The sequence below is a fragment of the Agelaius phoeniceus genome, chromosome W, assembly GCF_051311805.1.
Source record: "Agelaius phoeniceus isolate bAgePho1 chromosome W, bAgePho1.hap1, whole genome shotgun sequence".
NCBI lineage: Eukaryota > Metazoa > Chordata > Aves > Passeriformes > Icteridae > Agelaius > Agelaius phoeniceus.
The window spans coordinates 9,892,559-9,964,647 of NC_135301.1; positions in this window are offsets into that span (position 1 = coordinate 9,892,559).

Below are 72,089 nucleotides of genomic sequence, written 5' to 3' on the forward strand. Positions count from 1 at the left end.
GACCGCAGCCAGGACCAACGGTCTTCACGGACGCTTCCTCCACGACTTCTACGGCAACGGCAGTGTGGCAGGCAGGAGAGCAATGGCATTGCATCAAAGCATGTGACCCCACACTGTCAGTGCAGCAACTGGAAGCAGCAGCAGTGGTCTTAGCGTGCGGACTTTTCAAAGATGAACACCTCAATATAGTAACGGACTCTATATTCGTAGCGAGGCTTTGCCTAGCCATGGCAGGACCGGGTGTGTCAACATCTACAGCAGCCCTAATGCTGGAAGAAGCGGTCTCTTCACGACAGGGCACCGTATCCATCATTCACGCCAACAGCCACGACCCAATCAAAGGTTACTTCCAGACAGGCAACGACAAGGCGGACGCTGCAGCAAAAGGCGTATGGACGTTGCAAGAAGCTCGTCAGCTGCATGAATCACTCCATATTGGGGCCAAGGCCCTGGCGAAGAGGTGCGGGATTTCAACAGCGGACGCAAGGCATGTGGTGGCTACCTGTCCTCACTGCCAGAAGTCACCCCTATGGACCAGTGGGATCAACCCGAGAGGTCTCAAGCCTTCACAAATCTGGCAGTCGGACTTCACCTTGTGTCAACTGCTGAAGCCCCGAGCATGGCTTGCCGTGACGGTGGACACTTTCAGCGGAATGATCGTGGCCACACAACACCCCAAAACTAACTCTAAAGCCACAATTCAGCACTGGCTGACAGCCATGGCGTGGCTTGGCATCCCCAAGCAGATAAAAACTGACAACGGTTCCAATTTCACCTCCAAACCAGTGCAAGAATTCGCCTCGAAATGGGGCATCACATTAGTACAGGGTATCCCGTATAACAGTACCGGGCAGGCCATAGTAGAGCGGGCGAATCAGACCCTGAAAACCAGGCTGGAGGTGTTGGCAAAAGCAGAGGGTTTTGCCAATTCTATTCCCCCGGGAGATCAGACACGCCTACTAGCAACCGCTTTGCTAGCACTGAATCAATTTCCTAGGGGGGATGAAACAAACAGCCCCGTCCAAAAACACTGGGCCACCAGAGCGCTAGAGGAAGGCCCACAGGTTGCAATTAGAAATGAGCTAGGTGAATGGGAACAGGGCTGGAGGTTGATGCTCACGGGACGAGGGTACGCAGCTGTCAAAAAGGACGGCGAAATTAGGTGGTGTCCACTTAGGTCAATCAAGCCCGACCTTCACAGTGGGCGGGACAAGACTGATGAGAACTGTGAGTTTCTATTTACAGGACATGCTTGTGGGCCGTCCCCGGGATGCGTACGTTCCCCTCCCAGAGGAAAATGACAGTCCACCGAGCCGCCGGACAGCACCCGAGAGACCCACACGGGCGAGACCCAAGCAACCACGGTGTTTCTGCGTGATTATGCTATTGGGGCTTGTCGCCGGAGGGCAAGCCAGCCCAGACTACTACCCCCATCAGCCCTTCAGGTGGGTCATGCAACATGTTGCTGGTGACAAGATGCTCAGAGTCATCACCACGCCGAACGCCCCATCCTTCGTGCTTCACATCACCGACCTGTTTCCAGAACAACAAAAGGTAGACCCCTATTCTTCACACGCCACGCACATGTACCTATCTTACTGGTGCCCAGCCTCAAACCCAGGAAAAGGTTATTGCAATCGCCCAGGGTGGGGATACTGTGGACACTGGGGCTGCGAAACAATAGTTACAGACGCCAGGCCGTCAGGACCTGGGTGGGACCCACAAGAGCCCGACAGATTCCTACAGTTCACCTGGGCACCCGCAGGTTGCAAAACACCCGTCTTCCTCCAGGGAAGTTTCTATCGAAACCAACATAAAGTCCCCAAATTCCGGAAATGCACTCACTATAACATGACAGTTTTGCAGCCGAATCACCCTAGCTGGGCCGTGGGCAAAGCATGGACAGTAGTCCATCAAGGGTCAGGAAAGTGGGTGAATGTGCGAATTACCAGACTCCCACCGTCAGCACCCAGAGCAGTTGGGCCCAACAAAGTGATCAAAAGCACACAGAAAGGGAGAAACATGACCTACCCCAAACCCTTACCCACAAGGGTCACCGACGTCCCGACTGGCAATGAGGAAGCCTTCCAGATAGGCCAATCAGCCAGGTCAGGCTCGAACCCAATCCTTCGCATGTTAGAAGCTACCTTTCTATCCCTGAATGAATCTAACCCTAACCTAACCGATTCCTGCTGGCTTTGCTACGATGTTAAACCCCCCTTTTACGAAGGAGTCGCTTTAGATACCCCCTTCAGCTATTCCACAGCCGATGCCCCTCGCCAGTGCAGATGGGACACACCCCGCAAAGGAATTACCCTGAGTCAAGTCACAGGTCAGGGCAGATGCTTCGGCAATGCAACCCTAGCTAAGCGGAAAGGCGACGTCTGCACCGAAGTAGTTGAGCCCGACAGGAAGAATAATAAGTGGGTAGTCCCATCCGCATCTGGGATGTGGGTTTGCCAGAGATCTGGAGTAAGTCCCTGTGTGTCTCTTGCCAAATTCGATAACTCTAACGACTTTTGTGTTCAAGTTCTGATCATCCCTAGGATCCTGTACCACTCAGACGAAGAGGTATACCACCTTATCGAAGATAACAGCCGGCTCCACAAGAGAGAAATATTAACAGGTATAACTATCGCAATGCTGCTCGGCCTAGGAGCGGCTGGAACAGCAACAGGTGTCTCAGCCCTAGCAACTCAACACCAAGGACTGTCCCAGCTGCAGATGACCATCGATGAGGACCTGCAGAGGATCGAGAAATACATTTCCTTTCTAGAAAAGTCAGTTTCTTCGCTCTCAGAAGTGGTCCTGCAGAACAGGCGAGGACTGGATCTCCTGTTCATGCAGCAAGGGGGCCTGTGTGCAGCCTTGAAAGAGGAATGCTGTTTCTATGCTGACCATACAGGAGTCGTTAGAGACTCCATGGCAGAACTCCGAAACAGACTGGCTCAGAGACAGAAAGACAGGGAAGCCCAACAGGGCTGGTTCGAATCCTGGTTCAACCAATCACCATGGCTAACCACCCTAATTTCTACCCTAATAGGTCCATTGGCAATGCTGCTTTCAGCTATTACCTTCGGACCATGCCTGCTGAACAAGCTAGTCTCATTTGTTCAGGCCCGCCTAGAACGGGCTAGCATCCTGTTCGTGGGACAGCCACAATTCCTGTGAATTCAACAGGGAACGCTGCCAGTCACGAGAGACTCGCCTGGCAGAAACTTACTCAGGTTTCCCAAGACCCTTTTCCCTAGTCAGATCTCAACTTCCTACCTCATTTTAGTGCCTATGTATAAGACTACCTCGTTCATTTGTGAAAGAGGGGGGGAAGTGTGGTAGACTAGGGACAGGCGTTCGGAAGATTTCGGGCTGTAACGGAAAATTACAGGAATCCTTCTACCCCCCTCCCCATAGATAAGGATCACCCTTGGAATGTAGCCAGACGTGTAGCCCCCCTAACCTATGCATGCCAGTAACTTTCCACTCCATACTAACCTTAGAAATTATAGCCAAACCCCTGTCTGACGTAGAGAGACCCCTTAGTCCATAAGTACCCTTGAGACCCCTCAATAAAGGCCTTTAACCGTCCACCACATTGGTGTCAGCGTCCGTTATTGGCCACAAGGGATCCCACGGAGGAGATCGCAGTGCTGGACCCCGATACCAGGTCGCCGTGGCCTTCACAAGAAGGCAACAGGTATAAAACATTGTGAAAACCAAAAACTATGTCTCTGACCATGCCGGGCAGGAGCTGCTGTCTATTCAGATTACAACGAGTTCCTGGATACAAGTTAAGATAACGATCGACGCCTTAACGTAAGAATAGAAGCTTCCAGGGCAATGATCACCGGTATCCTGAGTCGTAGGGTGTAGTAAACCCCATAGATTTAGGAAAAGCACCATGGAGGATATGAACAATAGGAATGCTGAAACAGCAAAAGAAAATTCCTGTCTCCCTGTCCTCCACCCTTAACCTATCTCTGTAACCCTATAAGGCAATGTCATGTTAACCCCTTACCCACTGGTCAAGCTTGGATCCTTTCCAACCCTATAAAAGAAGCATACTGTACCCCATTAGGGGAGAAAGAAGAAGAGCAGAGACCCTTCACGGACCTCCCCAAATAAAGCCATCTCCGTGGAACAGCCTGCGCCTTCTCCTTCTCCTCTCTCTCCGTCTGCTGCAGCCTCAAGCCCGGGGCACCACTACCTAGCAAGCAGAGCTGAAATCCTAAGAGCTTGCAATCACTATAGAGCTGATAATCACCATGCTTGCTAGATGGTAGCCCCGCAGCGTTGGCATGAGCGAGCTAGCTTTGAGCACCCGGTCCCTACTCAGGGACTGAGCTCCTGAGCCCTATTCCTCTGCTTTATGATAAGGCCAAATCAGAGAGGTTATTTAAGTGGCGCCCAACGACTACGGACTCCCCCAGCGGCGATATCCGTCGGTTGAGCAACGAAGCCCCCCCGAGGTTTTCTGTGATTGCCTGTTCGGGAAGCCGCTCCTTCTGTGAAGGGACTTTTTGTTTTAGAAAATCCTTTCCCCAGGAGGGTCAGTTCGACACTCAAAACTTACATCTGAACGGAAGTTCCGAGAAGAACTGACGTCAGCAGACCCCTTCCACAGATCTTGAACCCCAGGAACTGTAAGTATTAGCTAATATTGCGCGCATAACTTCGGGGCTCCAAAACTTTTTTTTTTGATTTTTTTCCTTTTTTTTTTGTGTTTTTTCTGCTGGAAGGGCTAACCATTAACATGGGTTCAATTTTTAGTACATTAAAACTAAGTAAAACCGAGAGAGAGATATATTTAACTATTTTAGAAATCTTATCTGCTAACAACTTCTCCTTTTCTAAAGGCAAGCTCTCAAAAACTAACCTTAAAAAATTTGTAACTTGGATTATTTCGCAATACCCTGATGCTGATAAGAAAGTAGTCATTGAAAATTCGTTTTGCGGTATGATCGGGAACACAATATATATCTCCCAAACAAACCAGGATTTCTCTGTAACTAATTATTTGCCTTTATTCCATATAATAACTAAAATCGTTGCAAGATTTAACAGAGAAAAGATTTTGCAGTCAGTAACAGACACTTCCTCTTCAAATACTAACGAGATTGATAGGGACTCAGAGGAATGTCACATGCATATGTCACACCACCCCTACGGTCCTAAAGTCCCTCTCGCCTCCGTTACTCCTAAAGCAGAGGTTACACTGCCCACCACGGTTCCCCCTCCCACATCCTCCACCCCTGCGGGACCTGCACTGCCCAACTCCGCGGATCCTCTCTTATATATAACTCCACACATCCCCCCTACCCCCGGCTCAGCTTCCTCCTTGCTTCCGGTCCCGGGGGTCCCTTTTCCTGCCTCTGCCGCCCCCTCCACCCCTGCGTCGGCTCTGTCCCCCTCCGCTGCGGCCCCCCCAAACCCCCGCGCTGGTGTCCCCCACCATCCCTCCCGTCACTGCGCCCGCCGCCCCCGGTCCCCCCGTCCCGGCTCTGACTGGCCTGGCCCCTCCCGATGGCTCCCCAAGCCTCACCCCCTCCACTCCCGAGCCCGTGTCCATCCCCGCCCCCTCCCCCTGCTCCCTGCCTACCACAGAAGGGGGACCTCACACAAGCGCAGTGCCACCACACCACCCCGTAACTGCGGCACCCCGGACCAGTACCACTGCCTGCCTCCCTTCACTCCCCCCATGCCCGCACCCCCACCCCGCCCAGCCCCCCTACCCCCATCACGCATCCTCCCAACCCCCCACCCACCCTCAATGCCACCCGAACGGAATTCCAGACACCCCCCACGGTGCTACCCCCCCCACCCGGTCCTGTGCATACTGTGCTGCCATCCCAGCTCCATTGGCGCCTCCCCCTAGCCAGGTCATGCCATCTCTCCCCCCGCAGCCATTGAAACCTTTGAAAAACCCTTCTAAACGAAAAAAGCGTAAGTCAAGGATAGCAACCCCCCCTCAGTCCTCCTCAGAGGACCACAGCTCTTGCAGTGAATCTGATTATGATATGATCAACACGGATCCATGGGCTCTTATTAAAATAGAAGCGACCAAAGCTGGGGACTGGGAGCTGGCACAGAAAATTAATGCTTTCCCAGTAGAATATAAGCAAGGACGGAATGGTGGCGAGTCCACTATAAAGACATGGAAGGCTAACGCGAATAAGGAACTAGTGCAATTAAGAAATATAGCCAAAGAACATGGGCGAAGCTCATATATTTTTAGAAATTTCTTAGAAGCCATGTTCTCAGCACATGTCTTACTTCCCCACGATATAAAAAATATTTCACACTGCCTCCTGTCCCCAGCAGAATATTTGTTATCGGACAGGCATTGGAAAAGACATTTAAAAACATTATCAGATTCATATTCTGCGGATGCTAATAAGACGAATTAGCTGGTGAAGGTGACTTACAGAAACCAGCAGACCAATTGGAAACCTTGAATAAAGAGGCACTGCAGGACGTCGCTCTCACAGCAAAAACCTCTTTACTTCTCGTGCATGATGAGTCAATGCCAACAATGCATTTTTCTACTATTAAACAAGGGATAGATGAAAGTTTTATCAAATTTGTGGACAGACTTAGAGATGCTCAGGAGAAACAGATAGAGAGCACAGAGGCAAGGAAGGAACTCTTATGTAAACTTGCCTTGACTAACTCAAATGAAAAATGCAAAGTCATTTTGATGTCTCTACCCATGGATACAGACCCCACCATAGAGCAAATGCTGGAATGCTGCACACGTTACATGCCCACTGAAAATACAGTGGCCCAAGCAGTTGCCAAAGGTATTGCTGAAGGAGTTTCTGGGGCATATGCAGTAATAGCTTCTAAAGACCAAGCTAAATGCTATCACTGTGGGGATCTTGGACATTACATAAAGGACTGCCCAGAGAGATCACACCCCCGATACCACCGTAACAATTACCAAAGACCCCAGAATCAGCAGGGTTACCAGCAGCGTCCGGGAAACTCCTTGCGCAGCCCGGTCGAGCCCTGGGCGCTGACAACAAATCAAAGGCCACCCAGACCCAACCCCGCACCAACCCCGGACATTCCGGACCACAAGAAGAGGATCCAGCCCACGGGGCAACCCAGATGGGAATCCGCCGTCAACTGGTAACTGCTTTGTCCATTGACTTTAATAATGAGAATGTTCACCGTGTTCCCACAGGCAAATATGGGCCAAAAGGTGGTCCTTTGCACATTTTAATTATAGGTGACTCTCTTAATAGCCCAAAGGAGATCTTCGTTGTTCCAGAAGTGCTGACAGTGCAGCCAGGACAAGACATTCTCGTCCAGGTATACTGCATAGACTTACCATTTTTTCTTTCAAAGGGAACTCCAATAGCACAAGCCTTTTTACTCCCAAAGGATCACAGGGAACAGATTCCTCTCAACCCTACAGCTATGTGGGCACAAGTCGTGGGACCATCCAAGCCTACCATCGAGTGCGGCCTCACCTGCAAAGGCGAGAAGACCCACCTGCCAGGGATGCTGGACACCGGTGCTGATGCGACCATCATTGCCCGCTCAGAATGGCCAGCACACTGGGAGCTACAACCCATCGCAGGCATGGTTTCAGGGATTGGCGGAGCTACAGTGTCCATGAGAAGCAAGAACAACATCCTCGTGGAAGGGCCTGAAGGCAAGCTGGCAACCATTCGTCCATTTGTGGTAAGGGCCCCCATCACCCTTTGGGGCAGAGATGTTCTATCCCAGTGGGGAGCTTCCCTACGTATTCCTACTCAGGATTTCTAATCGGGGCCACTGAGCTAAGCGTGCTGCCAGAAACACCTCGTCTCACCTGGAAAAGTCACAAACCAATCTGGATTGAACAGTGGCCCCTCAATAAAGCCAAGCTGGGTGCCCTAAACACCCTCGTGGAAGAACAGCTCGCAAAAGGCCACATAGTAGAGTCCGACAGCCCTTGGAACTCTCCAGTCTTTGTTCTACCAAAGCCTGGGACAAACAGGTGGAGGCTTCTCCACAACTTTCGTAGAATCAACGAGGTCATCGAGGACATGGGCCCCCTCCAGCCTGGCCTGCCCTCCCCATCAATGCTGCCTAGAGTCTGGACACTTGCTATCATAGAAATTAAGGACTGTTTCTTCAGCATTCCTCTGCACCCTGAGGATGCTCCACGGTTTGCTTTTTCCGTTGCCTCTCTTAACAAGGAGGCCCCGCTCAAAAGATATCATTGGCGTTATCTTCCTCAAGGCCTGAAAATCTTGCCGACTATTTGCCAGTGGTACATGGCTCACATCCTGTCTCCCATTCGGAAATCATTCCCTGATGTTATCATCCATCACTATATGGATGACATCCTGGTGTGTGCTTCAGACAAAGCTTACTTGGACAAAACAGTTAAAAAGACTATTGAAACCATAGAAAAGGCAGGAATGGAGATTCGTGAGGACAAAATCCAGTACACCAAGCCATGGACTTACCTTGGAGTCCAGATCTGGGAAAGGACCATCGTACCTCAGCAGATCACCATAAATGATGACCCAAAAACCCTCAGGGACTTACACAGCCTTTGCGGATCCATCAACTGGGTACGTCCACTGCTAGGAATTACAACAGAGGACCTTACTCCCCTGTTCAACCTTCTTTGTGGACCTAAGGACCTGGACTCTCCCTGCACTCTCACAGAAGAAGCCAGAGGTGCCATCACCAAAGTCCAGGAAGCCCTGTCTTCACGCAAAGCCCATCGCTTTGAGCCCAGCCTGCCTTTCCAGTTCATCATCCTGGGAAAAGCACCTCGATTCCATGGACTGATTTTCCAGTGGGACTCCCAGCTTTGAGACCCTTTGTTGATACTGGAATGGGTCTTTACAAGTAGCCAGACCACAAAGACACTTACCACCTACCAGGAGGTCATAGCACATTTAATAAAAAAGGCTAGGACTCGCCTTCGCTCTCTTTCAGGTTGTGAGTTTGAATGCATATACTTACCAATAACTCTTACAGACTTTGAGGATTTGATCCAGGCCAATGAAAGCCTCCAGTTTGCCCTGGATAGCTACACGGGCCAAACTTCAGTTAAGATCCCAAAACACAAACTTTTTAACCCTGATGTAACCTTCCATTTGATTCCAAAACGAATCCAAAGTAGAAAACCTCTCAAGGCTCTAACCCACTTTACAGATGGCTCAGGGTCTTCCCACAAGTCAGTGGTTACATGGAGAGACCCCCAAACACAAGATTGGCACTCTGACATACACATAGTGGAGGGATCTCCACAGATCACAGAATTAGCAGCTGTTGTCAGAGCCTTTGAAAATTTTAAAAACGAGACTTTCAATCTGGTTACAGATTCAACTTATGTCGCTGGGATAGCGATGAGAGCAGAACATGCTCTTCTCAAAGAGGTCTCTAATCCAAAGTTGTACCAACTGCTCTCTAAATTAATATACCTAATCTCCCACAGAAAGCAACCTTCCCATATAATGCATGTGAGGTCACATACGGACCTCCCAGGTTTTGTTGCAGAAGGCAACAGAAAAGCGGATGCATTAGCAATGGCAGCAGAAACTGCTAATGTTCCTAACATCTTTGCCCAGGCAAAGTTGTCACATGCGTTTTTTCATCAAAATATACCTGCCCTTATGAGAATGTTCAAGCTCTCAAAGGATCAGGCAAAGGCTATTGTTGCTACATGTCCGAACTGTCAGAACTATCAGATACCATCCATGGGGATGGGAGTCAATCCCCGAGGTCTGAATAGCTGCCAGCTGTGGCAGACAGATGTAACTCACTTCGCACCTTTTGGAAGGTCAAAATATGTGCATGTATTGGTCGACACATTTTCAGGAGCAGTATTTGCATCATCACATGCATCAGAAAATACCATGCACACAATAAAACACTTTCTCCTCGCTTTTGCTGCCCTGGGTGTACCAAAAGAGATTAAAACAGATAATGGACCAGCCTACACTTCCCACAAGTTAAAGGAGTTCTTCAATGAATGGGGAATAGCACACAAGACCGGCATACCTGTAAACCCCACAGGACAATCCATCGTGGAAAGGACACATCAAACCCTCAAAAGAGTCCTCGATCAACAGAACAGAGACACGAGAATCACATCTCCAGTGGAAAGACTTTGCAAGGCTCTCTACGTCATCAACTTCCTGAACTGTACAGCATCAGAGCCTGACCCACCAATACTTTGCCACTTCGCAAATACCACCCAAGCAAAGCTCACTGAGAAACCACCTGTGCTCGTGAAGGACCCTGAAACACACCAAATTTCTGGGCCTCACCAGTTGATTACCTGGGGTAGAGGATATGCGTGCGTGCTACTACCATCCGGTCCGAGGTGGTACCCAAGAAAAAACATAAAGCCATACTTAGGCACTGCAAACACTACTCCTGCAAACGGGGACAAGAAGTCTCCTGAGGCAAACACAAGACCACCTCAAAACCAAACCAGCTCTGCCTGGAGACGAAGACGTTGCCAAATACCCACAAACATACGAACAGACCGCCCCATTACAAGACAGCAGACAAAACTGAAATGCTAAACAACAGTCTGCTGCATTAGGCCATAGATAGCCTTAACACAAAAGTGTTCTCTGAACTATATGTTGTTGCACTATTTTTTTTTGTATTTGAAGAAAGAAAAAACAAACAAAAAAACCCCCTGTTATTCCCTCTCCCTAACCTTTTAAAATCCCTTAACCTTCTACCCACTCCTCCTCCCTTAGTGTAGCTTAGAAATTAAAAGAAAAAGGGGGGGAGGAGGGGAACACAGAAAAGAACAAGGCAGAAAACCCTCTCATCATAAAGATAACAAATTCTGCTTATATTCCCTATCAGAAAAATATCTCCGTTGCTGCTGTCCTCACTGCTGCCTGGATGTTCTTCACCATACCGCATGCCTTCGGCTGGATTAGCCCACAGCCTAGCCATAATGTTTGGGTAACCTTAACAAAAACATTAAAACAGGACAATATGTGCTTGTCCATGGGAAGCATTGATAACCCACTTTCCACATGTCTAGTAGGAATTCCCTTTGTAGCAGATGACTGGCCTGTCTATAACTCAGAGATCCTCCGCACCACAGGTAAGAGACACAATGTGGCTGATACTTGGGACGAGTGGACAAAAATTCTGCCAGATGCTCGAGAGGAACCCCAAGAATTGGATCTGTTGGGGTCCTCCAAGGCCACATACTGTGTCAAATTTTACTTTAGACATCCAAAAAACAATTGGCCAGACAATTGACCAGAACAAAAACACATATCGAAAAGAGATATCACCAATTAACAAAGCCTATAACTCTCACGATTGGTGCAATTACACGGCTCGTGTGAGTTCTGTGTCCTCTCTCCATCCCAAAGTATTACCCAAGGGAATGTTTCTCATCTGTGGTGACAGAGTATGGGCTGGGATCCCCTCCCGACTCCAGGGAGGTCCCTGTACCCTTGGAAAACTTTCTACCCTTACTCCAAACATCACCCTGTTACATAATTGGAAAAAAGAAAGCAAATCAAAACGACAAAAAAGGTCCTACACTGAATTTGATGAAAATTGTGATCCTAAATTATACGATTGGAACAAACAAAAAAAGATTGCTGTCTCCCTGTTCTTACCCAGGGTAGCTGCAGCTAAAGCCCTCGGTGAAATCAATCACCTTGGGAGCTGGCTCAGTAAACAAGCTAACGCTACTTCTGCAGCCTTGAATGATCTCTTAAAGGAAGAAGAAACCACAAGACAGGCTTCGCTCCAAAATCGAGCAGCAATCGACTTCCTGCTGCTTGCCCATGGACACAGCTGTGAAGACTTCGAAGGGATGTGCTGCTTCAACCTCTCTTCACGCTCAGAATCCATCCATGCGAACATCCAGAAACTGAAAGATCTCGTGAAGGACTTGAAAGTAGAAAGAATCCCAGACTGGATCAATGAACTTTTCGGGCAATGGGGATTAACAGGATGGGCTGCATCCTTGGTTAAGGGAATGTTGTTGATTCTCCTTGTAGTTGTTATTGTGTTAGCTATGTTCTCGTGCCTTGTTCACTGTTTCAAAAGAATTATAACGAACGCCTTTTTTGTAAAAACAGAAAGTGGAGTTGTAGTAAACCCCATAGATTTAGGAAAAGCACCATGGAGGATATGAACAATAGGAATGCTGAAACAGCAAAAGAAAATTCCTGTTTCCCTGTCTTCCGCCCTTAACCTATCTCTGTAACCCTATAAGGCAATGTCATGTTAACCCCTTACCCACTGGTCAAGCTTGGATCCTTTCCAACTCTATAAAAGAAGCATACTGTACCCCATTAGGGGAGAAAGAAGAAGAGCAGAGACCCTTCACGGACCTCCCCAAATAAAGCCATCTCCGTGGAACAGCCTACGCCTTCTCCTTCTCCTCTCTCTCTGTCTGCTGCAGCCTAAAGCCCGGGGCACCACTACCTAGCAAGCAGAGCTGAAATCCTAAGAGCTTGCAATCACTATAGAGCTGATAATCACCATGCTTGCTAGATGGTAGCCCTGCGGCGTTGGCATGAGCGAGCTAGCTTCGGGAACCCAGTCCCTACCCAGGGACTGAGCTCCTGAGCCCTATTGCTCTGCTTTATAATAAAGCCAATGAGGCTTTATTAGTCGGGAGCCACCCAAGAGCGATTATTGCCTTGCTGATTGCATCTATCAAGATAGTCAGCTGCGCCAAACTGATACATCTCAATACATGGCTTCCCCAGAGCCCATTGATGCTGACTGCACACCTGGAACCGGCTTTTGTCCAGCTCTGCACATAGAAAGAAACAGCGATGCATGTGAAGAGATATAGAAGAAATTTGGTCACCTTTGCCTCGGGCACAATAAACTGTATAAAACCTCACTGCAAAAAGCAGAATTCATGAATGGGGGAGACTCTGACACTCTAGGGGTCGGGTCCAGGTTCACCCAGCACCAATCCCGGGCTCGACGCTGTGTCTTTGTCTGTGGTGGTCTCAGAGACTGAAATTCGGTCGCGCAGACAAATTAATAAATCTTTGCAAAATTTTTTATAATTTTGGCTCACGATTTGATCATTTATAGCAGGTATAAAGAAAATTTTATTAAAAGTAACTAAAAGAAAGCAATAGTAAGAATCAAAACAAACCCTTCAGAACACTTCTTTTCCTCCCACAACCTTTTCTTTCTTACTGACACTGTAAAGAAACAAAGACTAAAATTCCAGTCAGTTTACCACCTGTAAAATAGTCTTTCTTCAGGTCACTTAGGGAGAGAAGTCCCTCTTGTTAAGGTTATGGAGACTTCTCCACAAGAGGAGAAAAACAGTTCTTTCATGATTCTCAATTTCTTCACAAATAACAGCTGCCCAGGGAACCCTGTTATCGTGAAGTCTTTCCCATTGTCAAAAGCCTTCCCACAGCTTGTCAATGGGCAATGTTGACTTATGGGGTACTGTTTTAAAGATGAGCTGATCAAAGGCAAAAGTTCTCATTATCTAGCTCTAAAATCATCTTCATTCCTGGGAACAGAGATCTCCTGGGGGTACTGGACTACTCTTCTCTCCTTCTCTGTTCAGACTTCTCATGGGATCACAGCTACTTTAACATCTGTTTACTTTATCATGGAGACCTTTGCTTGATATCAATTTGAACACTTTCATGTCCTGATAGTTTTATGTGTTATAGGGAAAAAGAGTCCTTTCTCCATATCTTACAAGAGGATTTCAGCTTCAAAATCGAGGCATTTCCTTCATCCCCCCCATTTGGGACTTAACTTCTTCCTCACTGACCTCAATGTCTTCATGTTGTTCCTTTACATGCTTGCATCTTGTTCCTTTTTCTCACTTGAGGGAAGATTAAAGCACTGAAAGGGTTAACATCATGCATGAGGCCTACCAATAGTCACCTGACCAACTGGTAACTTGTGGTAGGAGCTGTGGCAGGGTTGTGTCAGGATCGGTTTCATGGTTAGTCTTTGGTTTTCTCTGTGTTCAATTCCAGCTGCAGGGCCACTCTGCACAGGCTGCAGGGGCTTCTGGTCTCAGCCGCGTTGGTGGGGGAGGAGGAGGAGGCCTGACGGCAAGATCTTAACAACCGCAGCCAGCCCTGTTCCAGCCAGGGCTCCGCAGCCTGCCCTGCCTTTCTGCCCAGTAACTGCTGGGGCCCAGCCTGGCCAGGATGGGGCCAATAGGAGAGGGCCAGCAGGCGGCCTGGGAGAAGGGGCCCAGCCTGAGGCAGGGCCGCCCTGCCCGGCCCAGCCCGTCTGATACAGGGGCCGGGGCCAGGGCCTGTTATGTCTTTGCTGACCAGAAAAGAAAGTTCCTGGGTTTTTTCGTCTTTAACATGTCTTTCACAGAGGTGTGTCCAGCTTCTTAGTAATTCAACAAACTGTCAGTTACACAAAAAGCTTCTGCATCACTTCCCTAAATTTTTCTCCTATTCCAAACCACAACAGAAATGACTGCTCACTTTTAAAATTTCAAAGGTTTATTAAAGCTTAACAAAAATACAATGAAAGGACCAAATAAGGAAAAATTACAGCACTGGGAGCCCCTGTGACTATCAGCCACATTCTCATCTTCAAAATGGATGCTCTGCCTTTTATATCTCTGGGCCCCCACTAAAGACTTGTCAGTCAACTCCTTCTTTGCCGTCTAGTGGTGGAGACCACTTTCTTACATCTTGTTTGGCAGTCAGGTATTACTATAGTAACAAGCCAACCCTCCCTAAATGCCCCAACTACCAAGGCCATTCCATGATAACAATTCAAGGGGGAGGACATATTGCAGTAACATAATTATACATCTACAAAACTTCTTTTAACATACATATAATGTTCACCCCTTAATTGTGAGAGCCAACCATCTCATTACTCATCTATAACAACATTAGAAGAGGGTCTGTATTAGGCAATTTGGGAAGTCTGTACCTCTCCAATACCTCAGCCAATGGGGAAAGAGAGAGGGAAATGTGGCCCAGAAATTAGGATAAAAAGGAGGCTGCGTCCTCCAAAATTTTGAGACCCCCTATGGGAAATGCCCCATGACATGTCCCTTTATTCAAATAAAGTTACAGGACTCCTCTGTCTCCTTTTTGGACATAAACCTCTGGTGTTTGTCGATTAATTTTCCTGTCACCATGGGAACAAAGAGAGACCCAAAATGCCAGAAAGACCCTTTCCAAGAAGGCACCTGCTAGAGGCAGCCACATGGCTTGAAAGACAAAGGAAAGCTGATGTCGCACCCTTAAATTCCAAGATGTCGCCTTTCAGACAATCGCCTGGTCCTGGGAACAAAGGGACAAGATCGTGGCAAACCCTACCCAGAAAAACAGGAGCCTACAGAGCAGTTCTAGTGGCAGATGAAGACTTGCCAGCTCGTGAGGGGGTCTGTACTGCCATTTGCCACCTTCTGATGTTTCCTGGGCTCTGCTGGTGCTGCTGCTGTGCTCTGCACTGTGGCAGTGGGGGGGGATGGACCAGTCTGTCGGTGCCAGCACGGTGTGACCTGAGCCCAGGAACGCTCTCGCTTTTCTCACTGCCGGCAGAGTTTGCAAAGTTAGCTTTGAGACAGTTTCTAATTGCCAAATGCAGTCTTTATGAGTGACTACAGTTGCAAACACAGAACAACCATATCCGAAGTAGAACTCCCATCTCCAGCAAAAGCTGCCATGAAAGAGAGAGCATCTGCTTTCGTAGTCTCCTCTCCTGGAGTGGGGGTCGATCGATCTGGACTGGCTTGCTGGAGCGGGGCTACCCTGCTCGGTGACATGCAGGGACCTGTGAAATTTTCCCCCAGGCAGCTAAAAAACGTTAACTGCAGTCTCTTCGAGATGAGGGGGAAAAACTAAAAATATAACCCAAAAAGGAAAAAACGTTTCTGCCTAAGCAAAGACCGAGAAGCCAGCAAGGCAGAAACCATCCCACAAAAGCACACAAGCTGCCTGTTGGAGGGGACTTTAAAAGTCCCCGCCGTACCACCTGGCCCCAGCTTCCCAGCTGCAGGGTCTTACAAAGACAGTAACAACTTTGGGTACAGATAGATACAGAATACAATAACCTTTTGAGTTAGCTATGGCAACAGATGACCTGTGCGATAGCGTCCATGGTTCAGTCCACCCCTTGATCATGAGCCCATCTATACGTTGCACCTCTTCCTTGATGGCCCAAGGTGTCATAGGCCCACTGAGCCAGTAATAATTCACTCTTATGTTGCCAACCCAAATCCACCTGAGTCACTTCAATCCCAGCAGCCTGATCCACCTGCTGATTGTTCCAATGTTCTTCAGTGACCCATCTCTCGGGTACATAAGCATTATGTGACTTACCTTCAAAACCAGGTTCTCCTCCTAGACAGCAATATCTTGCCACAATGCAGCAGCCCAGATAGGTTTTCCCCCTGTGCTGCCAGTTATTCCACTTCCATTGCTGCAAACACGCCCACAGAGCATTTACCGCTATCCATGAATCGATATAAAGTATTGGCCATTTTTCTCATTCAGCAATGTCTAAAGCCAGCTGGAGAGCTTTCACGTCTGCAAACTGACTCAACTCATCTTGTCCTTCAACAGTTTCCACAACTTGTTCTAGAGGACTCCATACAGCTGCCTTCCATCTCTGATACTTTCCTACAATACAACAGGATCTATCAGTAAACAAGGCATATTGCTTCTCATATTCTGGGAATTTATTACACAGTAGGACCTCTTCAGCATGTGTCACCTCCCTACTCTGGTAACATTCTGAAATCTGACTTCTGGCTAGTCCATGATCACTTCCAGGATTCCTGGCTAACTGACCTTGAGGGGTTAAAGAAAATAACAGATTTTATTGGAGTATGCAAGATTAAACTTCTAGTTGTTATACTTGTTTAGTTAAGTTGCATTTGATTAGTTGTTGCAGACTGTGCTGCTGGTGTATTTACTTTGGGTGCCAATTTATGCATTTCCTCACATATTCCTCCTCTGACAGTGGTCCAAAATGTATACTTTCTGGCCATTCCAGGATTGTTTCCAGGATTCTTGGGCTCTTGGGGTTTTTTATTCAAGCCCATTGTGTAATTAGTGCTAACCACTGGTTAGCCATTTAATAGCCCCATACAGGCAGTGCAAAAGTCTAATGGAGAGTGGAGACTAATAGCAGATTATCATGGCCTGAATGAAGTCATGCTACTGCTGAGTGCTGATGTAACAAACATACTAGAGTTTCAATACAAAGCGGAGTCAAAGGCAGCTCAGCGGTGCCAAAATTGATATTGCTAATGTGTTTTTTGCAAGTATGGACCATGATTTGCTTTTTCTTGGATGGGTGTTCAGTATACCTGGAATCCATGGTCCCAGAGGTGGAAGCACAGCTCTACAATATGTTATAGACTGATCTAGACTGCACTGAAACAGGATGAAGTTCCAGATTACCTGCAGTACATTGATGACATAATTGTGTGGGGCAATATGGCAGGATATGTTTTTGAGAAATGGAAGAAAATAATCCAAATCCTTCTGAAAGCCAGTTTTGCCATAAAACAAAGTCAAGGGACTTGCACAGGAAATCACAGGAAATACAAGTTTTAGGAGTAAAATAGCAAGATGGGCATTTTCAGATCCTAATGGATATGATCAAGAAAAGAACAGCAATGTCTTCACCAACTACTAAGAAAGAAAACCAAGCTTTCTTAGGCTTTGTGAGAAAGTGATAGTCCAAATTACAGTCTGTTAGTCCTCTCTGTCAAATAACCTAGAAGACAAATGATTTAAAATGGTTCCCTAAGAAACGATAAGCCTTTGAACAAATTCAACAGGAGATAGTTCATGCAGTAGGCCTTGGGCCAGTCCATGCAGGGCAAGATGTAAAAAATGCGCTCTATACTGCAGCTGGGGAGAATGGTCCTACCTGGATCCTCTGGCAGAAAGCACCAGGGGAGACTTGAGGTTAACCCCCAGGCTTTTTGAGTCAGGGGTAGAGAGGATCTGAGTCCTGTAGCACTCAAAATGAAAAAAAGATACTGGCAGCTTATGAAGAGGTGATTCATCTTGAAGAGGCCCCAGAAAGTGAGAAGCAATATACCTTTTTTGCTGATAGATCCTGTCATATTGTAGGAAAGTATCAGAGATGGAAGGCAGCTGTATGGAGTCCTCTAGAACAAGTTGTGGAAACTGTTGAAGGACAAGATGAGTTGAGTCAGTTTGCAGACGTGAAAGCTCTCCAGCTGGCTTTAGACATTGCTGAATGAGAAAAATGGCCAATACTTTATACCTACTCTTATCCAGCCTCCCTTCCTTGGCCTGTAAAAGAAAGTTGGAACATGTATGACAGAATGCAGCTTTTGAATATTGAAAATTTCCAGAATATAAATCTGAATTTCACAGAAATTTTTTTGCTATATCACTGGAAAAAAAAAATCATGTGAATTGATTCAACTTATAGTAGGAAACTGTCCTGGATTGTAAAATAACTGTGTATTCTACTTGCCATCTAATAGAGGTGGGGGCAGTTATCTTCTGTTAATTGGGCAGTTTTCTTTATCTCTTCTACAACCAATCCTCCCTCCAGGAAATATGTCCTGTTAATGGGCCATTGAGTCTCACTGCATGATTGATAAAATGACATCATCCCATTATGAGATGCTCCACCCAGGGGGAGGAGCCAAGCATTCCTTCCTGGATATAATCTGCAATTTTGGGACACCAGAGCAGCCTTTTCCCACTGGATTTCCCAGAGGAGCAGCTCTCTTCTCCACTGGATTCCCAGAGGAAGACTACGCCCATCTATACCACCACTGGACCTTCAGAGGAAACCTACACCCTTCTACAGGATCACTGCTTCAACAGAACCACATCTGTCACTCCAGGAGGACTGCAGCCACCATCCAATCGGATTGCTACCAACACCCTGACCCACAGGGTGTCAGGTCGTATTCTGACTCTGTCAGTAGTTTGTTGGGGGGTTTTTTTTGATACTATTACATTTGTATTTTTTAGTTTTCCTAGTAAAGAACTGTTATTCCTATTCCCATATCTTTGCCTGAGAGCCTTTTAATTTCAAAATCATAATAATTTGGAGGGAGGGGGTTTACATTTTCCATTTCAGGTGAGGCTCCTACCTTCCTTATGCAGACATCTGTCTTTTCAAACCAAGACAGAAACTTTACTATAACCCAATTGGCATAAGGGTTTACCACTATAATGGTGCCCTCTAATATTCTATTGCTCCCATTTGAAGAATAAGCTGGTCCAATATTAGTACTTTCAGTTTGGCCTAGGGTCATCACTCAGGAACTACCAATTTGACTTCTATTAAAACAAAGTATTCTCCATTCCTTCTAGCTGAAGACAGCTACAGCAGAAATAAAATGGTGTGAGGAGTAAAACATGGTGCTGTAAGCCTTGTTAATATTATTATAAATGTCTGCAGCAGTCCTAGGAGCAACTTTATTCTGTTGTTTCTTTTTTCCAGTAAATTTTTACTGGAATTTTCAGAGCAGTTTAAGGGAATGAGGCAGCCAGGTCACTCTGAGTTTCTCTGGTTTAGTCAGTCTCATGTTGTCCATTGCTGAAATATTTAGTCAGACAATTTGTATGTATAGGCAAGACCTCAGTGTACTCACTGACTGGCAGGTAGGGTAAGGCTATGTGAAAGAGCATCTGCTCCTTTAAGGGTGTCTGGTCAAGGACCTTTTCAGTGCAAAAGGGGCTAATAAGAAAAGGAGGCAGCCATAAACAAGAACTGGATAAATTTGGATAATTAATCTAAAAAAAAATATTTAAATAAGCCATAGGAAAAGTTACTTCTGATCTATACAGAATCACGGTGCTGAAATATCTCTACCACAAAATACTGGTTTTGCTCCACAGCCTTGTGGGTCTGACAACATGCAACATGATTTGCTTGCTGTCTGGACTAAAACTTAGTGTCCAGAATCTTAGGTGAAAAAACCCAAAAAACAAAAGAATGATAAAATGGCTTATATTTAAACCTCTAAATAACTAGAGGCAACATCATCAAATTTAAAGTTATCTCTAATTTGTGTAAAAATGCAATGGAAATGAAAATAGATTAAGCCAGTTAGGGCCAATGGGAATCTAATATGATCGTGTTTTGGTTTAGGGCAAATTTGGGAGAAAACTTTTAAAAGGGGTTTTTTTTAGAAAGCAAACTTACACGGCTTCTCTTCTTAACTGGTTCGGGAAGGATTTTTAGGAGACAAGTGGAAAGAACTTGATTATTTAATGGGCACAACATTTTTAGTACACAAAATGAACAATACTGTATGATACTACTTTTTTACTGCTTTGAAAAAGATGACAAATTTAGAGTTTCTTTTGGGGTTGGTCGTTTTGTTATTAGTCTTTCTGGCACTGGGGGTAGATGCTGCAGGCTACAAGGTGTAAACTTTTGGTGTTTCTTAGGTCTCAGTTTGGAGCAGGCTCGAATGGTTTTAAAAAAGGGAAAGGAAAACCAGTCTAGGGAAAAATTCAGACTGCTTAGTTAAACTAATGAGCAGAAGCAAGAAGCAAGAGCAAAGCAGAAGCAGAGCAGAAGTAAGAGTAAGAGCAAAGCAAAAAGCCGAGCAAAAAGCAAAAGCTGCACTATGTACTGCTTCGTTTCTGTGTCCCGTCAGCCGTGGGGGAGCAGGCTGATAACAAAACTAAAACAAATCTTTGCTTTTTAGAGCTAGTTTTGAAGGCACAGAACATAATATTTACTATAAACAGAACACATGAATGGGGATACAAGCATTATAACGTCACTCTAGGACATTTTACTTTTTATCTTTATATTGTTAACATACTACTAAACATTATGCATTTTATTCATGTAAAACTTCTATCTGTTTTTCTTAAAAATTACAAGCAATATTTATTGTGCTTTTGTCACATTTTTACACTGGACTACTGAATTTAGGCTCTATATTACAGAGCTGCAGGATTTTTCACTTTCATTTTACTTACTCAAAACCTTATCTTTCACTTGCTTAGACTTTTGACACTTACAAATTTCTTTCTCTATCTTTCACTTGCCCAGACTTTCAACATTTACACATTTTCTTCTATCTCTTGTCTGTGTGGTTTAATGTACAGACAATGGCAATAACAGCTAACAAACAGTGATATTTGTATATCATTCTTACTTCACAACTAGATTTTTTTGAGGTACACATCATGTTGTTTTATTTTTTTGCATTATCTACTATGTGTAACTTGGTTTTTGAGCAAAGATAACTTTATGAATGGGTTTGTTTGTGTTCAAGGCAGAATTGATTTACACGGTCTTTTTAAACAAACTTTTGACATGTACTATTGGGACTTTATTTTTATCTATTATATTTAGGGACTTAGATTGGGCAGGACCTGCTCGGTTGGTGGAATTTAGGGTGTTAATTAACTAGGTGGCTTTTGCTAAATGCTGCTTTTGATTTGTGAAAGATTTTTTACTTAAGGCTTTCAACTCATTTTTTAGTAGTCTACTGTACTTTTTTACTTTGTTTGCAGCTGGTGCATGTTAGGGGATATGGTACACTTACTTAATGCCATGTTTCCTACCCCAGGTGTTGATAAGGCTGTTTTTGAAATGAATTTTATTGTCTGACTTAATTTTTTTAGGAGTACTATGCCTTTAAAGGACCTGCTTTTCAAGGCTCAGGATGGTGTTACGGGCAGTAGCATGAGACACAGGGTAGGTTTCTAACCATCCTGTGGTGGCTTTTACTATTGTGAGCACGTAGCGCTTGCTTTGGCGTGTTTGGGACAGTGTGATGTAGTCAATTTGCTAGGCTTTTTTATAGTTGTATTTGGACTACTGCTTACTATACTATAGGGGCTTTATTCGCTTGGCTTGTTTGATGGCAGCATAGGTTTCGCAGTTGTGGATAACTTGAGAAATACTGTTTATGGTTAAATTTGCTTTTTGGTCTTGTGCTTATTTATAGGCGGCATTTTTGTTTTGATGACTTGAGGCATCATGGGCTTATCGAGTTAGGAATCACTCTCCCTTGTGTTTTTAATTTAGGTCTATCTTGGACACTTATTTTTGAAGCTTGGTCTACTTGTTAATTGTTTTGGTGCTTTTTATTAGCTTTATTCTTGGGGACATGGGAATTTACATGGCAGATTTTTACAGGTAGGTTTTTTATTCTGGTAGCGATGTCTTTCTATTTTTCAGCAGTTGAAATTGGGGTTTTTTTACGTTGTTAGCTTCTTTTTACTTTTTTAGCTATTTTCACAGAGCATTGGTTACTATTTATGAATCAGTGTAGAGGTAGAGATTTGGCCAATTCTCTCTTTTTGCAATGTCTAGCGCTAGTTGGATGGCTTTGAATTTTGTAAGTTGGCTTGATTTACTTTTTCTTTTAGTGGCTTTTGCGACCTGTCATGTGGGGCTTTATTCGGCTGCTTTTTACTTTTGATTTATTTTTACGATGTGACAGTAACTGTCAGTTGTCGCAGACATCTTTTTATGAAAATCCTTTCTTAGGATTTTTTTTCCCTTCTGAGAAGCTAAGAGGCCTCAGAGACAAAATGTAAACAATGGTTATCTGCTGCTGTGGAATGCAACAGGTGGATCCGTGATTGGTCTCGTGTGGATGTTTGGAATTAGTGACCACTCACGACAGAGTTGGCTCTCCAAGCCACAGACCTTTGTTTTTCATTCCTTTCTATTCCTAGCTTAGCTAGCCTTCTGAGATGAAACCTTTCCTTCTATTCTTTAGTATAGTTTTAATGTAATATATATATCATAAAATAATAAATCAAGCCTTCTGAAACATGGAGTCAACATTCTCGTCTCTTCCCTCATCCAAGAACCTCTGTGACCACCGTCACAGTCAGTGAAAAGAGCATAGCGTGTTTCTTCTGGTGGTAGTTGGTTATATGGAAGAGCCTTTTCAGCCCGTGTCACTGGTTTTTGTTTTTCATTTGTGACACTAAATTTTTTACTTTTGGGCTAAATTGTAATTACTTCTAAAATCTCAGGGCAATTTAGTTTACTTATACGGGTGCGCTGTGTGATAAGATTAATCTACGTGCTCTATGTAGCACTGGTGGCATGGTGGGTAGAAGGAATTTTGTTTTTGAACATTTACTTCAGCACTGGTAGTTGGGGTGTTAGTAGGAGCTGTGTTTCTGTACTAACTACTTCTGAGGCAGTTTGGACCTTTTTATAGGCAGCTAAGATTTTTTTCTTTGTTGGAGTGTAGTTGGCTTCAGACTTTTTGTAGCTTCGACTCTAAAATTTTAGTGGTTAGTTTTGAGTTTTTTTAGGCACTTTCTGTTAAAGGTTTTAGGACAAATTATGGTTCTTGGTTGCAGAGTAGAGCATGTTTTTATCTTTTGGTCCTGTCCTGACTGGGTTAAGGGTTACTGTATGAGTGATCTTTTGCTTAATTTGGGTGAAGGCTTGTTGCTGTTCAGGGTTTTAGAGGAAATTGGTTTTTTTTGCAGGTGACTAGGTAAAGAGGGCCTACAATCTGACTGTATTCAGGAATATGCATTCTTTAAAAGCTTATGGCACTTAGGAAAGTTTGTGTCTTTTTTTTATTGGTTGGTGGAGACATAGCTGTGATCTTGTTGATGACATTTGTAGGAATTTGATGCTGGATATTTTGCTACTTTACTCTTAGGAATTGAATTTTATGAGTCGGTCTTTTTACTTTGCTCTTTTTGATGGCAAAACCAGCTCCCAGGAGGATTTGGATGATTTTCTTTATTTTTTCAAACACTTTTGCAAATGTGTTTTTTTACACAATGATGTTATCAATATACTGTAGATGTTTTGGAGCTTCACTTTATTTTAGTGTAGTCTGGATCAGTCTATGGCAGATGGTAGGGCTGTGTTTTTACTTTTGGGGCAGTCGGTTCTAGGTGTACTGCACTCCCCTCCAGGTGAAAGCAAACTGAGGTTTGTATTTTGATGCTAGAGGAATGGAGAAAAATGTATTGGCAATATTGATAGTGACGTACCACTTTGCTGCCTTGGACTTAAGCTTGTACTGGAGCTTTAATATGTCTGGCACAGCAACGTTTAGTGGTGGAGTTACTTTATTTAATGTACGGTAGTTTACAGTTAATCTTTGTTATTTTTTCAGATTTACGCACAGGTTAAATGGGGCTGCTGAAGGGTGAGTGGGTTTTGCTGATTATTTTTTGGCTTTCTAGCTTTCGGATCATTTTATGGATGGGGATTACAGCATTTTGAGTTCTTTTATATTGTTGGGAATGCACTGTGGAAGTCGTAATTGGTACTTGTTCCTTTTTTTTTTCAGAAGTCTTATTGTACATGGATTTTTGGACAGTCTAGGCAAGGTGTTTAATTCCTGGATGCTTTTTGTTATTACAGCTGCTATTTTGAATGCTTACTTGAGGTTTTTTTGGGGTTTTGAAATACTTCAGAGGTAATCTATGCTTAAAATACATGGGGGTTTTGGGCTAGTTACAATAAGGTGGTTTTTTAACTTATTTTTAGTTAGACTCACATCAGCTTCAACTAAACTGAAATTTTGTGATTTTTTTGTCACACTAGCAATAGAAACAGATTTTGTTTTTACATGTCTTGATGGGATTAATGTGCACTGGGCACCAATATCGACTAAAGATTTATATTCTTCTGGTTTTGATGTGCCAGACTAACGAATCTACACAGTCTAGAAAACACAGCTTTCTTTAGCTTCTACTTGGCCAGAGGCAGGGCCCCCCTAAGCCTGGTTATCTTTCTTTCTTTGGAAATATGTCTTGGAGGTTCTTTTAAGGGGATTGGACATGTCATCATCATCATCATACCTAGCAGTTCGGCCACGGGCAACTGGAGCTACTTTCCTTTTGGTGGAATTTCCTCTCTGAGCCTTGCCTTCCTTCAATTCACACACCTGTTGGGCCAGAGCAGAAGATTTTCCATCCCATCTCCTCATGTTTTCTCCACAATCACACAGCTCAGCTCGTGGGGTGTACCTTCTCTCGCCATCTGGGAAACGTCTGCCTTGGATACTAGAACCTCTGATCTGTACTGCCGAGATTTGGAGAAGGTCTTCTTTAATCTCCTCTCTGAGCTTCTTATGATTCTCCTCTATCTTATCCTCTAAGTTCTGCAGACGTGTTTCTACCGCTGCAATTCTGGCATGTGTTGGGCCATGCACAGCATCTGCCTATGCTCGGAGCTTCCTTGCCATATCCAACACAGTCTCATCCCTCTCATCCCTCTTCATTATGGCTAAGGCAGAAGCATATTCATGTCGCCCAAGTTGTACAAGTTTTCACCACATCAAAGATGTGCATGGTACCAAGTGTGGGTTCCTAGTTGTTACATCATCTGAGAAGATAATCTCTGCCACTGCCATTTCTCTCAGGCGTTGGATCCCTTTCTCTATGGTCTTTCACTGTGTTTGTTGCATATAAAGATCATCTGCACATGGGTATCTTTGTGCAACACTTTCCAAGATCTGTGCCCAGGGGCTGTGAGGGTTATCCCCCCTCATCATTCCTTGGTCGATGACAGGATCATGTGACAGGGATCCCAAATGCCTTGCTTCAGTGCCGTCCAGAATTGTAGCCTCGCCTGCAGCATCCCAGAGACGGACTAACCAACTAATTATGGATTCATCAGGTCATCGGGTGTAATCCTTCCGTAAGCCACGAAGGTCCTTCAGGGAAAAAGACTCAATATTTGCATCTGATCTTGCACCTGCTGCTTTGACTCCTGATTTTATGTCAGGAGGCATTGAAGTTCCTTCTGCTGCATCATCATCATCATCATCATCCACTGGTCGATTGGTCTTGTCCGTGCATTTCCCACTTCTAGTACTGGTAGCAACAGCCATTGGTTTAGCTGCTGGCTTCGGCTCACTGTCTGGTTTGGCTGCTGGCTTCAAGCCTGGGATGTTGGCTGCAGCCTGAGTGACTGGGATAGCTGATTTATCTCCCTGCCCCCCTGCCTCCGTCTGCTGTCCTACAGTCTCCAACAGAGTGCGATAAGCATATGCCAGGGCCCAGCTCACTGCAATGACCTTTCTCTCCTTAGGCTCATCCTGGTACTTCTCTTTCAGGTATTTCCCCACCTCAGCCGGGTTCTGAATTTGTTCATGGGGAAAATCCCAGACTATAGGGTCAGAGAATTCCTTCAGGATTTGGCCCATATCCTCCCATTTCCCACACCACTTAGGATTTTCCACACCTGGGTCTACTCCTGAGTCAGGGGTGTTATCAGCCCGTCTAGAAATCTCAGCCCTCATTCTAGAGAAGCAGCAGACTGTATAGAGGAAGGTTACCAGATTGAATACCAGAAAGATGGTTTCTTTAACATTCAGGGGAAACTGAACATCCTTCACTAGTGATGCAACCAATTCATCGGAGAAGAAGGAAAGCAAAGGCTGAAAAGCCTCATTCCCTGCTGCTCCTCCTCTAACAAACTGGATGCATAACCATAGCCAGGAACCATTCATACCTGGAGCAGACCCCAGCATGTTTATAAACTTCTTACAAATCATTGCCACCAAGCCCAGCAGGATAGCTATTCTGGTCACTGCCCCTCTGCTGTAAAAACTATGTATTAGGGACAATACTAGAACTATTTCTGGATAAGAAAATAAACCTAGGGACCACAGAGGTATTAAGATCTCAAAAAACCCTAGGGACCAGAAATACATGCAAGCCTTCACCCCAATAGACATTATGAATTCAAAAAGCATGGCTATTAACTGCTTTAAACAAACAGAGAGTAATGGCAACCAAAATGAACTCAAAACAGGATTTTTCCACTCTCTCTCGAGCCCCACGCGTTGGGCACCAAGATTTTGTCCTGGTTTAGGGCAAATTTGGTAGAGAATTTCCAAAGGAGGGCCCCACCAGAAAGCAAACCCACACAGCCCCTCCCCCCAACCGGTTCGGGAAGAATTCCTCGGAGAGAAGTGGAAAGAACCTGTTTATTAAACAGGCACAGCACCCCCCAGCACACAAAATGAACAATACCGGATGGCACCACTCTGAAAAAGATGACAAATTCAGAAAGTCTCTCTTGGGGGTGGTCACTCTGTTCTCAGTCTCTCTGGCGCTGGGGCAGCTGCTGCAGCCACAAGGTGCAAACTCTCGGTGTTTCCCAGGTCCCAGTCTGGAGCAGGTTCGAAATGGTCAGAAAAGGGAAAGGAGAAACAGTCCAGGAAGAAATTTGGACAGTTTAGCTAAACTAGCTAATGAGCAAAAGCAAAAGCAAGCAGAAGCGAAGCAAGCGAGAGCGAGAGCGAGAGCAAAGCAAAAAGCAAAAGCAGAAAAAGCAAAAGCTGCAGTCTCTGTGTCCCGCCAGGCTGATAAGAAAACCAAAACAAAACTTTCCCTCTTCAGAGCCAGTCTTAAAGGTACAGAACATAATATCCAACATTAACAGAACACATGAATGGGGATACAAGCATCAGAACATCACCCTAGGACAGGCACAACAACAGGATGATACAATACGCATTACTGCCTCAGAGGGTGTTCCAGCATGGATGTTTTCAGTAGCAACAGCAGCCAGCTCTTCAGGCAGGAAGCCAACAATCACTGTACCAAGGAGTGCAGCCAAATACCTTCTACAATATTTAAGGACAGCCATGAAAACCCAAGCGTGAGAATTTCAGATTCCTGTTCCAGATTTAAGAGGAGAGCCAAAGACTTCATCAAAACGAGGAATGCAGATTCCAGAGACACCAATGACTTCTACAACTCCGCTGTACATGCAGATACCCATAGAGATGCAAGTTCCAGAAGAAGAGAGAGTTGAATCAACAGATTAGACAGATATTAGAAAAGTATTAAGAAAAGAAAAAGACTTATTGCAAGGTTCGGGAGACATCACAATGCCAGTGACATACGATGCATAAGATCAGAATCCAAAGTAGGACAGACTAAATCACGAGGTAGTCAAAGAATTAGCTAAAGCCATCAGAGACAATGGACTGAATTCACAATATTTTAAGCAGCTTCTGAGGGGAACCTTCAACATGTATGACTTTACACCTTACAACATCAGATACCTTGTGTCAATGATTCTCACCAACACGCAGAATCTCGTGTGGGACATGAGATGGAGAAGATATCTCACAGAGTTGAGGCTCAGATACCAAGGTGGACCAAACGCAAACCTCACAGTAGCACACTTAGCAGGTGATCCTCCAGATGACAATCCAACACAACAAGCAGCGAGGCTCCCAAGACGAGTGCTGAATGACATCAAAGAAGCAGCATGAAAAGCAATCCTGCAGATTGCTCCAGCAGGAGCACAAGACATCCCATTCACAAACATCAGACAAGGTCCCACTGAACCTTTTTCTTCATTCATAGATCGACTCACACAAGCCGTAGATTGACAAGTGACTGATGATGCAGTGAAACCACATCTCATGGAAAGTCTTGCCTACGCCAATGCCAATCCAGATTGCCAACGAGTCATCAGTGCAATGCTCGGATGACCTTCTTTAGCAGAACTAGTAGAGGCATGCAACAAAGTGAAAACACCTCAGCATGTTGCATCCATCGTGAAGCAGGAATTACGAGGAGAGTTAAAAGAACAACTGAGAAGACAGTTGGGAGAAAAAAATAGAAAGAATGCTTCAATTGCAGAATGAGAAGATTGACAAAATAGACAAAGGTCTGTCAAGCATTGGAAAGAAAAGCAACTCATCCAGAAGACAATGCTACAGGTGCAGAGCATTTAGACACATGAAGAAGAACTGCCCACAAGCACAAGTGCAAGTGCCAAAGACAGAAAGGCCACTCTGTCCAAGATGCAGAAGAAAAAGACATCTTGCGAAAGAATGTTATTCTCAGACAGACGTAATTAGAAAACCTCTACTGTGTCCAGGAAACGCCAAAAAGAGCGCACAACATCGTCAGCGTGTGTCGACACAAGTCATGGCAATAACACAAGAGCAGACAAGACAATCATCGGAGAACGTCAGACAAATTCCCTCAGCAAAGTCATCAACAGAATCCCCAGTGACCCAGAACTCCTCACACCAGGAGCGCAGTGCACATTAGCAACTTCAAAGTTAATGTGCTTCTTAGATGGAAGTCATGCAGTGATATCAACAAGTGTCAACAAGACTTCACCCAAGAGACAAGATTTCTTGATAATCAGTAAAGACAGAAGCAGTACCCTCGGACTTGTCATTTATCCTTCAATCATTTCAGCAAATCAGAACGAAGACTTGACAGTTTTAGCCAAAGCTCTTCAACCACCATTGATCGTAGCAGAAAATACCCCAGTAGCAAGAGCTATTGCTTTGCCACCACATGCCATAGAGCAAGTCATGCCAGTGTTTGACGAAGAAAGATTTCCTTCTAAGGAACACGTAGAAATACATACTTCCTGAGTGAAACATATAAGCCAAGATCGACCTACTGTCACTTGTCAGTTGACCTGTAGAGAAAGAACAATTGTCGTCAGAAGAATGCTCGACACAAAGGCAGACGTCACAGTTATATCCTACATCTTTTGGCCTTGAGAATGGAGTTTGATTGCGCCCTTATGTTCTCTCACAAGCATAGAGAGAAGTTCTCTGTGTCTGCAGAGTGAGAATTCCATTGTTGTCACAAGACCAAGAAACAAGACAGCGATCATTCGTCCCTTTGTTGTGCAGAAGCCCATCACAGTATGGAGAAGAGACCTTTTAGCACAATGAGGCACGAAGTTAGAGGTAGATTTTTAGTAGGAGTCACTGCAACACTCGCCACACTGAAGTTAACCTAGAAGACAGATGATCCAGTTTAGGTAGATCAGTAGCCCCTTGAGTGAAAAAAGTTGAGTGCATTGAAAAACCTAGTCCAAGAACTGCAAAAGAGACACATCAAGCCAACAAACAGTCCATAGAACTCTCCAGTGTTCGTCATCCGAAAGAAAGCATCAAGCACATGGAGACTGTTACACGACCTCCACAAGATCAATGAAGTCCTCAAAAACATGAGACTACTTCAACTAAGACTTCCTTCAGTCTCAATGATTCCAAGAGATTGGCCGCTTGTAGTCATTGACCTCAAAGACTGTTTCTTCAGCATTCCGCTTCATCCAGATAATGCTCCAAGACTTGCCTTCTCTGTTCCAAGCATCAACAAAGAAACACCTCTGCAGCAGTACCATTAAGTAGTCCTTCCACAAGGACTCAAAAACTCGCCAACTATCTGCCAATAGTACGTGGTGCAAGCTCTGTCACCAGCACAGAAGAAATTTCTGAAAGCAAAAATCATTCATTACATGGATGATTTGCTCATTGCAATGTCAACACAACAAGACCTGCAAGAAGCTCGCGACTGTGTGATTGCAGAAGTGCAGAAGGCAAGTTTAGAAATCAGTGTCTCAAAGATCCAGGAGATTGCACCGTAGAAATATCTAGAGTGAAAGATCTCAGAAAGAACAATAAAGCCTCAGAAAATGGAAGTCAGCACCAAAGTCATCAATTTACATGATCTACAACAACTCCTAAGAGAAATCAACTAGATGAGACCAATTTTGAGAATCATAAACAATGACATCCCAGCGTTGCTCAATCTTCTGAGAAGGGAGACAGACATCAGATCTCCCAGAACACTCACACCAGAAGCAAGAAAAGAACTAGAAAAAGTTACAGATGCCATTCAGAAGAAGCAAGCACACCAATTTGTAGAATCATTGCCTTTCGAGTTAGCAGTGTTAAGAGAAAAAGTGCAATTCCATAGTTTGATTTTTCAATAACATTCATCTCAAAGAGACTATTAATCATAGAGTGAGTTTTTCTACCTTACAAGTCTTCAAAGATGATTCTCACAGATCTAGAGATGGCAGCACAAATTATCATAAAGGCGAGAACAAAGTTGCTGACAATAGCAGGCAGAGAATTCTCAACAATCCATTTACCATTGAAAAAAGATTATTTCGATTGAGAAATGCAGAAATCAAAAGATTTTTTAATCGCATTGTTAAGCTTTCCAAGCATTTGCACAATAATTTCCCACAGCACAGTGTTGGAGTCACAAATATACTACAAGAAAAAACCGAGAATAAGTGAAGAACCATTAGATAAGATCACAGTGTTCACTGATGGTTCAAAAAAACCACACAAGTCAGTGATCACTTAGAACTCAACAACAAAAGAATGAGACTCAAACGTAAAAACAGTCCAAAGCTCTCCACAAATTGTGGAACTGGCAGCTGTTGTCAAGGCATTTCAATTGTTCAAACAACCTCTCAATCTGATCACAGATTCCGCATATGTTGCGAGTGTAGTCAAACAGTTAGAAAGTTCACTTTTGAAAGAGACCAGCAACGAAGTTTTATATTCATACTTGACAAGCATGAAAATATTGCTAGAAAGCAGAGAACATAAATACTTCATCACTCACATCAGAGCACATACATCACTTCCAAGATTTCTAGCAGAAGAGAATGCCCAAGCAGACAGGTTAACAATGCCCATTTCACAAACCCTACTGGACATTTTTGAGCAAGCAAGATTAAGTTGCACATTTTTTCATCAGAATGCACAAGCACTGATAGAATCCTTTTGTTTTTTGAAAAGCCAAGCAAGAGAAATCATTAGTGCTTGTCCAGACTGTCAGCTTGTGCAGCCACCTGCTTCCACAGGATCAGTCAATCCACAGAGACTGCAAAGTCTTCAACTGTGGCAAGCTGATGTCACAAAATATCCATCATTCAGAAAGCTCAAAAATGTTCATGTTTCAGTGGACACATTTTCAAGAACAGTCTTCGCATCAGCACATACAAGAGAAACAGCAGAACATGCCTGTTGACATTTCTTGCAAGCATTTGCATCATTAGGTGTACCTCAAGAGATAAAAACAGACGATAGCCCAACATACACAAAGAAAGTGCTTGACAAATTTCTAAAAAAGTAGGGTGTCAGACACACATTTGGTATTCCATATTCCCCCACGAGTCAAGCAATCATTGAAAGAACACATCATACCCTGAAATCCCTTTTAGACAGACAAAAAAGGGGGGACCCAGAAGCAACGCCTCACATGAAGTTGAACAAGGTATTGTATGTGTTGAATTTTCTTAACAGCTCCTCTTCAGAGCCCAATCCACCAATTTTAAGACATTTTTCAAACAGGTCTCAAGCAAAACTAAAGGAAAATCCTTTAGTTTTGATCAGAAACCCAGAGACAAGACAAATAGAAGGTCCCTTCAAACTAATTACATAAAGCAAGAGTTTCGCTTGTGTTTCCACAAGGCGAAGTCTGAAGTAGGTGTCGGCGCGACACATGAAGCCATATCAGACTTGAGAGCAAGAAGATACTGATCCCAGAAACAGAGAAGCGGGCACGCAAACGGAAGAAGAGAACCAGTCTCCAAACATCGACTCAGAAAATACATAAAAGAACAAAGGCTTAGAAGTTTCTTTTGAAGTTTAAGTGTCAAAAACATAGCAAAGCTTCTCACCAAGAGTGAAGCCATGAGCTTAGTAATGCTCATGTGCCTCATTCTTCCACCTGTTGCTTTAAGCAATGAGGTAGATTTGCCCATTGTCCAACCAAAACAGAATGTTTGAGAAGCTTTAGCTCAGGCAGCAAATCTAGACAGCATTTGCTTAACACACTCAAAGCCAAAGAGACCATTTTCAACATGCATCGTTAGATTGCCAGTAGACAAATAGCCAGTTCCAAAACACACTCCTGTAAAAGTTTCACAAGTCATTATAGATCCTGTGAATGAGTAGTGTTCTTAGACAAAACTCCTTCCTGCAGCTTCCTCTGAACCTCAAGAATTAGAAATTTTTAAGTCCATGACAATAGAACTTTGCATGAAATTCGAAATTTCAGATGTGACAAAAGCAAAAAATAAGACCATTGATGTCACTCCGAATCATGCCTTTTACAAAAATGCATCAGCTTGGTGCAAATACACCAAGACGACAACCAAAGCATCGCTCCAAGTTCCAGCACAATTGCCACAAGAGATCTTTTTCATTTGTAGAGACAAAATTTAGCATGGCATCCCTGTAAATGTCAAAAGCAGTCCATGCAGCATTAGAAGAATTTCATTGTTGTCACCTGATTCGAAATCATTGAAAAAACAAAAACGTAAAGAGAAAAGATCATTAGAACAGTATAGTCCAAATTGTGATGATAAAGTAAACACTTGAGACAAAGCTCAGAGAATTGCCGTTGCAATTTTCTCACCTCAGACAGTGTCAAAGGTAGCCTTAACTCAATTAGACCACATGAGTTGTTAGTTGAGCAAACACGCTCGAGCCATTTCTCTTGCACTGAGTGACATGTTAAAAGACATTGACAGTGTGAGACAAGCAACTCTTCAAAATAGAGCAGCAATGGATTATCTGCTGCTGGCACATAAACATAGATGTGAAGAATTTGAAAGAATGTGCTGCATGAACCTGACAGATCACTCAAAGTCAATTCACAAGAACATCAAAAAGATAGAAGAAAGTATAAAAAAGCTTAAAGAGATCACTAGATCTTAGATCAATAATGTGGCTAGATTTTTCAATCTTTCTCCATTGTAGATAGAGCTTCTAAAAATAAAGTTTTATATTTTAGTAAGACTTTTAGTTCTCATGCTCATCGTGCCATACATCTTTTTGTGTGTGCAGCAAGTCATGAATCGAGTCGCCAAAGAAGTGTTTTTAGTGCAAACAGAAGAGAGAGATGTCGGAACTCAGTACATCCCTCTGGGTGTCCAGAGTTGCCGAGGACCCCGCTGGGGGGCTCGGAGACCTTGGCATGCTGCCCAGAACACCTGAGGATTTGATTTTGACCCTTGGAGCAAGTTGCCAGCTTTGTATGAGGACATGAAAGTCACACAGGTTTGAATAGTGTAATAATGAAATGATCAAAGGGTGAAAATGTAGATTTTAGGATTTTTGGTATGGGGGTTATGGGGACAAGATGGAGGAATCTGGGCGTGTCTAGCCTTTCTTTCTTCTTCTTCTTGTTCTCCATTTTCTGCAGTGATGTTGGCACTTTGGGATTGGTTTAGAGTAGAAGTGCACTGTCTAACATAGGTGATAGGTATTGGGAATTAAGTGTAAATATGATATACGTAGTTTGTAGTATAAAAAGACAACACCACCTTGAGGGCGGTCAGAGTGCCTGTAGCTGCCTTGCTGAGTAGATCTCGGCTAAGCAGAAAGAAAATTTTATAGATAAGAATTAATAAACAACCTGAAGACCGAAAAGTGAAGAGTCCAGACTCGTTCTTCAGTTGCGCAGGCCGAAGCAGAGACATCCTACACATCTCAAAGCAGCAATTATCAACAGCAACCCGAGAGAGGGACCCCACACCAGAGTGGGTGGATGCCTAGAGGAGGCTGTGGTCCAGTGGGAGACCCGGTGGAGAGAAAGGGCCCCTGCTTCCAGGATGGAGCAGTCTGTCCTTGAAGGACCGCATCCCGTGGAAGAGTGACTCACACTGCAGCAGTTTTGGGAGGACTGCTGCTTGTGATATTGGAACCATACTGAAAAAGTGTAGGAGAGACATTCTGTGCTGTTCTTGTGAGCCAGCAAAGGCCTCCTGATGATAAAGGAAAGCCCCATATCTCTCCTGAGGAAGACGCCAAGGTTGTCACCATGGAGACATGATGAAGGAGAGAAAGTTAAGGGATACAGACTCTAGCTGGCTCACAGAATGACATGGCTCCTTGGTCACCCACTGAGAACTTTGTTTCTTTCCTATAACCAATGGGCCGTGAATGTGTATGTTGGATGAATGTAAATATCTTGAAAAAGTATAAAAGCAACATGTTGCTGTAATAAATTTCTCTTGCACCCTTCTGATGGAGTCGTGGTACTTTGTACTGTGTCGTGCTCTATAATGACATCTAGTGGCCGTCCGTCGTGATTGCAACTGGACTGTAAAAAGAGAGAAAAAATTTGAAGGGTACCCTAAAAATGAGTGAAGGCAGCAAGGATGCTGCAGAGGTCCGGACCTAATTCAGACATCTGATATGAGGTGAGCGATTGGGAAAAATAATGGGAAATAATTTATCACAAGAGGAAAAGACTGTTTTGTCCACGCGGAAAACTTTACTGAAAAGAAAAAATGTTCAAACTTCTGATTATGCTCTTTGTAGTTTACTCATATGGTGTAAATCACAGGACTTTGAAGCTGATGCCGACATTGCCTTCAGTGTCCGGGCATGGAAGAAGGTTGGGGAGAGACTATAGGAAGTGATATCTAAGGGGGATAAGATGGTTGTTGATTTGACTACTACCTGGAAACTGTTGTATGAGGCACCGAAGGAATGGAAAGCAGAACAAAATAGAGGGGAGGAATTGGAGGAGCAGGAATTAGAGCAAGAAACTGAAGTAGAGGAACAGGAGGAAGATGAGGCTGAGCCTGTTGATGTATCTCCCCCTGAGGAGACTGATGCAGCTGCTGTGGAGGTTCCCCCAGGGTCTGCTATTGTGATAATCAAACGGCAGGCTAAGACTGTTCCTCGGCATTTATCTCCAAAAGACTATGTTAAACCTGTGTATACTTCGCCTGCTCAGCAGTTAGCTGAACTGAGTGCTAAACCAAAGTATCTTATGCCTGCACAGCAACTAGCAAAAATGAAGTTACAGAAGAAGCGAAGTGAAAAACAGGATGGGTCACCGGCCCTTCTGTCTCTCCCTGGGCCGTTTGCTCTCCCCTCACCCTCCCCTCAGTTGGCTGCCCCTCCCTTACCCATCCATCGGTCAGCTGCTCCTCACCCCTTGAGCCATCTGCCCAGCATCTGCCCTCCTTCGAGTCGTCTGCCTCCACTCCACCCCCAGTTGAGCCGTCTGCCCCCCTCTGTCTCCTGAACTGGTTGAAAAAATGCAATCTTTAACAGTGTCCTTCCTTGTCTAGTGATAGTACTGACAATGAACTGCCAGTTATAAGTACATCTAAAAAGAAGCAGGAATCTGTTTCTGTTAGACCTTGTAGCAGATCCAGACCTGCTGTTTCTTGGACTCTGCCCCCCTTCCAGGTGGCTGTGACTCCTCGACATCCTTTGCACTTTTGGGAGCATGTGAGAATGAAAGCAGCTGAAGTGGGAGATTGGAATCTGTTAGAGAAAATAGGTCCACCTAAAAGGATGGAGATGGCTGCTGATGCTTCTTCTGGTGGGCCTGTGGCTTTTCCTGTTTTCAAAGCTGCTCCTAATTCAGGACAACAAGATAGCCATCAGGTTTTTGCATGGAGGGTTGTACAGGACCTTCAGTCAAAAGTAGATCAGTATGGTGTTAACTCTTCGCAGGTGATGCAAGTGATTGGTGTTCTAAATGCTGATGTACTTGCACCTTATGATATTGTTCACCTTGCTACAATTCTGTTTCAGCCAGTGCAGTATGGTGTGTTTCAAGCTACCTGGAAACAAATGGTTGAAAGAGTAGCTTTGGACAATGTGCAGTTACCTCAGCACGATCCACATCACGCTGTGGGAGTTGATGCCTTGCTGGGCAATGGACCATTCTCTAACCCGGATTTGCAGGCAAGATGGGACCCCCTGGTTCTGGCACAGGCCCAGCAGCTGGGTATGACTGCCTCACTTAAAACAATGGAGATGGCAGGTCCTAAACCAAGGTATATTACCATCCAGCAAGGGGTGAAGGAACCTTTTCTGCAGTTTGTGGAGAGGGTTGCTGCAGCCCTTCAGAAGTAAGTAGAAGATGATAAGTTGAGGCAAATTTTATGCAGACAGCTAGCATGGGAAAATACGAATGATGATTGTCGGAGAATTATTGATTCTTTACCGGGAGATCCCTCACTGTCTGATCTTGTAGTTGCTTGCTCAAAGGTCGGTTCGGTTAAACATAAAATGGCTGCTTTAGCAAGAGTCATGAAATCCTCACCAAGATGTTCTGCTTGTGAAGAATCAGGACATGTGAAGACCCAATGCCCTCAAACTGCTGGACGATGAGCACATTCTAGGGTAATTTGGACCAGTAAAGTGCCTTGTTATCATGGTGGTAACTTTGGCCATATTGCTAAATTTTGTAAGTTAAGATCTTTTTCCGGTGGTAGACAAGTGCAGGGAAACTAGAAGAGGAACACGAAGGGGCACGTGGAGACACAAATACCCTGACAACGATCACGAGCCCTGACAGCACTGCAAAGCTCTCCATTTGTGACCGATACACAGGGGCCACAAGAGGCTTGGCAGGGATTGATATACCAGTAGCTGACACAGTGACTATTTTGACAAGAGGTATATGTAAAGTGCCTCTTGACGCTTATGGTCCTATAGGCCAAGCTTTGAGTGCTTTTCTGATGGGAAGATCTAGTAGCACTATTCAAGGTATTAATGTCCATTTGGGTCTTATTGACTCTGATTATGTGGGACAAATTCAGGCTATGGTGTCTGTTAGTGAACCTCCTGTTGTTATTCAAAAAGGTATGTTTTGCGGAGATAATTAAAACTCCACAACTTTTGTGAAAGCTGTAAAGCCGGTATGTTTATTACAGCACTGGACGCATGTGGGAATTGTTCCCCTAAAATGACATGCGTACTTCTGGGAATTTCAGGTCCCTTTTATCCCCCTCTCAGATACATATGCATAAAATTTCACAATAGGTTCATACATACTCATTTTTACGAATTTTGCGTTACATTTGCTGCTAGTTCTTCTTTATCAGAAAGAATTCCTAGGTCAGGTTGACCTGCTCTCACAGCAGTCTCTCTGTCTCTCTATCACCCTCTGACTCCTCCCCCCCCCTCCCCCCCCCCCCTTATCTCTGTCCTTCACTGAAGCAACTTCTCTGAGCCTAGGTTCTTCTGTCAGGCTAAATAGCTATGTTTTCTAACCACAGACTCAACTCAAAAATGTACATTTCACCTAAATCAAAATGGATTTCTACCCTGGAAAATTTCAACTTTGCCTCAGTACTTGTATTGCTCAACTTGTTCCTTTTATGAGTTCTGTTCCAACTGTAGTGGACTGGAGTCATGGCACTGGAGGTTTTGGATCTACAGGACCACCTCAGGTTCTCTGGACTCAAAAGGTGACAGATGAGCATCCGGTAATACAATGTTTGGTCACTGCTAAGGGATGTCACACAGAAACTACAATATCAGGTTTACTTGACACAGGAGCAGATGTAACTATAATTTCAGAGCTTGTTTGGCTTCCAACATGGCCCCTCACTCAATCAAACTTTGGAGTTGTTGGGTTAGGTGGGTCAACTGCAACTGCTGGTGCTTTATCTGCTATCGTGATCACTGTAACACATCAGGAATGCCAACAAGCTAACATTAGCCCATATGTTATAATGCTCAGCCTAATTTATGGGGATGTGATTGCTTAACCCAATGGGGTGTTAAAATCACAACGGATTTTTAGTGGGGGCCACTGGGATGCAGGGCTTTAAACGTCCGGTTGTGTCCTTGACATGGCTGACAGATAAGCCTGTCTGGATTGAGCAGTGGCCCCTGCCTACTGAAAAGCTTCTTGCCTTGTGAGGCTTAGTGAAAGAACAATTACTAGCTGGACATATTGAAAAATCATGGCCGCAATGGGTGCTTTACAATCAGGTGTCCCAACACCTACAATGATTCCACAAGGATGGGAAATAATTATCATTGATTTGAAAGATTGTTTTTTTTACAATTCCATTGGCTGATCAGGATAAGGAAAAATTTGCCTTTACTGTGCCTTCTTTAAATCATGAGGAACTGGCCCAAAGATATCAGTGGACCGTTTTGCCTCAAGGAATGAGAAATTCTCCAAGTATTTGTCATTGGTTTGTGGCACAGGCTTTATCTAAGGTCCGAGAGCAATTTAGCGATTGTTATTGCTATCATTATATGGATGATATCTTGTTGGTGTTGGAAAATAAACAATTGTTGGCTCTTGAACAATGTGCTGTGACAAATTTAGAAGCCTTTGGTTTGGTTATCGCCCTGGAGAAAGTTCAAAGACAGATGCCTTGGAGATATTTGGGGTTGATAATCACCAATACACAAATTGTGCCTCAACCTGTAAAACTGGACATTGATATTAAAACTGCTGTTGACGTGCAGAGGTTGGTTGGTGCAATAGGTTGGCTTAGGCCATACTTGGGGATAATTAATCATCAACTGCAACCTTTGTATGACTTACTATCCAGGATAACTTCCTCTACTGATGAGAGACATTTCACTGCTGCAGCCAAAAAGACTGTGGAAGAAATTGAATTGGCCTTGACATCTAAATTTGTTACTAGGATAGATGTTTCTGTTGGTGTGCAATTATTTATTTTGAGAGATGATGAAATACCATGTGGATTGTTGTGTCAATGGAATGATAAATGGGAAGATAAATTGCATATTTTGGAGTGGATATTTTTGTCTTTCAGGTCCCAAAAAACAGCTCCAGGTCTGTACGAGCTTTTTGCAGACATCATTATCAAAGGTCGCAGACGCTGCCATGAGATCTTAGGCTGTGATCCTGTAACTATTGTCATACTGGTATTTTGAGTGGTGTTTTCAAAACAATAATAAGCTGCAATCTGCTTTATCTTCCTTTACAGGTCAAATAGCATATCATTTTCCTTCTCATCCTATTTTGAATTTTACTAAGAGGATTCCTTTTCAGGGGAAACAACTTTGCTCTTCTGTGCCAGTGGAAGGTGCAACAGTTTTTACAGATGGATCAGGAAGAACTGGAAAAGCTGCTGTAGCCTGGAAGGAAGATGACCACTGGGAACATGAAGTAATGGTTCAACAAGGGTGTCCTCAGTTAATTGAACTTTGTGCCGTACTCTTGGCCTTTACCTTATTTCCCAGTTCCGTAAATATAGTTACTGACTCTGTTTATGTTGCTAATTTAGTGAAGCAGTTGGATCAAGCTGTGTTGTATAATGTAAAGGAGAAACCATTATTTGTTATGTTGTTGAAATTGTGGACCGTTATTCATAATCGAAAGCATTCTTATTTTATTATGCATATTCATAGCCATACATCACCACCTGGATTCTTTGTTGAAGATAACGTCCATGTGGATTCCCTTGTGGCTGCCTCAGCAGTAAAAATGGTGCCTAATGTGTTACAACAAGCTGTTCTATCTCACCAAGTTTTTCATCAGGGTGCTCAGGCACTACAGCAGCAATTCAAATTATCACATAGTGAAGCAAAGTCAATTATTTCTTCTTGCCCTGATCGTCATATGTCTCATGTTTCACAATATTACAGTACTAATCCTAGAGGCTTATTCCCTTTGCAAGAATGGCGAACAGATGTTACAAAAATGTCTGAATTTGGCCATCTAAAGTATGTTCACATTACAATTGACACCTTTTCTCATGCCATGGTTGCATCAGCATTGGCAGGTGAAACAGCTCAGGATGTTATTCATCATTTTTGCCACGCCTTTTCCATCTTAGGCGTTCCATCACATGTAAAGACAGATAATGGCCTGGCATATGTTTCAAAGAAATTGCAAGTGTTTTTTCATGCCTGGGGTGTTGGTCATTCTACTGGTATCCCTCATGCTTCGACAGGCCAAGCAATTATTGAACGTGCTCATGGTGTGTTGAAGCGCCAGGTACAAAAACAAAAAGGGGGAATGCAGAGGGAATCACCTCAAGTGAGATTAGACAAAGCCATTTATGTCTTAAACTTTTTGTGTCCTTTATCTGACTTACAAGTGTCTCCTATATTCTACCATTTTTCATCTTTGAATTCAAAACTGCCAAACTTTAAGAAAGGTATTAAGGTATGGGAAAAAGATTTAATCACGGGAAAGTGGACTGGCCCAGTGGAATTAGTAACATGGGGAAGAGGATATGCATGTGTTTTAACAGAAAATGGCCCTCGTTGGGTCTCTGCCCATTGCGTTAAACCTTATTTGGAGCACATGTAAAAGGACAGGATGGGTGGTTCTACAGTGAGAGCAAAATGAGTAGGCAATTGCATTGGTTATTAGGTGGATGGAAGCATGGACCCTCAAGGAATTTAAAGACCCACACAGTTGATGGACATCCGCTAAGGTCTTTACCTTCGTTTTAATAGCCAATTTTTGTGGAACAATGGTCCGCTTGGTGATTTCCAAACCCAGGTACTTCCAGGGTGGCATCCGCTGAATCTTGTCCTGTTGGAGCTCGAACCCTGCAGCAATCAATGCATTGATTGTCAGGTCAAGCGCATGGGCAAGTATGTCATCGGTCGGAGCACAAACTAATATGTCATCCATATAGTGGTAGATGATAACGTCCTCCACGGCTGTACGAATTGGGGACAGCAAGGAAGCCACATACCACTGGCAGATGACAGGGCTGTTCTTCATGCCTTGGGGAAGAACACGCCAATGGTAGCGTTTCCTTGGGGCTTCACGGTTGATGGAAGGAACTGTGAAGGCAAAACGTGGTGCGTCATCAGGGTGTAAGGGAATTTGGAAGAAACAGTCCTTTATATCTACGACAGCCAGATTCCAATTTTGTGGGAGCATCGCTGAGGACGGCATCCCTGGTTGGAGAGATCCCATGTCTTCAATGATGTTGTTAATTTTGCGGAGGTCGTGAAGGAGCCGCCACTTGTCTTTATTAGGTTTTTTAATCACAAACACTGGGGAGTTCCAAGCTGACATGGACTCCACCAGGTTTCCTTTAAGTAACTGCTCCTGGACAAGCTCATTGAGCGCTTTCAATTTTTGTTTGTTGAGCGGCCACTGTTCTACCCATACTGGTTCATTTGATTTCCAATTCAGTTTCTGGGTAGAGCGCTCTTCAGTGGCCGCTGCCCGAAAAATCTGGGGAGCCGTCGGGAGATCAATTCTGGCTCCCCATTGGGCGAGGAGATCTCTCCCCCACAGGGGTTCCGTGTAGTCTAAAATGAATGGGCGTACTGACACCAATTGCCCATCCAGACCCCGAATTTGGACGATGCTCTTAGATTGTCAGGCCAATTGCATACCCCCAACACCTTGTACGCGCCCAACCACGTCCTGCAGTTCCCAATATGATGGCCATTCCCGAGAGGGAATGATTGTCACATCTGCTCCTGTGTCCAGGAGACCTCTGATTGATCTGTGGTCCCCTCCCCTCGAGAGTTGGCAAGTAATTCAGGGCTTTTCTCTCCCCAAGACTTGAGCCCAGGCTACTGTTGGAGGGGTGTTCTGTTGAGATGGTGAAAGTAGCTCTGGACTCAGCTTCAGCTCTGGCACTGGGATGGCTTGTGCCACCACTTGGCCTTTGGGGAGGAAGAGGGGAGGGCGGACACAGTACAGCCCCATCGAGAACTTCCCTGGGTCAGCTGTCAACAAGCCCGGGATGACATTGATCTCGAGTGGAGTGAATATTGTGTCTCCGACAACGACATACCCACAACGTCCGAGCCGTCTCCACTGGCCGGGGCACTCTGGGCACACAGTCACCAGCTGGAAATCAGTGTTTCTTAGATGCAGAGGTCGAGTCAGCTGCAACCTATAGGGAGCAGATTTAGATGTTGTGGTCAGAATAGGCTGTGGCTCAAGACAGGCTAAACAGGTCAAGTCTGGTGAGAAAATAGCATTGGGCACAGGCGGTTCTCCCCCTTTCCCCTCCCCGCAAGATGTTATTGAACCCGCCTTATTTTTATCGTAGCGCAGGGGGGGGCTGCGCTCAGTCTTTAGTTTTTTTGTGGAGGATTCCCCCTCTGTGATTTCCCCCTTTTAAAATCCATGAACTCCCGCCTTAGGGGGCAATCTGGCATCCAGTGCCCCAGCTTGCCGCACAGGTGGCACGGAGAGACTGCTTTCCCATGTGGTCCCGGGGCGGATCGGGGTGTTGGGTGGTTGTTGACAGGAGTGGCGTCTACTAAGGAATCATCCAGGGTATCAGCAGCAGCAGCTGTTCGGCGAGGTGGCATGCGGGCCCTCTGGTCCGGGTCTCCTGCTGTTATGGTGACCCGGTGCACGCAGACTTCAATCATTTGCTGCAGGGTTGGCGGAGGATCTGGTGGGAGGCTAAGGATAGCCTCCTTGCAGGCAGGATTGGCATTAGTACGGGCCACCTCCTTTAAGAGCTCCGCTCTGGTTCCCTCGCTTTTCACCTGCAACTCAATAGATTTGCGAAGCCTTTCCACAAATACAATGAACGGTTCATCTGCGTATTGCTTAATTACTGAGTAGGAAATGGGGGGTGCAGTTGATGGTAATCTCAGGAAGGCTCTTTCTGCCGCCTTACTGCTTTCCCGCAATGCCTCAGGAGGGATGACCCTCGCCTGAGTGTGCCCGTCTGCCCAATTCCCCATGCCACACATATGATCAATTGAAATCATCTCCCCATTTGAGTCACGCCCAGCACGGGGATTTTCCCACAATGATGGTAGCACCTCTACCACTTCCTTTCTCCATATTGTCTCCCATAAAGATAATTCAGTTGGGTTCAGAAGACAGGAGAAAAGGGTTCTGAGATCACTAGGGGTGAGCTCCGGCCCTGCTATTGTGGCCTTCAGGATCCCCCGGAAGTACTCACTCTCCCGGGAGAAATCCTTTTGGGCCTTACAGAGCTCTTTAATCTGATGGTGTGGGAAGGGATGTCCCAGTCTCTCTGCAAGTCCCTCAATGTCCCTGGGCCTTACCCGGGTCGGCAGAGAGTGGGGGGGGTAGCCCCACCACGGCCGACTGCGGGGAGACACTCTCTGTGCCCCGAGGGTGCTGAGGGCACTCAGGCTGGTTGCCTTCGCTGCAGCAGAGACGACCGAGACGTCGGTGGAAGAGGAAAGGGGCCGTCTCCCAGCAGGGGGTATTCCAAGGTTTTATTAAGGAGTCCCGAGGGAGCTCCTATACCTCAGGGGGTTCCTGCCGAGAGCACTGGGGGATGTTCGGAGCTTACATTTAAAGGGGGGAGGAAACTAACATAGATAAAATCCTACTGACCAATAGGTATCTCTGGGGGATGGGTGCTGGGGGGACAGACATACAAAACAGCGTATGAGGCAGGACTTGGGGGGTTGACCCTTGGCCCCTGGCTAATCACTCGACAACTTGGACCGAAACTTCTAGGTAGGGGGCTGGGATGTCGAGGTGACTGACAGAGAGCCAGGGTGGGGGTTTTGGAGATCTTATCCCGGGAAAGGGATAACACAAGTAGAGGGAAAAGGAGGGGGGGGGGTACAGTCTGGGATAAACCATTTGGGAAAAACATGGGGATACAAAACAAACTACTTCAAAGTATTACAAAATATAAGAACGCACTACAACAAAGGGAGTCCACTGAGCCACCACTCCTCTCTCCCCTCCTGGATGGTAAGTAACTGGAGCTGCTGATGGAATAGGAGCAGGCTCTGGCTCAGGGGTTCCCACCCCTCCCCCCCCGGACGCCGAAGCATGGGAACCAGAAGGGGGAGCGTGGGAACCGGAAGGGAGAGAGGGGGAGTGGCTGAAGGACTGGGCGGAGGACTGGGCAAGCTGGGCGGGAAACACAGATGTCAAAGTTCCCGCCCCAAGGCAGGAGTCAGGGGGCGGGGTTAAGTAAGAGGGAGGAGGGGTGGGAGGTACCGACAAGGGAGGAGGGGCAGAGGGAAGCTGGGAGGGGTTGAGGGACAGGAGGGGGTTCTGGGATAAAGAAGGAGAAAAGGCGGGAAAGACCATGTGGCCCCCTCCATCTTGGGCTCCACAGGAGCCATCTTGTGGAGGGAGCTAAGACTGAACAGAGGGGTCTTTAAGAGGGATTTTTTGAACTGGGGTTTTAACAGGGGTTTTTTGAACTGGGGTATTAACAGAGGTGTTTTGAACTGGGGTAGCAGGGGAGTGGGAAGAACCCCGAGAAGTCTGGCCAGGACACCTCGGGTGGGGGGATTGGGAGCCTTGAGAGCAGCCAGGGGGATGGTGGCCACCCTGCGCTGTGCTGGGGCGAGCTGCTCCTCTCAAGATCCCAGCTTTAGGAAGAGCAGGGGAGGAAGAAGGATTAGGGGTGGAAGGGCAGGGAGAACAAGGGGACAAAGTAGAACTCGTGGAACTTTTTCCCAATTTCGAAGATCTTAACACTAGCCTGATTTGGAATACCCAATAATTGATTTCAGCTAGAGAGCAATCCCCGGATTTAATTTCCTTTTGTAATTTGCTGTAAACTGCGTCCCAAAAGTGGGAGTCACAAAACTGCTCCGGGGAAGTGTCAGGAAATTGGGAAAATATCCACTTCACTAGCTTTTTTAATACTTTTTTATGAACAACAAAACCCCTCCCAGAAAGGATCCCCACAACTTGGACAGAAGCTGTCTTCTGTGCCGCAGACAACTGTGCACCCATGGTAAAAGATGTTAAAATCTGCGGCTTGCAGTGCACACCACCTGGGAAGAAGGGGTAAAGAAAACAAGAAAGAGCCCCCCACCGGTCCCTGCCGAGAAAGAGCTGCGCAGCGAGGAAAAGAGAGAAGGTCCACTTGGGGACAAATTAGTTAGAAAGACAGGGAAAAGAGAGAAATGCTCACCAATCCTGGCGAGGGCTAAAAGAAATCCAAGGGTGGTGATTTCCGCTGCAGGGACGACTCCTCGGGTGCAAGGAGCTGCCGTCCCCAGTCCCCTGGAGCGCCACCCACCAAAAAGGGGTCTGCTCCCACAGGGGTAGTCCGGCGGCCAGTGGAATTAAAAATCCTGTCCGCAGGGTCCGGCGATGTCCTCGGGCCCCGGCGTTGGGCGTCAAGAACTGCAGCAGTGTGACTCTATTGTCAGCGTCCGGCTAGCTCCAGCACTGCTAGCAGCACGAAGGGGCACTTCTCCCGAGAGCTGGCTTCGGGATAGCGCCTAAGGCAGTGCCCAGCTTGCGGCTGTAGGCACACCTTGTGCAGGACAGAGTCTAGTAAAGGCTGCAACCAGCGGAAAGAAGACGGCGGACTCCAACTGTGGCTTAATCCAGGCTTTAATCAACCCCGGAGGGAGCTACAGGAGAAGACCGGGGGGGGGGGGGGGGGGGGCTCGGGCATTGGGCCAATGGGGGTGCAGTGGGGAGTGGGGTCCAAGGGATTGACACGTGGACAACACCAACAGAAAACATTCTGGGGAGGGGTCCCGGTTCCTCAGCCAACCATCGAACTCCCCTGCTGGAACATTCTAGCAGTAAGGGTGGGGAGTGAGAGTGATTGACGGGGTACCGGGGAGGGATCAGAAGAAAAAATACAAGGGTTTCCAGGGAAACCAGGGCGGAGTTTAGGGGATACATTGTTGGCTAGGGTGGAGCCAGGAAGACAGCTCCAAAGGCGGGAAGGGAGAACTGGGGCAGAACCATTTTCAGACAGAAGGGGATTGGAATAAACCAACCTAATAACTTAACAAAACACACTACAACATGTAATGGTATTTGAAGATCTGTCTTTATGTGCTTTGTTTGTATATGAATGTTAAGATTGTGAGGGTGTGTGTTGTGGAGTTGGTAGGAGTTGGTTATCTGTAAGTGAATGAAGAATGGATTCTCCATCTGCTTGGATTTTTGCAAGGGCCCTGCAGAAGTCCTTAGCAGTTGTATTTGCGGGTCAAATACAAAAAGGGGGAATTGTAGGAGAGAAATTCTGTGCTGTTCTTGTGAGCCAGCAAAGGCCTCCTGATGATAAAGGAAAGCCCCATATCTCTCCTGAGGAAGACACCAAGGTTGTCACCATGGAAACATGATGAAGGAGAGAAAGTTAAGAGATACGGACTCTAGCTGGCTCACAGAATGATGTGGCTCCTTGGTCACCCACTGAGAACTTTGTTTCTTTCCTATAACCAATGGGCCGTGAATGTGTATGTTGGATGAATGTAAATATCTTGAAAAAGTATAAAAGCAACATGTTGCTGTAATAAATCTCTCTTGCACCCTTCTGATGGAGTCATGGTACTTTGTACTGTGTCATGCTCTATAACGTCAGAGAAGTTCGTGGAAAACTGTCTCTCGTGGGAAGGGACCCCATGGTCTCACAGGGGAAGGATTTCTCTCCTTGAGCCACGCAGAAGAAAACCTTGGGTGACAAACTGACCAAACCTCTACCCCCTGTCTCTCCATGCTGTCAGTGGGAAGGAAGGATGGGTTGGGGGAGGCAAAGGTGTTTTTATGGGCTTATTTTACTTCGCATTATCCTCATCTGATTTTATTAGTAATAAACTCACTTTGTATCTTTGTTGAGCCTGTTTTGCCCTTGGAGTGTTTTCTCCTGCTCCTTAGCTCATGAGCCTTTTTTAAAATTTTCCTCTCCTCTGCCCAGCTGTAGCAGGGGAGGGTGAGTGAGCAGCTTTCGTGGGTGCCTGGTGGTTGACCAGTGTCAAACCATGAGTCATGTCAACTAAACCATAGCACTGAGTGCCACATTTGCTTGTTTTTTACACACTTCCAGGGATGGTGACTCCACCACTTCTCTGGGAAGCTTGTTCCAATACTTAACCGCTCTGTCAATGCAGAATTTTTTCCTATTATCCAATCTGAACCTACCTGGGCACAACTTGAGGCTGTTTCCCTTTGTCCTGTCTCCAGTTTCTGGGGAGAAGAGGCCAACCCCCACCTCACCACAACCTCCTTTCAGGTAGCTGTAGAGAGCAACAAGGTCTGCCCTGAGCCTCCTTTTCTCCAGTCTAAACATCCCCAGCTCCCTCAGCTGCTCCTCATATGACTTACTCTCCAAACCCATGACCAGCTTTGTTGCCCTTCTTTGGACTCACTCCAGCACTTCAATGTCCTTCTTGAAGTGAGGGGCCCAGAATTGAACACATTACTCAAGGTGTGGCCTCACCAGTGCCAAGTACAAAGGGACAGTCTCTCTCCTGGTCCTGCTGGCCACAATAATCCTGAAACAAGACAGGATGTCATTGGCCTTCTTGGCCACCTGTGCATACACTGGCTTACGCTCAGCCAAATGTCAGCCAGTATCCCCAGGTCCTTTTCTACCAGGTAGATTTCCAGACACTTTTCCCCCAGCCTGTAGCACTGCATGGGGATTTTATGATCCAAGTGCAACACCTGGAACTTTGCCTTATTGAACCTCAAACCATTGGCCTCTGCCCATTGATTCAGTCCGTTCGGATCCCTCTGCAGAGCCTTCCTACCCTCCAGCCAATCAACACTCCCACCCAACTTGGTGTCATCTGCAAATTTATTGAGGATGCACTCAATCCCCTTGTCCAGATCATCAATAAAGATATTAAACAGGACTGGCCCCAATACTGAGCCCTGGAGAATGCCACTAGTAAATGGCTGCCAAGTGGATGTAACACCATTCACTACCACTCTCTGGGCCTGGCCGTTCAGTCAGTGTTTTACCCAGCAAAGAATATACCTGTCCAAGATGTGGGCTGCTAACTTCTCCAAGGTAATGCTGTGGGAAACAGTGTCAAAGGCCTTACTGAAGTTATCGTGGTTTAGAAATGGTACAACCCAATTTAATTCTCCAAACCATGTTGCAGCTTCCTTGCTTTCCCTCCCCCTCTTCTGCCCCTTCCCACTCCGCAGGTGGCCGGAGAAGAGAGTTGGAAGCACAAAAGTCAAAGTTCAGAGGTTGAGAAAAAACAATTTACTGGAAACAGCAATGAGATGAGAAAACAAACAGTAACAGAAACAATATTAATAACAAAAGTGCACAAAAGAGAGAGTGATTCACATGCAAAATGCTCAATGAGCCCAACCTGATGAGATGCAACCGCAGCCATGACCGCTCTGTCCACAATGCTTGCTTGCCCAGAAGAAATGCTGTTCTTCTCAGAATCAAGAGTCCCTTTCCCCACCCCAGCAATGACATGAGATGGTATCAAATAACATTAAGGTCTTGGCCATGCCCCCTCCCACTGATCTGGGCCAAAACCAGGACAGAAGTCTAGATAGACTACATTCCTAGGCTTTCCTTCATCCACTAGTCAGGTCACCTGGACATAAAAGGAGATCAGGTTGTTCAAGCAAGAAATGCCTTTCCTAAAGCCATACTGGCTGGGCCTGATGCCCTGGTTGTCCTTCACTTACTGTGTAATTGCACCTAAGATAATCTGTTCCATAACCTTCTCCAGCACTGAGGTCAGGCTGACAGGCCTACAGTTTCCTGGATCCTTCTGACCCTTCTTGTAGATGGGTGCCTGTGTTGGTTTTGCACAGTCTGGTTCTTGGTAGTGGCAAGGCCACAAAGGTGGCTTCTGTGAGAAGCTGCTAGAAGTTTCCACCATGTCCAGCAGGGCCCATCCCTGGAGGCTCTGTGGATGGACATGCTGCTCGCCAAGGTTGGGACAATTAGAGATGGTGCTAATCCCTCTGTGATAACATATTTAAGAAGAAATCAAAACAAAAGTAGTGGGGCAGTTGTAATTTTCCAGCCAGAGAAGAGCAGAGTGAGAACATGTGATGAAAATAACAAGCAGAAACCAAAGTCAGTGAAGAAGGACGGGGTGGAGGTGTTCCAGGTGCTAGAGCCAAGATTCCTCTTCAGGCCATGCTGAAGACCACGGTGAAGCAGGCTGTGCCCCTGTAGCCCATGGAGGACCACAGGGGATGCTGTGATCCACCCGCAGCCCATGGAGGAGGAGCCCATGCTGGAGTGGGTGGATGCCTAGAGGAGGCTGTGGTCCAGTGGGAGACCTGGTAGAAAGGGCCCCTGTGGAAGGGGCTGACAGCTGGTCTGTGAGCCAGAGAGAGTTGGCTGGAGAAGAGGCTGGTAAGAGTCACGTTTACCCCTGAAAGGAATTCTACCAAGATCATTGAAATGGAAAGTGAGAAGAAGAAAAGATAAACGAAGGGGCCCTGCAGTTGGATGTTAGCTGAAAACAGTGGTGGCTACTGATCTGTGTCAATGAGCACTGTGTTGATTTGTTGTTACCAATGAATAAGTATCAACTTTCTGGAAAGGTATAAAAGACAGTATGCTGTTAAAATAAATAGAGAGAAGCCTTCTGAAATGCATGGTGTTCTTCTGCGTGTTGTGACCATCTCAACAGTAACATCTGCTGACACAAACGTGAATGCAATTGGGCTGTGGGGCAAGGCACAGCCAGAGATGGGGCCCAGCATAGCTTTGAGAGCAGCAGCGGGGATGCTGCCGGTCTGGATCAGACTGATTTTGACACCTGGGATACAGGTGAGCCACTGGGGACATTATGGAGAATAACCTGTCCAGTGAAGAACAGACTGTTTTGTCTACTTGCAAGGCTTTGTTGAAGAGAAAAGATATTGATTGGCTACTCATTATGCTCTTCGTAGCATGCTATTGTGGGCCAAGTCGCAAGATTTTGAAACTGATTTAAGTACAGCTTTCTGTGTGAGAGCATGGAAAGAAGTTGGGGAGAGACTGTGGGATGTGGTGTTGAAGTGGGACAGAATGGCTGCTGAGCTGGCTACCACCTGGACACTGCTCTACGGCTCTTTGAAAAAGTGGAGAACGGAGCAGGGTAGGAGAGAAGCAGGGGGTGGGAGGAGAGTTGGAGCGAAAAATCGGGTTTAAGCCTGTGTATCCCTCCCCTGCACAGCAGTTAGCTGAATTAAGTGTTAAGTCAAAATATGCTACTCCTGCACAGCAGTTAGCTGAAATGACTTTAAAAGAGCAGCAAACTGAGGTGTCTTCCCCCCCCCCCCCCCCAACCTGCACAAACAAATGATACCATCAGTGCTGTATCCTCCCTTACCTGAGAGTGAATGTGAGGATGATGAAATGCCAGTTACAAGGAAACATGAACTGGTGCATGAATCTGTCTGTTTCAAACCCTGTAATAGATCTAAGCCTGCTGCTCCCTGGACTTTACCCCCCTGTCAAGTGACTGTAACTGCCTGACACCCTTTACAATTTTGGGAGCATGTTAAAAAGAAGGCAGCTGAAGTGGGGATTGGGATTTATTAGAAAAAACTGGTCCACCAAAAATGTCGGAAATGCAGAGTGTCAATGTGAATGTTGCTTTTAATGAGCCCATGGCTTTTCCTGTTTTCAAAGCAGTTCCTAATTCTGGAAAAAGTGAGTCATCAAGTTTTTGAATGGAAGGTCATGCAAGACCTCCAAGCAAAAGAGGCTAAATATGCTATTAATTCTCCAGAAGTAATGCAATTAATTTGTGTTAATGCAGATGTGCTTGCTCCCTATGATATCATGCATCTTGCCACAATTTTGTTTCAGCCAGTACAATATAGTGTATTTCAAAATACCTGGAGACAATTAGCTGAACAAACAGCTTTGAATAACATGCAATTAATTCAGCAGGACCCTCGTCACACTGTAGGAGTTGACGCCTTGTTAGGCAATGGACCTTTTTCTAACCCAGATTTACAGGCAAGATGGGACCCTCTAATTTTGGCACAGGCTCAACAATTAGGTATGAGTGCTTTAATTAAGACAATGGAAATGTCAGCTCCAAAACAAAGATATGTTATTATACAGCAACAGGCAAAGGAACCTTTTTTGCAATTCGTGGAAAAGGTTGCTGCAGCTATTGAGAAACAAGTGGATGATGAAAATTCGCAGCAAATTTTATGCAAGCAATAAGCAGAAGATAATGCAAACAAAGATTGCAGAAAAAATATCGAAACCTTGCCTGTGGATCCCTCAATAGCTGACATTGTAACTACTTGCTCCAAGGTCGGGACAGTCAAACATAAAATGGCTGCTCTGGCAGCAGTCCTAAAGCCTCCACCAAAATGCTTTAATTGTGGACAAGGGCATTAAAAGGCACAATGCCCACAAAATGATGAATGAAAAGTAATATCTAAGATAAATCCAGGTAATAAAGTGAATTGTAATTGTGGTAAATTTGGACATTATGCTAAACAATGCAGATCAAAATATCATGCAAATGGACAGCAATTGCAGGGAAACGGGAGGAAGAATGTGAAGGGGTGTGTGGGGACACAAATACCCTAACGACAACCAACTCTCTCTGGCTCACAGACCAGCTGTCAGCCCCTTCCACAGGCCCCTGCTCACAGGCTGGAGCAGCCTGTCCTTGAAGGACTGCACCCTGTGGAAGAGTGACCTATGCTACAAGCAGTATGAGGGGTACTGCTGTCCATGGGAAGGACTCACATTGCAGCAGTTTTGGGAGGACTGTTGCTCTAGAGATGGATTCACATTGGAGAAGTTTGCGGAGAACTGTCTCCTGTGGGAGGGATCCCATGGTCTCACAGGGGAAGGACTTCTCTCCCTGAGCCAAGCAGAAAAAATCGTGGGTGACGAACTGACCAAACCCCCACTCCCTGTCCCCTGCACTGTCAGCGGGAAGGAGGGAGGGGTGGGGGGGAGGGCTTATTTTACTTCTTATAATCCTCCTCTGATTTTATCAGTAACAAATTCACTAAATATCTCTAAGTTGAGCCTGGTTTTCCCTTGATGGTAATTGATGATTGTTTTCTCCTGGTCCTTATCTCAGCTCATGCACCCTTCTGTCTTGGTTTGAAAGACAGGTGTCTTTCTAATAGCATTTAAAGAACTGATGTGATGAGGACCCCTGCTACTGACCCATCAACTATCAATAACTGTTGCCTGCTGAAACCACAGAACAGGGGGCCGTTGTGAAGAAGTGACACACGACCGTCAAAACCACATCCATGATTACTGCACGTACTCTAAAAAGGTTGGTCAGCGGTCGAACCAAGCTAAAGAATTCCCGGAACATGTAAATGAGTTCAAAGAAATGTTTGAATATGTATAATCTTTATGAATATGTATTTGACCAATGAAATAGAAAAAGTGTATAAGAAGAGTTGCTATGGTTAACTGGTGTTGCCTCTGGCTAAGGCTACGCACCCAGCGCTGTTATTTTGTCCCTTATTATCCCTTATTAAACTTTTAAAAACTTCAAAAAGTGAGGTTCTTTTTTCACATGGTCAAAGCTGAGACAAGCAGTGACATTGGTAGCACCTCTGTGGCAACCTATTTTAGAAGGGGGGGCAAACTGCTGTGCAACAGCAGCTGTGTAAGTTCTCTTCAGCTAATTCTGTATGAAACAGTGCCAAAATAAAAATTAGTATTTTAAATTTTCAAAGTATTAACTGGTTAATTGGATCATTATCCTGTACTAAAATAAATCTTCCACTTCCTTTACTGGACAGGAGCTTGAACAGAGAAGACATTTACTGGAAAAATAAATTTTGTATAGAAGAAATCTTGTAGTGCATGGAAGCAGATACCAGGGAGGGACAGGACCATTGGACTGACTTTGAATAGAGGATGGAAATATGAGAGATTGGAGTTCTGATAAATACATACCTTAGGTAAAAGTGGAAAAAGAAGAAAGGGTGAACAGGATCAAAATTTTCAGAAAAGGGATAGGTGAAGGCGGGTGTGAGAAATGTTAATTCTATGTACAACAGAGAGATTATTAACAAATGTAGCAATTATTTGGTTTTGACTAAAATGTTGCAAAATAATTTTTATTCAAGTTTCTTCATTCAAAACTGTGGTTTTTTACCTTTCTTTTCCCTGCTTTTCCTTTCTTTTTCTGTATTTCCTTTTTTGAAATTGTCATGATACACAGTAGTGTATTTTGTATGGTTCTCTCTAGTGTTTCTCACTTTTAATTTGAAAGTCCAGAAATGAGGGTGTTAATCTGGAGACCTACGCTAAATTCCCTGCTGTGTTACAGATTGTGTGTGTGGTCTGGTCTGAAGAAAATTATTATAATATTTCATGGGATGGGATATTGACCATCTATAAGGGCAACCTGTTCCAGTGTTTCACCACCTTTACTGTAAAAACTTTTTTCCTCATATCTAGTCTAAATCTACGCTCTTATAGTTTAAAACCATTGCTCCCTTTCCTATAGCCACAGACCCTCCTAAAAAGTCTGTCTCCATGCCTCATATAAGCCCCCTTTATTACTAGAAAAAAGAAGAAATGTGTCAGTTGAATTAGCTAGAAATATGAGTGTCATGCCGGTATTTCCGACTGTTATTTTCTAATCTGTATCTGATAAATTATTAATCTCAAATACTAACAGAAATTGTCATAGTTATAGATCTCTTAAATATCACATAAATCTTTATCCAAATTTTATATTCTTAGTCTGTTGCCCTCTAGCAGGTTCTCAAAAGTGCTTCTTGAACCATTTTTTCCCAGAGAATTAGACCACATTTCCCTTCTATTTATGCAACACTAGATTATATGACTACAATTTCTCTTAATAACACTGGTGAAATGTTTAGTATCTTTATTGCTGCTTTGTGAGAAAAGCTATTAAAAAATAAAATTTTCAGTTATGATGGCTATGCTATTATATTTCAATTCTGATACTAGGTTTCAGAAATTTAACCAAAATAGTCTCCTTCCTCCTGTTCTTTGGTCCCAAATCCTTGATGTTTTTTACTCAAATATTTCATTTATTATTGCCAACCAGATTGGAGATAGTCCTTTGATTACCTGTCATTTTTCTGAATTCTATTCTCATCAATAATACTTTACTACTCTCCTGTTCACCTGATTTTATTTACTTAAAATCAGAAGTGGAGATTACATGAATCTTTCTCAACCTTCTTGCCTCACTTCTTAGTTTAAAGCTCTCAAGAACATTGGGATAAATAGTGAAACACTCTTTTTCACAGATTTGGTCCATAATTTAAAAAGAGTGATCACAGAACCAGTCCTGAAGTATCATAGTCCAGCTTGCTGTGATGCCTAATCTGGATTGGCCGGGGGAAGCGTGGCATAAAATAGAAGAACAGATATTATAAACTTGTCCAAAAATAAAGATCTTTAATAGCAAAATAACAAACGAAGAAACCGCATCATCTGAGGGACAAGATCCAAAGACTGCATGGCAAATGCAGCTAGGTATAGTGGTCTTTGAGGGCAAAGATCCAAACACGAACACAAACTCAGAACATGACCTTATATGTGCCAGGTATCGAACCAACTGAGAACAAGAACCAGAAACTTGATGAAATATAAGATAGTTCTATTAGCATACTGACTCCCATGACCCCACTCTTCCCACTGTGACCTGGCTAGGTGCCCCCCTCAGTATCCTGTTTCCCATGGCCTGAGGTTGATGCATTCTGTAAATGCTACTGAGGCAAAAGTCCCAGCTGGACACGATTTCATAATTCCCCCTCTCTTTAGAAAAATATTCTGTTAAGATTTCTGAAAAACTCTTTACAGACAACTTATGAAACAGGGTAACAACATAAACACAACAACTACTGTCCTAGGGTGATGTTATGATGCTTTTATCCCCAATCATCTGTTCTGTTTATGCTGGATATTATATTCTGTGCCTTCAAGACTGGCTCTGAGAGCAAAGGAGGGGAGAAGAAGAAGCACAGTTTTGTTATGAGCCTGCTCTCACTCCTCCACATTTTGCTGGAACACAGAACTCCACTGTGGTGTCTGGGCACGGATGGGGCAGAACATGGTGCTCTGTTGTTTTTTAGTTAGTTTAGCTAACTGAGGCAGAGAAGTTTTCCCTGGACTGTTTTTCTTTCCCTTTTATTTGGAACTGTTTGAACCTACTCTGGACTGGGACCCAGGGAAACACCAAGAGCTCACACTTTGTAGCCTACCGGGGCCTACTCTGGACAGCAGCCTTTCCCAGTGCCGGAGGAACTGATAACAGAGTGACCACCCACAGGAGAGATTTTCTGAATTTGTCATCTCTTCAGAGTGGTGAATGAGTTTTGTCATCTGGTATTGTTCATCTTTTGTGCTGGGGAGTGCTTTGCCTGTTAAATAAACAGGTTTTTTCCCACTTCTCTCTGAGGAAATTCTTCCCACACTGGTTGGGGGGAGGGGATGTGTGGGTTTGCTTTCTGGGGGGGGTCCCCTTTTGGAGATTTTCTCCCAAATTTGCCCTAAACCAGGACAACTACAAAAATAAGTAAACCCATTTTGATCAAAGATAAAGCCCAACCAGATAAATTCCATTTTTTGACTAGTCCATTGAGCCAGTCTTTGTCACCTTCCACTTGTAGTTTTCTGACTCCCTCTCTGAGAATTTGAATGCTTTGGTGTATGGACTTCCTGTGATCTGAGAGATTCGTGCAGCACATTGAGGCGGCTCTGGTGTTTCAGGGTCTCCCCGAAACAGCTGCCGTGGGTGTCCCCAAACAGAGAAGTCCAGTTAAGCACAACCTGTCCCGGCCCCTCAGGCAAGCTCCAGGGCTGCAGGCAATCTTAGCAAGCTCAGCTCTTAGTGATTAACAACTCATTAGTGATTTCAGCTCTTTAGCTTGCTAAGTGCCTATGGCAGACGATGGGAGAGAGAGGAGAAGCGTTGTGTGAGGTTCCACAGAGATGTCGTTATTGGTATCTTCTGCAAAGGTTCTCAGGGACAGCTCTTCTGCCGAGCTGGGCAAAAGTAGGGGTTTTTATAGGGTACAGGAGTTTTAGGAAACAGTCCAATAGTAAGGGTCGAGGAGAAAGTGACCTATCGTCTTACAGAGAGATAAGCAAGGGTCCGAAGGTGGAAGAGGGGCTTCTTAGGTCCAGTCATCATGACTAGGCATTTCCTATCTTAGGCTGCTGAACACCATGGAGGCATTGCAGGCCCTGTGCCTGCTACAGCACATGTCTTCAAAGTCCTCGCAACCATGTCCTTGTGCTAACAGCAGGAAGTCAATTGCAGCTCTGTTTTGCAGGGTAGCATGTCTAAAACTGTCGATATCTGTCAGTAGCTCACTTAGTGCCCAAGATGTGGCATTGGTTTACCTACTTAGCCAACATCCTAGATTGCCTAACATTTTCAAAGCTTTTGCCTCCGCAACCCCAGGTGCCAATATTGAGGCTGCTCTTCTTTTCCCTTTACTGCACAAGTTAATTTTGTCTTGGCAATCTGATTGGAATTGATGGCTAAATCTCTTACGCCTGACCTTTTTGTCATGAATTAGGGCAATCTCAGGTGCTAGTACAGTAAGCCTCCCCAAGCTACATGGCCCACCCTTAATGCAAGATGGAATGGCAGGCTGTGCTCTCTCTTCTCACAAATGAGAAATGTCTCAGATGGTAACTGTAATGGGGAATCACTGGACCGGGAAAAGATGGGTGAAGTGTAGTTACACCAGGTACTTTCATTTTTATAGACTGGATGATGTGGGGAAACATCCCGCCATGTGTTGCTTTCTTATAGCCTGGGCATCAATGATAGTTTGCAATAATTCAAGGGTCTTTTTAATATAATGAAATCTAATACAAAAATCAATTTTTACTGAGCCCAGAATTTCCAATTCTTGGGGTTCTATTGGTGCGTGTGGTAGTTTCAAGGCCCAGTAATCCCACTTATCAACGGGATTGTGAATCCATTCCTTGTGGGGATGCAATACAGGGATGGCATCCTTGTTTAATGGCCACACATCTGTTGGCAACCCAACTAAGCAGGTGGAAAAGGGGTTATCAGAGGTGGCTACTGACAGAAAAAGGGTTTTCTGCTTGGTGATGTTAGCTAACATAACCCAGACATTTTTCTTTGGCTGCGGGACTTCCCAGGTCTTAGCAAGGAGCATGGCATCAATCAGGATGGGTATAGCAAGCAGGAGTCCTCTAGGAGTCTGTCTGGTGGAACAACCTGCGTATTAACCTAAAAAATTAATAATGCTTAAGAAGTTAAAAAAACAGTGGTATTAATCAGCAATAGGTAGGAGATGAGGGATGGCTATTTGGAAGTCTCAAGGTGTCTTTTCTGTAGGTTCTTCCTGGGGTTCCTCCTGGAGAAATTCTTGGTGTTCTTGTAGAGGCTGCAGATATGGCTTGATGTTCTTTGTTGGAACCCACTCAGGTCCTTTACCTGTAGAGACACAAGCACACTCTTCCCCCCAAGTAATCAGAGGAAAGAGTCTTATAATTTGGCCTGTCTCAAGATTTTTAACACTGGGGGTCTTTTGTTCTAGCAGGCATTTAAGACACCCATGTGTTCTTTCAATAATTCATTGGCGCATGGGAGAGTGTGGAATGCCTGTGATATGTTTGATTCCCCACATATTAAAGAATTTCTCTGTTTACTGGGAGACATGGGCAGGCCCATTATCCATTTTTATCTCTTGTGGGATGCCTAGAGTTGAAAACACTTGTAGGAAATGTTTAATAACATCTTTTGCCACTTCACCTAAGTGAGCAGAGGCAAAGATTGCCTTTGAGAAAGTGTCTATTGAAACATGTATATATTAACATTGCTCTGCCAGATTTGTAAACTGTGAAGCCCTCTAGGATTTATTCTTGGCTCAATAAACGGCAGAGCATACTTCTGGCAGTCAGGGCATGTAGTGACAATGAGTGTCAGTGCAGGGGTGTTAGTTTGTTTATTACCTTTTGTTAGGAATCCTGGCAAAGAAGTATGAGAATGTACAAGAATGACAAAATAGGGATGCTGTTTCTGAGAGAATAAAAATTAAAGTTTTAAGCAAAGAGTCTGCCTAGGTGATTTTAACTCAGAATTCCCCTTTAACAAAACAATGTAACTAAATCCTTAATAATAATCCTCAGCAGAGGCTTAACCCAATTAATGGTTTGTAACAGTCTTTGTAAATTGCATAGTGTTTCTGGGTTCTCATTTAGTTGCAATGGCTGGTGTTGCACAGTCTGAGAGAGAATTTTAAGTCCCAAATATTTCCAGGGTGATGCTTGTTGTATCCTTTCTTCTGCTATGGTAAGTCCTGCTTGTTGGATGACTGTGACGGTGGCTTTTAAAATTGCATCTAAAGATGGATTATTTCCAGCTGCAATAAGTATACTGTCCATATGATGATAAATAGCTTGTGGATGATTCTGGTGAAGGGGAGCCAAGACTTTAGCTTTATGCAGTTTACTAGGCTTTCGCTTTATATCTACAAAGTCTGGAGCAGGTGTGTTACCATCAGGCACTTGCATAAGTGCTTTCCTTGCTGCATTTTTAATATCATCAAGCACTGCCTTTGGAAGATTTGCAGCCTGCTCATTGGGTTGGGAATATGCCTCTTCTCCAGATAAATGTTGTAGTGTTAGCATTGCTCATGCTTGCTCTTCAGCATAGACAAACAACAATTGATTTAACAGTCTTTTCCATCCCCTCTCCCATAGCGTGAATTCAATTGGGGATAGCAGCACAGTCATTATGCATTTTAAGTTATGAGGGGTTAAAAGATGTGCAGTGAAAGTAGCTCGCATTAGATTGTTAAAGAAAGGAGAATCCCTTCCATAGTTTTTGGCAGGCTTACTCAGTCCTATTATATCCCTGTAGGCTAGAGATTTCCATGTAGGACCAGTCCCTCCCCTTTTGTTCTTTACCATACTCAGTCGGGTCTTCTGCCATGGATCGATGGAATTACTGCATCCAAGAGAGATGAGGTCTTCTTCCGAGGAGGATGAGAAGGATGCAAGCACAGTGTTGTTATTGCTGGATGGGTAAAAGCAAAGCTTGTCCCCCGGCAAAGCTGCCAGCATAATTGACATGGGTGCCACCATGCTGGAGAGCAGTGATTCCAGGACCGTGGTAGGCGTGGTTCCGGTTTCCCCAGGAGGGGAGTGGCCCGAGGCATGCTGGGAGTTGTAGTCCAGAGCAGGAGCAGTGGGACCCGGGGCAGCGGGGGCGGAGCTGAGGGGGGAAACCTGAATCGACACTGTGTCTTGCGTGGAACACACATTAGCAGAGTGTTTAGTAGGCAATACAACAGGGTATTCAGATGAATAGGAGGGAGGTTGGGGTGGCGAAGGCACAGGGAAGGTGGGGAGGGGGGGTGGGATCCGAGATGGCCTGTGTCCTGGGTTGACTATATGATGCTTTTATCCCCAATTGTCTGTTCTGTTTATTCTGAATAATAAGTTTTGCAACTTTAAGACTTATTCCGAGAGTAAAGGGGGCAGAGAAGAAGCGCGCAGTTTGTTTTCAGACACTGCACTCACTCCTCCACATTCCTGCCCCTAGACTGTGTTGTCTGCGGATGGACAGACAGTAGGACAGAGCTCTCCTTTGTTTTAGTTAGTTTTGGCTAGCTGAGGCAAAGAAGTTCCCTGGACTGTGGGGTTTTTTTCCCTTTTCTTTAGACCTGTTTAAATCTGCTCTGGACTGAACACCCAGAAGAGCACTGGCAGCTTGCACCTGTGGCCCACCGGGCTGGGCCTGGGCCGCCGCATTTCCAGCGCCAGAGGGACTGATAAGAGACTGAGTGAGCCAAGCTGCAACCCTGGGAGGGGACTTTTCTGAGTTTGTCATCTCTTTTGGAGCAGCAAGAGGTTTTATTGTTAATTATTGCTTAGGTTTTATTGTTTAATAAACAGGTTTTTCCACTTTTCTCCAAAGAGGTTTTTTTCCCGAACTGGTTGGGGGAGGGGCCAATTGAATCTGCTTTTCTAGAGGAACCGCCTTGGGGGTTGTCTCCCAAAATTGCCCTGAACCAGGACAAATACATCTAGTGGCGCCCAACATGTGGCCCGAGAAAGTAGAAAAAACCTTTATTGATTGCATGTTGTTTGTGCTTGCTCTGTAGTGAGTTAAAGTAGTCAGTAGCCATGTTGCTTGAATTCGTAATGTCTCTTGGGGTGGAGGCCTTCATGTGGTTCTAGCCTCTAGGCTTTTCTGAAGTTTTAATACCTTTTTAGTCACTAGGATTATTGTCCCTAACACGTAGTTTTTACAGTAGAGGGGCACGAATTAGAATAGCTATTGTGCTGATCTTAGGAATAATAATTTATAAGGCTTTTACAAAGATACTGGAGTCTGTTCAAGATATGCATGGTTTATGGTTTCTTCGTCCTACGCTGCGTCCCAGTTCCAGTAGTGAGTTTTGGGGATTTATTAGTAATTGCACCTGGTTTGTTAGAGGAGGAGCAGGAGATGAGGCTTTCAGCCTTTCCTTTCCTTCTTCTCCTTTAAATCTGTTATGTCACTTTTTGAGAATGTTCAGTTTCCCCTAAATATTAAAGAGACCATCTTTCTGGTATTTAATCTGGTAAGCTTCCTCTATATGGTCTGCAACTTCTCTAGAATGAGGGCTGAAATGTCCAGAGGAGCTGATGAGACCCCTGACCCAGAAGTAGACCCAGGCATGGAAAATCTGGAGTGGTATGGAGAATGGGAAAATGTCTCGGTCCCTCTGCGAGCCTCTCAGTAACCCTCAGCCAGTCCCAAGTCGGCAGACACGGGGGGGGGGGGGGGGGGGGGGGCAGCCCTGACACGGCCGACGGCAGGGAGACACTCTCCCGTGCCCCGAGGGTACTGAGGGCACCTAGGCTGGTCGCCTTTGCAGCAGAAGAGACACCAGAGACATCGGTAGAAGATAAAGGGCCGACTTAGCAGGGGTTAATCCAAGGTGTTATTAGGACTCCCAAAGGAGCTCCTGCACCTCGGGGGCCTCCTGCCAAGAGCTCCGGGAGATGTGCCAAGTTTACATTTAAAGGGAGGTGGAAACCAAAAGTAGATAACATTTTACCAACCAATAAGTGACCCTAAGGGATGAATGCTGGGGGACAGACATACAGGACAGCGTATGGGGCAAGGCTTGGGGGGCTGACTCCTAGCCTCTGGCTAATCACTTGATGACCTGGACCAAAACTTCTGGATGGAGGGGATGGGATGCTGAGTGATTTACAGAGAGCCAGGGTGGGGGTTTGGGGATGATCTCATCCCAGGAGAGGGATAACACAGGTAAAGGGAGGGGGGTACAGTTTGGGATAAACCATTTGGGAAAAATATGGGGATACAAAACAAAACTACTTCAAAGTATTACAAAGTATAAAAATGCACTACAACAGGAAAATATGAGCCAAACCCTGAATAAATTTTCTGACCCTGTAGACTGGGATTTTCCACATGAACAAATTCAGAACCCAGCTGAAGTGGGGAAATACCTGAAAGAGAAGTGCCATGATGACTCTAAAGATAAAAAGCTCATTGCAATAAGCTGGGCCCTGGCCTATGCTTATCGCACACTGCTAGATACTGTAGGGCAACAGACAGAGGCAGGGGGGCAGGGAAATAAATCAGCAGCTACCCCAGTCACTCAGGCTCCAGCCAACTCCCCAGCTACTCATGTTGTAGCTAAACCAGACAGTAACCCTAAGCCACTGGCAGTCGCCACGGGAGAGAAGCACACAAGCAAAACCAATCGGCCAGTGACCAATGATGATGATCCGGGGAAGGACCCTCAGCACCAATTACTGATACAAAAGCCAAAGTTAAAGCAACTGACACATAATCAGAAGCCACTATTGAGTCTTACTCCCTGAAAGACCTTTGTAGCCTAAGAAAGGATTACACTCGAAGACCTGATGAATCTATAATTAGTTGGTTAGTCCGTCTTTGGGATGCTGCAGGCGAAGCTACAATTTTGGACAGTAGTGAAGCGAGGTATTTGGCATCCCTGTCACATGATCCTGTCATCAACCAAGGAATGATAACCGGAGCTAACCCTCACAGCCTCTGGGCACGGGTCCTGGAAAGTGTAGCACAAAGGTATCTGTGTGCAGACGATCTCTATATGCAACAAACTCAGTAGAAGACCATAGAACAAGGAATTCAGTGCTTGCAGGAAATGGCAGTGGCAGAGATTGTCTTCTCAGATGACGTAAACACTGTAAATCCAGACTTGGTACCATGTACATCCATAATGCGGCGAAAACTTGTACGACTTGGGCCACAAGAATACGCTTCTGCTTTAGCAATAATGAAGCAAGATGACAGTAAGGAGACTGTGCTTAATATGGCAAAAAAGCTCTGAGCATATGCAGATGCTGTACATGGCCCAACACATGCCAATAATCGCAGCAGTAAAAACACGTCTACAGAAATTAGAAGATAAGATGGAGGAGAATCACAAGAAATGCAGGGAGGAGATTAAAGAGGGCTTTCTCCAAATCTCAACAGTACAGATCAGAAGTTCTGGTATCCAACGCAGAAGTTCCCCGGATGGGCAGAGAAGGTACATCCCAGAAGCTGAGCTGTGGTTCTTCCTGTGTGATTGCGGAGAAAACACGAGGAGATAGGATAGAAAATCTTCTGCTGCTCTAGCACAACGGGTGCGTGAATTGAAGGAAGGCAAGGCTCAGAGAGGAAGTTCCACCAAAAGGAAAGAAGCTTCAGTGCCCCGTAACCAAACTGCCATATATGATGAGGATGATGATATTTTCGATCTCCTTGAAGGAACCTCCAAGACATATGCCCAGGGAAAGAAGGCTAAGCAAGCTTAGAGGGGCCCTGCCTCTGGCCAGGTAGAGGCTAGGGGAAACCATGTTTTTTAGACTGTGTAAATTGGTTAGCCTAGCACATTTGAACCACAAGAATATAAATCTTTAGTCAACACTGGTGTGCAGTGCACATTAATCCCATCAAGGCATGTGGGGGAAGGATCTGTTTCTATTGCTGGTGTGACAGGTGGATCACAGGATTTTCCTTTGATAGAAGCTGAGGTGAGCATGACTAGAAATGAGTGGAAGAAACACCCTATTGTGACTGGCACAGAGGCCCCTTGCATTTTAGGCATAGACTTCCTCCGAAGTGGGTATTTCAAAGACCCAAAGGGACTCAGATGGGCATTTAGAATAGCTACTGTACAGACAGAGGGCATCCAGTAATTAAACACCTTGCCGGAATTATCAGACAACCCAACTGCAGTAAGGCTTCTGAAGGGGTGGAAGAGCAACGAGTGCTGATTGCCACTTTGACAGTGCACCGCCAACAGTACTGAACAAATCAAGATGCTGTGATCCCCATCCACAAAATGATCCATGAGCTGGAGAGCCAAAACGTAGTCAGCAAGACCCACTGACCCTTCAACAGCCCCAGTTGACCTGTGCGTACATCTGAAGGAGAATGGAGATTGACAGTGGACTACCGTGCATTGAATGAAGTGACTCCACTGCTGAGCGCTGCTATGCCAAACATGCTAGAGCTCCAGTACTAGCTGGAGTCTAAGGCGGCAAAGTGGTACACCACTATCGATATTGCCAATGCATTTTTCTCCATTCCTCTAGCAGCAGAATGCAGGCCTCAGTTTGCCTTCACCTGGAGACGCGTGCAGTATACCTGAAACCGACTACCCCAGGAGTAGAAACACAACCCCACCATCTGCCATGGACTGATCCAAACTACACTAGAAAAGGGTGAGGCTCCAGAACATCTGCAATATATTGATGACATCATTGTGTGAGGGAGGACAGCAGCAGAAGTGTTTGAGAAAAGAGAGAAAATCATACACATTCTCCTGAAGCTGTCTTCACCATCAAGAAGAGCAAAGTTAAGGGACCTGCTCAAGACATCCAGTTTCTGGGAGTGAAGTGGCAAGATGGACAGCGTTAGATTCCCACCAATGTCATCAACAAGATCACAACAATGTCTCGACCATCCAGCAAGAAGGAAACACAAGCCCCACAAGACAGGTCGCAGAGGCTACTGAAAAAAAAGGTAAATCAAGCCAACTTGCTGAACTCAAAGCTGTTCAACTGGCCCTAGACATTGCTGAAAGAGAGAAGTGGCTAAAGCTCTACCTCTACACTGATTCATGGATGGTAGCCAATGCTCTGTGAGGATAGCTAGAGAAGTAAAAAGAGACTAATTAGCAGCATAGAGGAAAACCAATTTAGGCTTCTGATGAGTAGAAAGACATTGCTACCAGAGTAGAGAGGCTACCAGTGAGACGCCATGTAAATGCCCCTGTTCCCAAGAGTAGAGCCAATGAGGAGCACTAAAACAATTAGCAAGTAGACCAGGCTGCAAAGATAAAAGTGTCAAAGATAGACCTAGATTAGCAACACAAAAGCGAGTTATTCCTAGCTCGATAAGCCCATGATGCCTCAAGTCATCAGAGTAGAGATGCCACCTATAAGTGGGCACGAGACCAAAGAGTGGATTTAACCATAGACAGTATTTCTCAAGTTATCCATGACTGTGAGACATGTGAGGCCATCAAGCAGGCCAAGTGAGTGAAGCCCCTAGAGTATAGTGGGCTGTAGTCCAAGTACAAATATAGAAAAGTCTGGCAGATTGACTACATCACACTGCCCCAGACACGCCAAAGCAAACTCTACATGCTCACAATGGTAGAAGCCACCACAGGATGGTAAGAAACCTACCCTGTGCTTCATGCTACTGCCTGTAACACCATCCTAAGCCTTGAAAAGCAAGTGCTTTAAAGGCATAGTACCCCTGAGAAAATCGGGTCAGACAACGAAACTAATTTCAAGAACAGCCTTATCAACACCTGGGCTGGACAACATAGCATTGAGTGAGTGTACCATATCCCCTACCATGCACCAGCTGCAGGCAAAGTAGAGAAATACAATAGACTGTTAAAAACCACCTTAAAAGCATTGGGTGGGGGATCTTTCAAAAACTGAGAGCAGAATCTGGCAAAAGCCACCTGGTTAGTTAACACCTGTGACTCTACTAATCGAGTGAGCCCTGCCCAATCTGAGCCTTTGCATAAAGTAGATAAAGTCCCAGCAATGCATGTCAGAGGTTTGTTGGGAAAGACAGTTTAGATCAATTCTGGCTCGAGTACAGACAAACCTATTTGTAGAGTTGTCTTTGCTCAGGGACCAGGTTACACATAGTAGATAATGCAGAAAGACAAAAGAACACGATGTGTACCACAAAGAGATCTGATTATTGGGTGAGAACTATGTGTAAATATCACTGTTGGCTAAATCTTACTGCCATTGTCTGTGTATAGCTGTATATTGGATATATAATGTATGTGTTTGTAAACTTAGAATATATATTTGTTTTAGTAGTAAGTTGATGATATAGAGATAAGGAGTAGAATGTCCTGAGTTGACTATATGATGCTTTTATCCGCAATCGTCTGTTCTGTTTATGCTAAATAATAAGTTTTATACCTTTAAGACTTATTCCAAGAGTAAAGGGGGGAGGGAAGAAGCACACAGTTTGTTTTCAGACACTGCACCCAAATTTGCCCTGAATCAAGACAGTGTGTCCGCCGCTGTCACAGATCCCAAGCGGAGGAGGCAGAAGGAAATACAGAGTAGCGGAGTAACCCATGCCTAGGTTTTGTCCGCGCTCGGGGGCATTCTCTACCCCGTATCCCATTCCAGGGCAGTCTGAGGGGGGACAAGGGAGAGAATACAAGAGAGAAGGAGTAGCTAAAAGCTTTGGCTCCTGTGTATGCAGCAGGGTCTGCTTCCGAATTCCCTCCTCAGGGTTAGAAGGGTTAAAAGCAGTCTTGGTTTGGGAAGGGACCCCACATGGCAGTGTCCCCAGACCTCGTGGAGCCCTCGGAATTCCGCTGTGCTGGCAAGGCAGGGGAGGGGCCGAGCGCTGGGAGTAGGTGATTTTCAGCTTTGAGCGCTTCGAAAACTGTGCTGAAAGCAGGAAACAGACACTCCATGAGGGAATCGCCCCTGCTTGCTAGGTCATAAAGCCTAATTCCTACTGTTATAGATGCATATTATAATATTGGCTTTTTGCAAATATTAAAATGGATTTATATGTGTAGTGTTAAAGTAACTTTGATATAGTTTTTATTTCTGTCGTTAGTTAAGTTTAGACATAGTAGTGAAATAGCTATGCTTGTGTTAAAATGCCTGCTTGGATGAGATAACATCCAGTGAACATAGGATGAGGACACCTGCTACAGATATGCCAACTATCAGCACCCACCGTCTGAAGACAGTGTGGACCAAGGCCCAAAAATTGGAGGTGATAAGAATGGACTAAAACCACAACCAAGGAATAAGCATGCTCTAAAAGGGCGGACCCAAGGAGGAGTCATGATGAACAGTTCTTGGAACATGTAAACTAGTTTGGGGAAAAAGTTTACTATGCATAAGGGTCTATGAATATGCAACAGATTGATATAAGGGAAAAGGTATTTAAGGGGTATCCCCAAAGGTGATGGTGTGGTCTTGGCACCCAGCCGTAATAACCTTTGCTCTATGGTCCTTGTCTCCTATTGTCCTTTATTAAACTTTTAAAATTTTCACAGGAGAGTGAACGTGTTTTTCACAAATGGGCATTCGTCTCGGGATGTAACATCTTGCTCTTGAGACCACCAGGAGATCCTGAGTGGGGAAGGCACACCCCACTGAGTTCAGCGGCCTCACTCTGTCTTGCCTGGCATGATTGGCGGTTGCAGTTAGAACACCTGGTGTACAAAAGGAGACACATAAAGCAAAGGAAAAGGGAAAAAAGGATCCCTAAGAACCGCAGTAGCCCCATAAATTCTTGTGCATGAAGACTCAAAGAAGAAAAGAAGATTGGTAAAGTATTCTTTCGTGGGGGCAAATACAGGGGGATGAATGTGTGTATGAATGAGATGTGGGCTGGTTATTCCAGACCTGCGAAGTGTGTGAGTGAGGAGTCTACCAGGCTGTGTTTCTGTTTTCGCGAGAAAGACGGCCAGTAAAGAGACAAAGCAAAAGATAGAAGGAGTGAGAGAATCACTTGGGGTAACTGGGACTGAGTCTCAGGGAAGGGGTAGGACCCCTTGGAGGAAGGGAGCCGAGGTTTTCCTGGCACAATCCACTGGGAAAACGGGATAAAAGTGGGTGCCCCACAAAGTTGCTGAATTGAGGGATAAGATGCCCAAGAGCATCCAGGGTTGGACAACACTGCTGGACTGAGGGATATCCAAGAAAATCCAAGGTTGGCCAATAACATTTGAGATTTTACAATACCCGTGGGTGGATATTAACAAGTGACTTGAAAGTAAAAGGTACCTTGTAGAGATTCCAGGGAGCTGTGATATGGGTGGTGACATGGTGGAAGTGGCAGGGGAAGAAGGAGAAACATTTAAAATAGCTGTCATTGAAGATGGAGTAATTAAGAGAGAGACCAGCAAAGGGATAGGAGATGTCTTGTTCGTTCCTGGAGTGGGCATCAGCTTGTTGGGGAGAGACATGCAGATGCAACTGGAAATTGAGGTTGTACCAGAAGAAGAAAGGGTTGTGGACTTACTTTTACAGATAAACTAGTTGTGTGCACACATCGTGCAGTCCAAAGTCTGTTGAATCAGAGGAACAAAGAGGGAAAAAAAAAGAAGAGGAAAAAGAGAGATTGAAAAAGAAAAATGGGTGGTTAACAAACTAGGATGTTGGAATGTGGAGTAATGATAACTTGGTACTGGAGGAGGACAGGAGTTTGAATATATTTCTGTATGAAGGGCAGGGAGGTGCCTTAACTCATGGTTGTTTGGAGGTTGTTCAGTGCCAAACTGGGGTTTGGGAAGATCTAGCAGAACAAGCCTTCCTTGAAGGGAAAAGAAAATATGTTGATGGTTTGTGCAGATGCTTACTAAAGAAAAAGAATGTCAGGAGCATCTGGGGATGCCAGGTTGGGGGTTGTCAAGTTTAGGTGGCTTTTGGCCACTCTCGAGTTAGCGGAAGTGTCTTGAGGGCTGCGGCAGGGGCTGATTTATTCAGGGTGACCCGGAACAGCAACTCCCACTGTTCACCCACCCGGTGGAGGCGGCACATGGCACCGTTTGCATGGGGTGCCGCTGGGGGTTGGGACCTGGCTTGGTTATGCCAGGGTCCTGGAGGGCGAGGGGTTGCCGGATGCTCTTGCTGGCCCGGCAGCAGTGGGCACGGTTCACACAGGTTTGCCGCTGAGGAGCAAGCTGGCCTAGTGATGGAGCTGCTGGGGGCAACTCCCAGCCTGCCGGGGTCCCGAGTCCGGAGCGGCAGCCTTGGCTCCGGTAGGTGGGTCGAAGGAGAGAGAGAGAGAGGGCAAGAGGGAGGCGAGGCATGCCCCCAGGGTCCCCATGCAGGCGGCTGTTTGGGAGTTCCTCCCCCGGTCTGAGACCGAGCTGCTAGGGCAGGGTCTGCCTTTGCCAGGGCCACTGTGGTGCAGTGGCGGCAGCAGGGGAGAGGCGAGGGACAGGATTGAAAGCGCTGCTGTGAAGAGAGGGAGAGGGGCCAGCGCGAGCGATATGATCAAGGCAGAGATAGCCTTAATCTCTAGCTGGCTTGCCAAACCTCGCAAAGTTGTTTATTTTTAAAGCAGGATTCCTTTTTTGCTTTCTGTTTCTTTCCTACCTTTTTTTTTTTTTTTTGCTGTTAGGAGGCAGGGGGGTTTTGTTCTGGAAAACTGTTAGAAGAATGGGTCTGTGAGGCTAATATTGCCCAGAGGGTAAAAAGCAATAGATGTGATTCATCTCGTGTTAAAATTGGCCAGGCCTTTCTTGTTTAACTAATTGTTGCTCACAGAAAGAAGAATTTACCTCTGCAGCTGTTAGCACAGATGGTGAAACAGGGGGTTGGGAATTTACCTCGGGGTAGAAACCAATTTTGGATTTTTTGTTTAGTCTTTTAACTTGTGTGCTCACAAAAAGGCCTGCAGAGAAAGAACAAAGAAAACTCAAGGCTACTCCAAAAGGAATGCTGAAGGGAGGTAAGAAGAGGCCCCCCATTGACCTTGAGACTGAAGCAGACAGGAAAACTGAATCTGGGCTATAAACACTGCATTACAACTACATGACTGAAAAACTGCACAGGCCCATAAAATTGATAAGACAGTTTGATGCATATGCATATGTCTTTTATGCATACACAACAGGTTAAGGGATAAAGTAGACTTGGGAATTTTTGGGGTGCGCATGTCCTTGGGGAGCATGTGTCCAGCGCTGAAATAAATCATACCGGCTTTACAACTTCTAAAAGTTGTGGAAGTTTTGTTCCACAAATCATTTGTGGCGAGCCAGCCAGGAGACCGTCTCTGTACTCCACAGTGGCAGAGTGGGGAGGCAGACCTCCTTGGTGCAGCCCAGGGGCCTTTCCCTGGAGAGGCTCCGTGTCTTGGTTCTCCTCCTGCGGAGACAGACAACGGCCTGCTGGTGTGCGGATAAATGGTATGTATCCTTAGAAGGGCCCTGGCGGGGGGGAAGGAACTGGGCTGCTCAGAGATGTCTGAGTGCACGGCCTTGTCCCTGTGTAAGGTTTGAAGTTTTGCTGGCAGCTATGGGCCAAGTGTGGCCAGCAGCAGAGGGGGGTCTCCTGGTTGATAGGGTGATCCGGGAGGGGTTCACTTGAAACATGGGGTCAGAAACTAGAGGATATATATTAACCACAGAAATTAGAAGGTATTGATTAGGAATAGGAACATAGATGATAGACATTGCTTAATATTTGCTGCATCCTTAGTTGGGTGAGAAAGGAAAGGAATACGTGCAAAACAGCAAGAAAGAATGCAAGGATGCCTGATAAGGGGAAGGATGTTTATCAAGAACAGGATACAGTAGGCAATAATGCTGAGATAATGAGGTTCCTTGGGCCCCTGAAACCTGATGAATCTGGACTCCTAGCTTGGACAATTGGCAAAAGATCAGTAAGCATGCGCAAGGCAGCGGGGTCAGAAAGTCAACCCTGAGGAAGACAACTTTATTTCATCCCCTACGACCCTCTACGCCTCTACGACCCCTGAGACGACCACCAGAGACAGCTGCGCAGGCGCAAAGGACTGATAAGATGATTAGCATATGAAGCGGAGAGGGAGGGGAGACGGGAAATGATCTATTGTGTAACCTAATGCATATGTAACATTTTAGCAGATAAAAGAGAACCTGAGTGTACCCAGGGTTACAAATGTCTTTGTGGAGATATTCCCATGCCTCCATCTGAATAAAAGCATGCATACTTTAAAACTCATTGTCTCTTTGAGTTTTAGAGTCTCTATCCGCGTATCACACTGTCGATTGCACAACCACTGGCGGCTCTAGGGGTGATCCGAGTGAATCTGGACCTTATTGCTATTATTCCACCTACTGCTGAAACAGAGTGGAGATTTAACAGGGTAGAAATCTGTAGTAAACCCCATAGATTTAGGAAAAGCACCATGGAGAATATGAACAATAGGAATGCTGAAACAGCAAAAGAAAATTCCTGTTTCCCTGTCCTCCACCTTTAACCTATCTCTGTAACCCTATAAGGCAATGTCATGTTAACCCCCTTACTATTGGTCAAGCTTGGATCCCTTCCAACCCTATAAAAGAAGCATACTGTACCCCATTAGGGGAAAAAGAAGAAGAGCAGAGACCCTTCACGGACCTCCCCAAATAAAGCCATCTCCGTGGAACAGCCTTCTCCTTCTCCTCTCTCTCTGTCTGCTGCAGCCTCAAGCCCAGGGCACCACTACCTAGCACGCAGAGCTGAAATCCTAAGAGCTTATGATCACTATAGAGCTGAAAATCACCATGCTTGCTAGATGGTAGCCCCACGGCATTGGCATGAGCGAGCTAGCTTCAGGCACCCAGTCCCTACTCAGGGACTGAGCTCCTGAGCCCTACTGCTCTGCTTTATAATAACTCCAATGAGAGGTTATTAAAGAAATCCATTTCAGATTTTCGTCAAATGTGCTACTTTGAATTATTAAGTATGTAGCTTGCTAGCATAGATGAAATATGCTATTTTAACTTGTTTAGGCTGTTAACTCTGCTGTGCTCGTAAAACTGCCTAAGCCAAGGAAAAATAATGTGAACTTCCAAGCTAAAAAGATAAGAGGTGCCCCTTGAACTTTGAAACGAAGGCAAGAGATGGACAGGATGACCAGAGAGTTCTCTCTGTACAAGGACTAGTTGCAAGCTGTAATGCAAAACCAGTAAAATGAATATGCATGAACCTCTTGTGAACAATCCCCACGTGTCCAGCGCTGTAATAAACATACCGGCTTTACAACTTTTGCAAGTTGTGGAGTTATTTTTTTCCACAAATCACTGCTATTGTGTGCTTGTGATATCTGGACATTGCTAGTGTGCAAGTGTGTCTGTGATTGTGTGAGTGAGTGGCTTGGTGGGCTCGGTTATATGAAATGGGGAGTGTTCTACCCTTGTCTGAGGTGGCTGAGCGGGCCCCAGGGAGGTGGCTGAAAGGCGCCAGCCAGGGCAGCTGTGGGGGCAGATTGCACCCTGCAGAAAGGTGGCTGGAGAGAAGTGGAGAAATGTGAGTGAGGACACGTATTGTGTTTAGATGTGGTGATTTTAAAATGTGGGAGTTAGATGGTGGATGCTGCTGCCTATTATCTGTTCCAAACAAACCTCTCCTGTAGAAAAGCAGGTTGGGTTAACATTCAGGCAACGCAGTCAGATCCGCACACAACACTCACCACAGCTGGCTCAGCGAGAGAGGCAGAAGGCTCCTTTTAGCAAGGTTTTATTTCAGCGAGATATCACATCTCATGGCTGGAAGGAACCCAGCAAGAAAAAGATGACAACCACGTAGTATAGGCAGCTTATAAAGGGGAAGGGATGGGGGGCGGAGCTAAGGGAAGGGCAAAGGGGTTTGGTCTCCAGGGGAGGGGAGGTGGCCACCAGTGGTACCAAGCCAGTGAGGGGACACAGAAAGGGGAAACCAGGGGAAGTTGTGAAACAGAAGTCCATGTGGGAGTTTTATCTTTTCCCATAGGAGGAATGATTCTATGGTAGGTAGAGTCACTGCCCTTTTTAGGGCAGTGGGCTTGGGAATTG